Source organism: Stegastes partitus, unplaced genomic scaffold (assembly GCF_000690725.1).
Source record: "Stegastes partitus isolate 25-593 unplaced genomic scaffold, Stegastes_partitus-1.0.2 Scaffold1404, whole genome shotgun sequence".
Lineage (NCBI taxonomy): Eukaryota > Metazoa > Chordata > Actinopteri > Pomacentridae > Stegastes > Stegastes partitus.
In genome coordinates this window covers 1-59,370 of record NW_007579135.1, presented here as the reverse complement: position 1 = coordinate 59,370, position 59,370 = coordinate 1, and the positions used below count along the sequence as shown (strand labels likewise).

The 59,370-nt window shown below is 39.7% G+C and overlaps 1 protein-coding gene across 1 annotated transcript; it reads left to right on the top strand.

Annotated features, from left to right (window-relative positions):
- The first annotated feature begins 37,580 nt into the window (after positions 1-37,580).
- On the top strand, positions 37,581-49,792 carry LOC103370324 (neuronal pentraxin-1). Its single transcript, XM_008299348.1, has 7 exons — positions 37,581-38,074; positions 38,162-38,363; positions 43,147-43,405; positions 43,595-43,975; positions 45,543-45,793; positions 47,962-48,141; positions 49,583-49,792. The coding sequence occupies exons 1-7, from the start codon at positions 37,581-37,583 to the stop codon at positions 49,790-49,792; spliced, it is 1,977 nt and encodes a 658-aa protein (XP_008297570.1).
- Positions 49,793-59,370: the final 9,578 nt, after the last annotated feature.

Here is a 59,370-nt window from a genome sequence, read left to right as displayed (position 1 = left end):
AAAAAAAACTGCTCATCTGTCTTAAAGTTTGTACATGTAGTTGTCAATACGTACAAGGAGTTGTCAGTGCCTATAAAGGTATTAGAAGTTGAAAAATCTACGAATTCGAATACAAATGCTGAAAATACAGACAAATCACCAGTTATGAGTCTAGTGGCTTCACTATTGACTGTCTTTTTACACATGACTTCTGCTACACCTCTGCCGTGAGAGAATCTGAAACTTAAGAGTATCTGAAGATCAGGGTTTTTGTGTCCTGAGCTCAGGCTCATAGGATCGTCCACTGTGGCTGCTACCGGTCTGCTGCTCTGTACCTCAGTAGTTATCAGGCAGTGCTGTGCATCAGAGCACATGTGACATTGTGACAGAAAACGATGGAATCCCGACCGCACACAGTGAGTTCATGTTAGTGTTTTTTGCAGTTTTTATAATTAATGAGGAAATTGTTGAGCCTTCTAAAAATATAATATTACAGGTATAAGTGAACAAGTTACATCTGCTGAGTTCATGGGTCGCTGAGCAAAAACTTTCATGAAGTAGCACGAGCGTTAAAGACTTTGCTTGTTCACATATACCTGTTGGAATTCTTTCGTTGTGTGGCGTACGCTCAAAGACTCTGATGCACAGCGCTGCCTGATCACTACTGAGGTACAGAGCAGCAGACCGGTAGCAGCCACAATGGACGATCCTATGAGCCTGAGCTCAGGACACAAAAATCCTGATTTTCAGATACTCTTAAGTTTCAGATTCTCTCACGGCAGAAGTGTAGCAGAAGTCATGTGTAAAAAGACAGCCAATGGTGAAGCCGCTCGACTCATAGCTGGTGATTTGTCTGTATTTTGGGCATTTGTATTCGAATACATGGATTTTTTTAACTTCTAATACCTTTGTACGCATTGACAACCTTTTGCACACACTGACAACTCTTACTACATGTACAAATTTGAAGACAGATGAGCAGATTTTTTACACATTTAAATACCTAATTACAGACAGACAAATTCCGGGTCGCATTGACAACTTCTTTAACACACTGACAAATCTCACTTCGGACGAACGGACTGAGATACAGACAGACAACTCTCCATACGCATGGACAAATAGTTTTGCTACAATAATGCCCCTATATTCGGAAAAGCTAACGAAAGCAAAGACTGCATGAAAATCTCTTTATTCCATGTCTCATTTAAAACTGTAATGGTAGGTGTCCACAGGGGCTTTCTTACGCTGCAGAGGTCGCGCTGCTTCCCAACACCAGACACTTGATGGGCGTACGACTCAGTAGAGCACAAGAGATGACTGACAGTTGCTCTTCAACAGCAATCAATGCAGGATTCAGCCCTCTGATTAGACAACACTTCACTTGGACGTTCCCTGCTACTGGATTTCAAACGGGTTTTCTAAAGAAACTTCATCTTCAATTACAAGTTCAGGGAAATGTGTTTCTGAAAACACTTGAGGTGGAACATAAGCCATGCAGTTGTTGAATCTGTCCTGATTTTAGACAGTTAGTTCACGGGTTTGTAAGAAGTTGGACACCTGTTTGTTGTTCCTTTTTTGCATAAAGTAGCTGAGACCTTAAGTTCATTTAGCTGAGGAGTGGGCAACCAACGCCCCGTCTGTCTCCACTGCAGGAACCTGTGGCCTACGTTTAAGGCAACCCAAACCCAAGTTCCAAAACTCCAAAAGGACATTGGTGTCAATGGGAAGACCTTGGCAATGTAACTCACGAGGGTATTTATACACATCAGTGGCATCTTCTGCTTTCTCCAGTCTGTCAGAGCAGAAAGTAACCTTGGCACATCCCTCAGCTGGCAGGCTGAGGGATGATGCAGCATAATTTAGCTGCTTATTTATGCCAGCTGTGACAAATGCAGTAATGCTGTCCTAACGAAGCAGAAGGAATGAGGGTGAAGTCAGAGAAGGATCCAAGTTTCCAACGAAGCCATGCAAAGTTTCAATCTAACTCACTCTCACCAAGAGCTCTAATACACATTTGTCACCACCGAAAGCAAACTGCATCCAGTTACCTGACCTAGCTAATATTCATATGTCGTCTTCCAGCCATCCTTTTCCTATGGATACACTATGGGTACATGATTGCAGGGCCAACACAAAGAAACTGAACACCAAGCACATTCACACCTAAGGACAATTTAGAACCACCAGTTAACCTCAGCAGCAAAGATCTGAGTGGTAGCCACTGCAACACCGTGCCAGTCCACGTTTGCCTGCTGCCCTGCACCTCTTCGTGAGGGTGCACAGCATCAGCAGTAATACAAATGTTGCACCATCATCGTGAAGAAAGAGCTGAGCCAGAAGACGAAGCTCTCGATTTACCAGTTGGTCTTCATTCTAACCCTCATTAATGATCATGAGCTCTGGGCAATGACCGAAAGCATGACAATTCTCCATCAGGTGGCTGAACTTAGCCTTAGAGAGAGGACAAGGAGCTTGAACATCCGGAGGGAGCTCGGATTAGAGCCGCTGCTCCTTTGTGTTGTAAGGAACCAACTGTGGTGGTTCTGGCATCTTATTAGGATGCCTCCAGAGCACCTTTCTGTGGGAGGAGACCCCAGGGGTAGACCCAGAACTCGCTGGAGTCATGACATATCTCATTTAGCCTGGAAACACCTCGAGATCCTCCAGGAGGAAGAGATTGCCAGAGAAAGGGACGTCTGGAATGCCCTGATTAGCCACCATGACCCAAACCCGGACAAGCAGGAGAAAATGGATGGATCCCAAAACACTTTGACTGTGCGCCACTAACTGCTCCCTACACCACAACGCCGTCGAGCTGTCAGATTTGTGTAACCGGCGGAGAACTAAGCGTAGTGTTTTAATTTCTGTACAAATGAAATATCCCATTAGTGCTGTGTGACCAAAGGGCTTTGTTTGCCATGGGTGTGATAATCCTGATGTGAGCGTTGGGATAATTGTGTTCAAAATGTAAGAGCTTAACGAAAGCATTACTGCTCATGACAGTCAAATCCAGGGACGAGATAATTTCTATTTTACTCTGAGGACCTGTAAGTAGGACTCATGCACACAGTGGACACGACATTATGCAAAGAAATCAATAAGAAAGGCCTCTATGTAAACCAAGCTGTCCCTTAAACATATGCTGTGTCTATACGCTAACTCACTGGCTTAGCACATTGGAAAAAAGTATTTATTCAATCCATTTTCCATTCATCTAATAAGAAGGTCAGCAAGTGCCTGGTCATCCCGCTGCCTGAGAAAGCCGGAGAAAGAATACTGCAGTCAGATGTGCCTGGCATTGTGATAAATGGCAAAAGCAAGAAGGTCAGACAGCAAGAGACTGACAAAGATGGAGGACTGAATGTTAGGAGCAAGAAAGAAGACCAAGTAAAAGACAGGAAGAAGTGGGAGGACAGGAAAGAACCAGGGGACGGTGGATGGGGAGACGAGACAGACTCAGACACTGCTGAGCCAGAGCTGCCAAATTAAAATGCACAGCATGTTGAGGTGGACGATGGGGGCTCATGCAGAGCAGCTCAGTTATGAACTGATTACATGCATTTTTCTTTAGCCATCATTAGTAGTCAGCTCTTATACTAAAATACTGCATCGACACCAGTTAACAGTTTTTTAAACAGCGGAATATGAAGTCTTGCATATAAGAAAGGTTCATTGCTTTGGTGCCTTATTACTGAAGAGGTTAAACACATTGAAAACATGTCATGTCAACCTTCTTTTTGTCCCAGGTGATGTTTGTCCGAAGCTAATAATGATGCCTGCATGGATGTCTTCATTTGCTGCCTGTAAATGTAAAATTCATCGTCCACATGATGATTTATTCATACAGTAATCTTTGTTTAGAGCACAAACAGTTCTATAGAAATGCGTGGACGAAAAAGCAGCAGACTTTCTGCTACTTCACTGCACTTTGTGTTGAAAAGTCGCCTTAAAATTCAGTGTTGCTTGACCTTCCTCACTTTTTTATTTCATCCCTTATTTAAACAGAAGGAGGTGACTTCACAGCTGACTTCACAGCCTTCTGAAGGCCACATGGGTGCTTTGCTCAAAGGACAATTTGAATAAGTATTACTTATTCATTTTCTACTCCCAGTTCACCCAGTCAATCGTAGGCATATGTACCAGTGACCTTCTCGTGGTTGCTCCCGCTTTACCGGCGTTGTATGAGTTTTTAATGAAATGAAGGTAATCTTTGAGGAAAAGTGCAATTTGAAGTGCAGCAGTCATGAGGCCTGACCATAAGGTGGCACTACGTGGCAGAGAGGCATTCAGGGTGTGAAGCTAAGCTGCTCTGATCCTTCTGGCACGCAAGCAGCTAGGACCCTGAACCCTGAACTTGTGTGTTGCAGTGAGGTCTGATGAGATTACGCCAACACAAAGGGGCAAGAGGATTGGATGTATGGCCTGCTGGGGATGATGAGCTCATCCAAGTTCATGTTTGCAGACTGAGGAATTCTACCACCGCATGTTGCATGTTGTTGTAAAGAAAAAGTAGAAACGTCGTCTTTCCAGCTTCTTTTTCTTTCCTTAGCCAAGTAGAGGTAGGTTATTTGTTCGTATCTTTCAATCATAGCTGCAATTTAAATAAGGCAGGAATTAATTATAGCAACACTGGAGAAACAATGGGAAAAACAGCAATCATGCTTATGGACAGTTAGAGTGCAGTCATAATTTTTTTTAGTTGGTATTAAGGGAAATTAAATGGAAATGCATCCAGTGGAGTTTAAGAGCTGTGGAGCAGCAATGAAAGGGTTTTGTTTGTCCTCTGCATGCAAATAAAATGAAAATAAAATGATGAGAAATGCATTGAAAAGTCAAACCAACAGTTACACATTATTTTATTGATCAGCCGGCAGCAGCAGCATTCAAAAAGACAGCAATATGCCAACAAAAGCACCAAGTAAACACAGGTGTAAACAATTCAGAGCTCTAACTTTCAACAAAAATCACCTTTGCAAATGTTCTATGAGGACTCAGCCTGCTTCTTTGACCAGAAAGATTCATACATGCTCTTTGGTACTAAAACTAAATGTCAACATGATTTCTGGTGGCTTACAATACATTCAACAAGGCTTATTTTAGCAATAAAAAGGCACTAACTTTAAAGTGTTTAGAGATTAACTTAGCTTCAAATCACCATCATATCTCAGATGTTTTTCACTGATTTCATTAGGTCCTGAGCTGTGCAAACTACCATTCGGAAATGTCACTTTAGAAAAAGTTAAACGCTTCCCCCGTTTTACAAAAAGATAAATAAATGTTACACTCTCTTTACATGATTTTTGACTATTTCTAAAAGATGTAATCAGCTTCGCAAGACTTGAAAACACCTTTCATGAATGATTTCTGATATATCTTACATTTAAGTTACGTCTTTCTTTAGCTATTTTTGCATCTTTTGTCGTCTTCCTCTCCAGAAATGAATGATAGATGGCAGATATCTGCCAACATGAAAGAATCTTTGAAGGTGATGACCTCACTTCATTTGTCTCCTGTAGATCGACACAGTTTTGTTTCTTCTTCTTTTTCTGTGAGATTCTTAAACAGCTGGCAAACAACGGCTTTTGTTTGTGGCTTCTTCTGCTCAGTTCATCACAGCCATGTGTAACGTAGTCTATATCACCACCATTCTGATGATCCTAAGCAGCCTAGTTTATTCACTCTGTCTGATCTGTTTTAAGTTTTAAGAAATTAGAAGTCATCTGGTCTTGTTGTTGTGATTTTTAAGAGATAAATGAGACATACAACTGGGAGTCTTCAACATAGCTGTGGTAGAACATGGCAGAAACCATGGTGGAGGGTCAACAGATATAAACTGAACAAAATGAGGCCAAAGACTGAGCCCTGTGGGACTCCATTTGACATGAAGGCCGTTGAACAACCAACATAGTTGACAGTAAGTTTGAAAACTCTGTTTAATAAGTATGATGAAGAGCAGTTCCAATAAGATAAACCCAGTTCCTGAGTCTGTTGAGGAGAACTGTATGATCCACTGTCTTGAAAGTGTTACTCTGTTCCAACTAAACAGAAATATTGAAACTATTATAGTCCACACTGATTACGATGTTATTTGTGACTCTGTGCAGGGCTGTATGTAAGTGTTGTAATTTTGCCACATATGTTATTTCCTTCCAGTGATTGATGATGTTCTTATCATTTTTAGAAGCCTGTATCTTGATCCTGGTTTGTATTGAAATGAGGAGCAGATTCATTTCTCTGCTTGTGGGTGATAATAATCTGTGTGATTGATTTGTTTTTAAGTAAAAAGGTCAAAATTGTGTAATTCCAGCTTCTTAAATTTCAATATTTTCTTGTTTTTTTCTCCTCTGTGACAGTTAACTAAATATCTTTGGGTTGTAGACAACACAAGACAGTAGAAGTCATCTCAGGCTTTAAGAAACACTGATTTAGCTTTTTTATTACCATTTTCTGACCAAATAAACCATTGTATAGACGAAACTAGTTGATTAGGAAAATAACTAAAAGATTAACTGACAAATCCTTAGTTGCAACCCTTTATCATTATTTGCATATGGATAACGTACTTGGTGTAAGTGGGATTGACATATATTACGCACTAATCATTGACTGTTGTGTTGGAGCAGTGCTGTGTCCGGTGGCTGAATTCCTGAAGCTGGATACTTTTCTTGTCCCTCTCTGTGTTAAGACAGATGCTGGAGTACCATCAAAAACAGAATTCAAGAAAAAGGACAAACGTTTGGGAAGCAAAAAAAGAGATGTTTTGAGGAAACAAACAGATGATGGTAGCCTGCTGATGTGTCTAATCAAGCTTCTCACTCTCAAACTATGACTCATCACGTATCGGTGACTTTAGATGCCAACAAACAACATTTTCCGCACAGAGTCTAGTCTCTTTGTTCTTTGTGCTCTCCGTGTTATTCATCTGTTCACTGTCTCTTCTCCATCTTCACTTGTATTATTGTATCAGTGACAATTAGACATAATCATCCATCTGCGTCAGCCATGACCTACAGGTCCAAATCCTCATTTGTAAATTCTGTTGCAGTTTCTTTGTGATGATGCGTTACAGTGATCATAGTGGAACTAAACTCAGAAAAAGGGATCACCTTGTTTTGCTGTTTAATTTGTCACACTGCTCAACTTTTATCTGAACTAAAGTCTTGACAAATGCACAGAGACTTTTCAAGGTGTCATCAACTTGTTCTTTCTTTAAAAAAAGAATGAAACTCAACAGAACCACAATCAGACTTCACACAGGCACTGACTCTTTGGTGGTCAATAACTGGCATAAAAATACCAACCTTTGTTTTGACAGAGCTGAGAATTATTGCACTTAATTCAGGGGACCCATCACCACCACCTAATGAAATGCATGGTCGCAAGATAAGAACACAGATTTATTGATTTAGATAAACCTTTCAAATTGCAAACACTGTTTTGATTAGTTGTTTTCAGACAATAATGTTTACTCTAGTTTAATTTTAACTTAACAAACTCACATTTCTGTGGTTGTTAATTTAAAACAGAATTCCACTTGTAATAAGTTAATTAAGTTCTTGATGGCTTAATTTTTCTCCACTTTGAGGTCATGATTTCAAGTCCTTGAAAACTTTTTTAGAAAGTGTTATACTACCAAGCATTAAGCAACTATAATTTAAAATACCTTTGGCTCGAGAGGAAAGACCAAGTCCTTTTACATTAATTTGGTGGTTAAACATAGTTTCATTAGAAGTTGCCTTAATTAAAAAAGGCTAATGCGAACTGTTTTGTTAAATGTAATTGTTGAGCTTACCATTTGTTTTCAGAGTGTAAGACACATGATTTTGCTGGCTTCATCCATCTGTTAAAGTGACGGCATTCTGTCATTATTAAAAGTAAGTCACTTTTACTGTGAGCCTGCGTGAACGAAGGACATTTGTCACAGATGCAAGATTGGACAATACATCAAGTGACAAAACTGTCATGTCTTGCTCTCCCCACTAGTTTCCTGAGTATATATATATATAGTTCCACATCCTGCTTTGTTTTCTGTGCTTCTTTGTTTTATCTGCTTGTGGTTGTCCTGTTTGAAGCCCAGTTCTGTCTCCAGGATTACCTTCCTGTACTGGACTTTCAGCCATGATGTGTGACCCCTTGCTTTACTTAACTCTAAGGCTTTTTTGTGTTTTTTTTTGTTTTTTTTGTAAGCTTTCTTGTTATTGCCACCTGAGAGTCAGTGGTTTTTACACTTGGGTTCCTGAACGCTCCACAACACTAACAATGCACTAATTAGTAATCAATGAAGTTACTGCTGCTGTTCTGTGCATAACTACACACAACCCTCGCTTTAGAAACGCTTACATGAATACTGATGCTGCTAACTCAGATTTTATTTATTTATTTATTTTTTGGGGGGGGACATTTTTTGTAATAGATGTGAAATTGTACAACAAAGTGAATGAGACGGGTGTTTTTGGCAGCAAACTGTCTTTTGCTCTCTGATGTTTTTGGACTGGTGCTGAAAGTTTTCAAATTGCTTCACCTAACTAATATTATATCGCTTGTGCATGTCTACTTGTTAATCCATGCCATTCAGACTTGTGTTGTGTTGAAAGTGATGTGAAAATGTTTCTTCTACTAATGTTAAGTTCGATTGGCTAAAAAGGAATGTCAGAAAGCAGTACAATAAATAGCAAAGATGTGGTCATTAGACTCNTAGGCTGTTAACGTGTGTAAAAGGATGCAAACATTAGTTTTTCAGAAATCAAACTTCAATAAAGTTTCCACAAGTTTGCCATCAGTAACATCACATTTATTCAAAAAAACCCTTCCTGTTCGTCACACATCCTCTGCCTCACTTATCTAACAGCTCAACTTCTACAGGTTACATAAGGCTATTTGTACAGTTACGGCACTGTAGCTCCCGAGCTGTCAGTCAAACGCTTTATCAGACGGTAAAGTTTTCTAATCCACAGTTTGAACCGAAATATTCAAATTTATTCATAGTTTTATTCCTGTGCGGTTGTGTTTAATATGTGCTTATCTCATTCTGAAAACTATTATGCGTCTGTCAGTCCTACACTGGCTGAAATGCTTTTACCACATGAAGAGCTTTGTTTCATTCTGGCATGAATACATTTGGGAATAAAATAATTTCCTGACATCTATCATTCAACAGCACTCGAAAGAAAGAGAAAATACAGCCGGCATGTGAAAATAGATTTTCTTTCTTTTTTTTTTTTTTTTCAGTCATGCACTCAACTACCTGCTGTCTGTTGGAAAACTAGTCTAATCATTTAAAGTCCACCACTGGGAATATATTACTCTCATGAGTCACTGGCATATAATTATAGAAAAGTGAAACTTTGAGTAAAAGCTGGTGAATGTGGGTGATAGTATTTGTTGGAAGATGGAGAGTAAAACACTAAAGACATGGAAACCAATGTAATGTGCACATGTGATTTAAAAATTATATGAAATGACAAACAAACCTGGAACTTGACCGTTACTTCTACATCATTCTTATGTAACTCAAACACTGTGCATAGTATTTGATATGTTTATTTGCATGTTGGTTCTGTTACAAACCAAATTTCACCGGCTGCTCTATTTGGTCATTAAAAGTAAACTAAACATAGTTTTTTAACCTCTTTAAGAGGATGACGAGGCACCTCAAGCCAGGCTCACACTATCAGCTGATTTCATCCCAAAAAGTAGAGAAGAAGAAGGTTTGCAGGATTCCAAATTGTGACCAAAGTGGTTGAATATGCAACTAATTAAGTGTGCACAGGTAGCAACTGCACCAGCTACTATGGCTGGAAATGAGCTCTTCTTATTCACTGGTTTGGTCAGTCTCTCCCTGCACGATGAGTGTCCTTTTAGCCAGTGGCAGTTCTGTGCTGATTAATAGACTTATCACTCAATAATGATGACATGCACTAGCGCCGAAATCGAAACTAATGTGGCTCTATGCTGTATATGATGAATTAGAGCGACGCACCCAAACTGTAGCTCAGCTTTGCTCTCCGTGATGTCTCCTGGACATATTCAGACTTGCGTACTTGGTAGTACGGACTCAAGGTTAATGTGCAATTGGAACATTGATAACGTCACCACCTCACCGTCGCCAGGACACCACACAATGCAGGACTGTTTTACAAGACCAATGGTAAAGTAATTAACAGTATCCACCCCGGCTTAGTATGGATGGTTAATGTTCTTTGTTAAATGAGATGTATGTGTAACAGGGTCAGTGGTGCATCAGTGGTTGTGGATTAAATATTCATCCATCCACTATCTATACACCACTTATTCCTCAGTAGGGTCACGGGGGGCCGGAGCCTATCCCAGCTGACTTAGGGTGAAGGCAGGGGACACCCTGGACAGGTCACCAGTCTATCACAGGGCGACTCTTCGAGACAGACAAACAAGCACACTAACATTCGCACATGTGGCAGGAAGCCGGAAAACCCAGAGAGAACCCACGCTGCATGGGGAGAATATGCAAACTCCACCCAGATGGGTGTCCTCACCAGGACGCAAACCGGTGACCTTCTGGCTGAGAGGCAACGGTGCTAACCACCGAGGCACCTTGCAGCCCTTGAATATTCAATTCAATTCAATTCAATTCAATTTTATTTGTATAGCGCATATTTACAACAAGTCATCTCATAGCGCTTAACAACGNGAATGTGAGTGTGCTTGGTTGTCTGTCTCTAAGTGTAGCCCTGTGATAGACTGGTGACCTGTCCAGGGTGTCCCCTGCCTTCACCCTAAGTCAGCTGGGTTCGGCTACAGCCACCCGCGACCCCAGTGAGGATTAAGCGGTGTATAGATAATGGATGGATGTATAAGAAAGATGGACGTAGCAACCGGCCCTGAAAAATGAAGCCAACCCAGAAGTGTCAAAAACCTGCAGTACCACTACGTTCACTAGCATGTAGTTTTCATGGTCAAACCCAGAGATCAAGTGGCCAATCTGTAAAGAATTAAATATTGAATTTTATATAAATAGTCAAAGTATTGGGGGCGTGGCTATTTCATTGACAATCTCCTCTGGGATGAAGGTGACTCTCTTTTTACCTGGCTAGGTCTTCATGGTAATTTATGCCGTGGAGCGAACCTGGTCGGGAGCAGGTTATGTTCAAAGTTTCAGATTTAAATCAGCTGGAAACATACTGAGTTGTGCGTTACTCATATCACTAAATGAAGCCGTGTAGTTACAATATTGCACAGTTGGCGGAGACGGAGACGGAGACGGAGCGCTCTGCACAGGCAGTACTTGGCTGCTGATGTCATTTGAGGTTGACGGTCACAGTTCTGTTGCCACCATCGGCGGCGGGGTTGTGTCAGGCTCGGGCAGGTTTTGGGCAAATATATATCATATACCACCAAAACGACCGATTATTTGGATATTTGGATGTTCAGGTCCAGCCCTACTGTAAATATCATGTTGCCATGGGAACCCAACATCCTAAGCTGGCAATGCAGAAATCACATAAATATGTTTATATGTTTGGCTCTGATCTGCTGTCAAGTCCATTTAAACTACTGGTACTGCTGCTGATAGAACACAGATGAGAAAATGGATTATTCTACTGGTATTTATTACAGAGAACATTCAATCAATAACATTAATTTCACTCTGATTGAGATAAACAATAAAGTGATATCCTGCATTATGGGACAGAGTCAGACCTAAATGTGCTTCAATACAAGATCATGTTTAAATGTATGAAGTATGAAGCTGTCAGTTGGAAATAAAGCGGTCTGTAAAATATTATATATGAACACATTTAACAGTTTTCTACCAGCATTCCCGTCTTGCACCATTTGCAGTAGCAACACCTTCGTGATACCCGTAATCTCTGGCTGGGGCTTTTGGTTTTGTCGATTCGGCTTACACAAAGAAAGCCTGGCTATGTCAAACTTGTTTCGTAGAACATCCCTCTGGTTTAAGTTAAATGTAGCAGCATGAAGCTAACAATGTTTGTGGTGTGTTTCATGTAATCAGGCTGAAGTGTGTTGCACTACTGTGATGTGGTACATTGAGATTGTAAAACTGTCTGTGGAGACACTGGTTAGGGAACTTAAATGTGATCAAAACAGTCTATTAGTAAAACACTATCAGTAGTCCTGATTATTTGCTGTCTGATGTTGTTGGACAGTCGGTTGTTAAATGACTGTTGCACATGTTGTAGTCCTTCTTACTGCAGTGTAGACTGGAAGAATAAACACCCAGAATAATACCAAAGTAGTGACAGACATTACAGTTAAATATAACATTTAAAATGCAGCACAGAGAGACTGAAAAAAAAAATCTTCTTCCCAGAGTCTGAAGCAACTCCAGGTCTTTGTTTCTTTAGGTGCTCCTTAGTTATCTGGTAAAACACTGTAGTAAAGAAATAGGACTGATTTACATTAAATAACAGTAACTGTGACGAACCTCTGTGTTCAGTGTGATGCTCATGTTGTGGTGATCAGACCTCAGTAACTTCACTGTTTCTGAAAGAGATGGAATTATTTCAACAGATGTTTGTCTCAGAGAAACGAACAGAAACTGTTAAAAACCAGAGAACAGAGACGTGATCTGAGAGATTAACACTCATCAGTGTTCTGTGGTGTAACGTTAGCTTGGTTTAGTTTCTGCTGATCATTGCTGTCTGCCATGAGACGGCAGCAGTTAACAGGCTGTTGTGACGTTATTGATCCATTATGATTGATCAGCTGTGACCTACAGGAAATTAGTCACAGACAACAGGTAACTCATTTATGACACTGACAAACCTGTTGTAGCATCAGTGTGAACTCGTCAGGAAACGTAACCTGAGACATACAGAACAACTTTTAAACATGATGTTAGATCGTGTTTTACCATCAGGGCCTCAGTTTGATGTTAACTTACAGTAACTTCAGCTACAGTAACGCTGATCATTGTTTTAATATGCAAGTAAATGGTAAATGGTCTGCACTTATGCATCGCTTTTCTACCTTTGCGGCACTCAAAGCGCTTTACAATGTTTCTCATTCACCCATTCACACACACATTCATACACCAATGGCGACAGAGCTGCCATGCAAGGCACTAGCCTGCCATTGGGAGCAACTTCGGGTTCAGTGTCTTGCCCAAGGACACTTCGACTGTGGACGGGCAGGGGATCGAACCGCCAACCTTGCAATTAGAGGACAACCCGCTCTACCACCTGAGCCACAGCCGCCCGTCCAGATGTGGACAGAAAACAACCAGTTACTGAGATGACTTTAACACTCACCAGTAGAGTTTAGCTCCACTTCTGGAGGGTAACGTTGTTAGCAGCAGCGTCGGTAAACACAGCAGAAGCCGGCATAGAGTCTTCGGCTCTCAGTCCGTCTGACCAATCGCTGCTCTCCGGCTCGGCTCGGATCGGATCGGCTCGGCTCGGCTCGGCTCGGCTCTCAGTCCGTCTGACCAATCGCTGCTCTCCGGCTCCTATGGTGTCTCTCAGGAAGAAGCCAGCTTCCTGAAACAGCAGAACCAGCACCTGAACCTTTGCATCAAGGAGCTCATCGCTGACAATGAGCAGCACTTGCTCAAGGTGGTGAGCACCAAAGCAAGGATTGGGCGGGTGGAGGAGCTCCTGCAGGAAAAAGAGAAGGAGCTACAGGACGAACGCCAGTAGAACGAGGCGAGAATCTCCGTCCTTGAAATGCAGCTGAAAGAATCCGAAGAGTCGGTGGAGATCCAGGAAAGCATCAAGTCCGAAGAACAGCAGGACTTCGAGGTCTCCATCGAAAACATGGAAACATCATCCATGTCATGGGGAGACATGAGGGACGATGTCGATGAGCTGAAAGAAAAGCTCAAAGACAAAGAGAGAGAAATCCTCAGACTTCAAAAGGAGAATCGGACTCTCTGTTCAGCTCTTAAAGCTCCCCAGAATGTCCCGAGAGACGAAATCAGATCTCTGGAGTTGCAGGAGCAGAAGAAAGCCCTCGACGAGGAAAGAAAGGAGGTGGAGAAAGACAAGAAAAACAGCTGGAACAGAAGGACGAAGAGCTGGAAAAGTTGAAGATCTTTCTTGAGGAGCAGCAAAAGGAAGTTCTTCAATACCAGAAAGTGCTCTAGCAAAAGGACAAAAGGCAGCAAGAGTTGAAGAGCTTTCTGGAAGAGCAGCAAAGGGAAGTCCTTCAATACCAGAAAGTGCTCGAGCAGAAGGACAAAAGCCTGCAAAAAGAGAAGTCCTTCTTAAAAAGAAGAAGCAAAGACATAAAGAAACTGAAGATGGAGGAGAACAAGAAGCTCAAGCAAGAAAAGAATCAAATGGAGGAGGAGAATAAAGGACTCCAGGAGAAGAATAAAGAACTGGAACAAGAAAAGAATCTAATGGAGGTGAGCAATGAGAACCTCCAGAACAAGAACAAAGAGCTGAAGCAGCAGAGAGCAGAGCTGGACGACTGAAACAAAGAGCTGCAGGAAGACAAAACCAAACTGTAGCATGATATACAAGAACCGGAGGAGAAAAAGAAGAAGAAAAAGAAAAAGGCGGGCTGTTGGAGATGGTTGTTCAGGAAGTAGTGACCAGGAGGAGGCTCTTGAGATTCCTCTGATTCACCCCTGTCTCACCTTCCAACTCCCCCTTTTCTCCGTCCTTCGACTCCCCCTCAGTAATCACCTCTCTGCCTTTGCCTCCACCATCCATCGATCGTCGGTCTCCACCTCTCCATCCTCCCTCCATCATCCAAAGAAACCTTTCCTCCTTCCCTTGACCGCCCCCGATGTCCTCTCTACCTCACTCCCTTCCTCTTTCTACCTCCTTCTCTCACCCCATCTTCTCTCCCCCCTCTACTTTCTCTCTATCTACCCTCTCTATTAAACCCCAATCATTAAAAAAAAAAGGAAAACATTAATTCCAAAAATATAAAAAATATTCAATAAAACAAAATATAAAAACAAGTCAAATCAAATCAATCAAATCAAAAAAAGAAAAAAAAATTCAGTAACTCTGCCAGAGTGTCTCTTTGAGTCGCAAACCTGGATAAAGGAGGAGGGCTGAAGCAATTCCACTATTCCAAAATAAAAACAGGAATCAACAGAAAGTTCATTTGTAGTTTTAAGCATATTTAGGATGTTTACTCACTTTTTGCCTGTCCCACGACATTCGTCCTCTCCCCTGAAAAATGAAAATGGACGATTTTCGGCCAAATTCTGCCATTTTTTTTCAAAATGGCCAACTTCTTGTTGAGTTTCAGATGTGTGTTCTTGAGATTTTTTTGTGCGTCTTGGCATGTTACATGTGTGTGCGCCAAATTTCGTGGCTCTACATGAAAGTGTGCTCAGGGGCCCTTTTCTTGTTATTTTCTAAGTGGCACCGTTGAGCCATTTTTTTTTGGGTGTCTGTTTCCCCCTAATTCTAAAATTTTTCGCTGGCTCTGATGTGTGTGCCAAGTTTTGTGCGTGTGCAAGTACGTTTAGGACCTCAAAAACGCATCTCTTTGTTACGAATAATAATAAAAAAGGAGCAGTTCCAAAAGGGTCTTCGTACCCTTTTGGTTGCTCGGACCCTAATTAAGGCTATTGGTTTCATGCAAGGCATCGAATAGTAGGTTTGACAAGTGTCTTAGGCCCCGTTTACACGTAGCAAAAACTGTGTTATTTCAATGCATCTGGGCCTTTGGTTTACATGTAAACGAAGCTACAACTCACCGAAAACTATCATATCAGAAAACTCTGGCCAAAGAGGAGATTTGGAAAAACTCCGTCTTTACGTTTGCATGTAGACGGGAGGAGACGGAGTTTGAAATCACAGTACACGACAAAAGTAGCTCCACTTCTCTGTCGGTCCAAACAAATGACCATGACCAAATGACCAATGCATCATTATTGGTGGAAGTAATTTGTGCCATTTGTTGTTTTTCCAGGATTCTGATTGGCTAGCATGGCTTTATGCTTCTCGTTACACTGCCCCGTTTGGCATGCTCATAGCAGCTCTTAACAATGTGTTTATGCAGGTTTGTGTTTTTGAAAACTTAGATTCATTTTTGTAAATATCCAGCTATATGTAAATGTGGCCTTAAAGGGAGAATTGAAAATGTTATTTTTAGAGGGTGACTAAATCATCATACAAGCAAAGATCAAATTGAATCTAATCAAGCTTATTTATATACAATGTTTTTGAACAGCAAGAGTTCACCAAAGTGCTATATGTTTCATAAGGCAGGCAAAAAAAACTTGAAAATCCATCTGTAAAACTAAATACAGTAAATATTATCATTACAACTGAGAACAAGCGAAGATATGATTTGTGTTCGTGAGGATTTTGCTTAGTATCTTAAAACCTAAGAAATTCTGTAATGTGTAGGTGTTACACCCCTGAAAAGGGGAATAATGAGGACAAGACACGAGGTGTTACTTTCTTCACGTCCAGCCTTGTAATGCATTTCTTATATCAGAACAATACATCATTTTATAAACACATCGCAAAAGCTAGAAAGAGAGCTACGGTGAAGCTAAACAGAAGCAGCGCTTACTCAAAGCTACAACAATAACAGTTATTACAGAAAGATTTTACCTCTAACTTCATTCTTAAACAACAGAGGACATAAATACAGACTGCAATATACAGGGGAGGTTTTACCTGAAAAGGGGAATAATGAGGACAAGACACGAGGTGTTACTTTCTTCACGTCCAGCCTTGTAATGGACGAGCAGGAGCGACACGGTTCCCAACATGAACTCAGACATACCCAATCGATTCCCGATTAGCAGGTAAAAACTCTTAAAACATAAATTCTGAGGAAAATACTCTATTAAAACAAGGCAAAACAATAAATGAGCAAAAGAACATTTAAACAATGACACCTTCATCTCGGTACTGCGCCTTTTCAGCGTAAAGACCAAAATAATCGATAATGGATCAATCAATCAATCTGCTCGTTTTTCCTTTTTGAAGCGCTAATACAAACCAAAGCAAATCACTTCCCTTTCTCGTCTCAACACAGAACTGACTTTTAAACAATTAACATTTTTTATAACCATTACATAGGCTGTTAACGTGTGTAAAAGGATGCAAACATTAGTTTTTCAGAAATCAAACTTCAATAAAGTTTCCACAAGTTTGCCATCAGTAACATCACATTTATTCAAAAAACCCTTCCTGTTCGTCACACATCCTCTGCCTCACTTATCTAACAGCTCAACTTCTACAGGTTACATAAGGCTATTTGTACAGTTACGGCACTGTAGCTCCCGAGCTGTCAGTCAAACGCTTTATCAGACGGTAAAGTTTTCTAATCCACAGTTTGAACCGAAATATTCAAATTTATTCATAGTTTTATTCCTGTGCGGTTGTGTTTAATATGTGCTTATCTCATTCTGAAAACTATTATGCGTCTGTCAGTCCTACACTGGCTGAAATGCTTTTACCACATGAAGAGCTTTGTTTCATTCTGGCATGAATACATTTGGGAATAAAATAATTTCCTGACATCTATCATTCAACAGCACTCGAAAGAAAGAGAAAATACAGCCGGCATGTGAAAATAGATTTTCTTTCTTTTTTTTTTTTTTTTCAGTCATGCACTCAACTACCTGCTGTCTGTTGGAAAACTAGTCTAATCATTTAAAGTCCACCACTGGGAATATATTACTCTCATGAGTCACTGGCATATAATTATAGAAAAGTGAAACTTTGAGTAAAAGCTGGTGAATGTGGGTGATAGTATTTGTTGGAAGATGGAGAGTAAAACACTAAAGACATGGAAACCAATGTAATGTGCACATGTGATTTAAAAATGATATGAAATGACAAACAAACCTGGAACTTGACCGTTACTTCTACATCATTCTTATGTAACTCAAACACTGTGCATAGTATTTGATATGTTTATTTGCATGTTGGTTCTGTTACAAACCAAATTTCACCGGCTGCTGTATTTGGTCATTAAAAGTAAACTAAACATAGTTTTTTAACCTCTTTAAGAGGATGACGAGGCACCTCAAGCCAGGCTCACACTATCAGCTCATTTCATCCCAAAAACTAGAGAAGAAATCTGGTTTGCAGGATTCCAAATTGTGACCAAAGTGGTTGAATATGCAACTAATTAAGTGTGCACAGGTAGCAACTGCACGAACTACTGTGGCTGGAAATGAGCTCTTCTTATTCACTGGTTTGGTCAGTCTCTCCCTGCACGATGAGTGTCCTTTTAGCCAGTGGCAGTTCTGTGCTGATTAATAGACTTATCACTCAATAATGATGACATGCACTAGCGCCGAAATCGAAACTAATGTGGCTCTATGCTGTATACGATGAATTAGAGCGACGCACCCAAACTGTAGCTCAGCTTTGCTCTCCGTGATGTCTCCTGGACATATTCGGACTTGCGTACTTGGTAGTACGGACTCAAGGTTAATGTGCAATTGGAACATTGATGACGTCACCACCTCACCGTCGCCAGGACACCACATAATGCAGGACTGTTTTACAAGACCAATGGTAAAGTAATTAACAGTATCCACCCATGCTTAGTATGGATGGTTAATGTTCTTTGTTAAATGAGATGTATGTGTCACAGGGTCAGTGGTGCATCAGTGGTTGTGGGTTAAATATTCATCCATCCATTATCTACACACCACTTATTCCTCAATAGGGTCACGGGGGGGCCGGAGCCTATCCCAGCTGACTTAGGGTGAAGGCAAGGGACACCCTGGACAGGTCACCAGTCTATCACAGGGCGACTCTTAGAGATAGACAAACAAGCACACTGACATTCACACATGTGGGAGAAAGCCGGAAAACCCGGAGAGAACCCACGCTGCACGGGGAGAACATGCAAACTCCACCCAGATGGGTGTCCTCACCAGGACGCAAACCGGTGACCTTCTGGCTGAGAGGCAACGGTGCTAACCACCGAGGCACCTTGCAGCCCTTGAATATTCAATTCAATTCAATTCAATTCAATTTTATTTGTATAGCGCATATTTACAACAAGTCATCTCATAGCGCTTAACAACGGCAGAAACACCCAACAATCCAAAACATTTGGATTGCCTATAAGCTTCAGCAGTCTGCAAGCACTCCGCAACAGTGGGAAGGAACCGAAAACCCCCACAGGGGAAAAAAAAAACCTCCGACAGAACCAGGCTCAGGGAGGGACGGCCATCTGCCTCGACCAGTTGGGTGGATGTGGGATGAATTATACAATGTAGTGTACAGTTAAACAAGTTATTAGAAGTTATTGTCCTTTTGTTCCTCCATTTCAAATGGACCAATGAAGTATTCCATTTCGTAGTTGGTGGAGGTAACGGGAGGCATCATGGTGGGGGCAGCAGGATGCAGAAGGTGAGGCCAGTGGCTGTAGTATCCACAGAGAGAACAGGCGCAGGAGATATGCATTGATGTGTATTGTTGTATTAGTAATATATAATACAGTCTCTCAGACCCCAGAGTGATGCCTTTTTAAAGAAAAGCACTGTGTTTTTATTTGGCCGCCTGTACAAGATGATTTAAGACATGAACTCCCTCAGTTTAAGAGAATTTTAGGTAGAAAAATACACAGTGGTGAGATACAAAAGCCACGTAGTACAGTCGAGCTGATCCATTTCATCGAAGCATTCTATTGAACCACATTTAACTCTTTCGACTGCAAGATTGCCATCACTCTTCCAGTGTATTAATATCGCTGTTTGAATAGAAGATATCTAAAGTTGAAGTGTTGGACAGCAAAAACAGCACAAACAAAAAGCGCAGTTAGGACTGTAATTCCCTCCTTCTAGCATCAAGCACAAGTTTCTCAGACATCACATAGCCGCAGCCTTTGTGTCTCCGTATCCGCTCCCTTTTCGACTTAAAATTGATTTTTAAGATTTTCACTGATTTTTGTAAAGCTCTTCTTGGTCTGACTCCATCCAGCTGTTATGGATGTTTCTGCAATCAAGGAAGTAAAATTTTGCAGAATCAGTGACTTCTTTTAAATCTTATAGACTTGCTTTTATGTGAGGATGTCTTTTTTAGTTCTTTTCGTTTCTTTATTGCTTTTATTTTACATTTATTCATATCAACATATTGTGTTTTGGATGTATTTTTATCATCTTTTCTCTTTGCTCTGTTGCACTGTTCTGTCTGACTCCCTGTTGTCAGTTTGCCTTCCGGGTATCCTACTTTTGCTCTGTCTGTCAAAGCACTTTTGAAACCCTTGTTTTTAAAAGTGATATATAAATAAACTTTATGCTGTTTCCACGGCAGAGAAGGTTCAAAAAAATAATGCAATATTTTACCAATGAATATACATAGTTTTCAGCTCTACTTTGCAGAACTGTGCAGTTTATGGTCTCAGTATGTTTTTCTTTTTTTTAAAAAAAAAAAGGCCCACCTTGAGGAGGGTTTGGAGTTTCTATAGAACTTTCCGCTTATTTGTTTGTTGTCTCACACAGAAGGTTACAGACAGTTTGGAAACAACAAATAAACTGATTGCTGCAGCAGTCGGGACACCGGAGCAGCAGCAGACCACGGGCCCCTCGTCTCTGATTAAAATCCTTTGAGAAGTTTATAAAAAGAAACAACACAAAGAGGCTTTCAACACCGTCAACGACTTAAACGGTTTGCGGCGCTGAAAGCCTGTTAAGGTGGCCATTCAGGGTGGGTTTGTTGTGGTTCGGGTTAATAACCTTTGGCTGTAAGAAACTTAGAAGATTACCAACACTTTCAAAACAAATGACAGCTTTCCAACATCTGAGCCACGTGATCCATTGACTTTTTACAGCTGTTTAGGAAAAATAAACCACCGTCACAAGTTTGTAGCTTTTTTAATAGCTTTATGTGTTGAACTGTGTGACTGCTAAAAGCTTTATTTCCCCAAAGGATACATGTAGTGTTGGAATGATAGTAAGTGTTGACGTACATAAATAAGCTAATCGGATATAATTGCATTACGTTCCTCACATGTCAAGGCTTTTTAACTTGGTAACAAATAAATGAAACTACAACGATGAGCGTTAAATTACTTTTTAAGTCAGGCTTTTACTTTAAACCCTTGAAGAGCATGTTTGGAACACTGAGGGATTATTCTTCCAAAATAAAAACCTACAAAATAAGATACAAATCAATAATATTCATCATTAAAGCAACATTTCGAAACAAAAATATCTGATTATAGTGCCTGTTAATGAGGATATCTCTAAAAAAAATAAAATTTTTTGTTCTGAATATTTGCCAGTTGCGCTTCTTTTAAGTGCTTTTAGAGACAACATGATGCAAAATTGCTGAAAATTGCAGCCTCGGATCTGTTTTGCTGCTCCACCTCATCAACAGAAATCAGGGCCAAAGTTTGATTTCTAAGTGATGGACATCGCACCCTGACCCTTTTAGCTCCACTCCGCCCTATTTTTAGGCCGTGTTTCTATATACGGAACAAACCATAGTGAGCTTGACCATGATGACCCGATCCGAAGACCGCAATAATAGCAGTTAAGCGGATGGCTGCTGTCTCTGTGCTGCCATAAGCAGAATAACAGGGGTCAGAGCAGGGAAAAAGACCTGGATTTAGCCGGCAGAAGGTTTATGAGGTCAACCTGAAACAGGCTTATGAAACATGCTTAGACTGAGGAAAAGTCCAGACCTGCATGTAAGCCGTAAAATTTACTGGTGGCCACTGTGTGACCTGGACGTGACTCATGGAGGAACATCCTGGTGTCGAGCGGAGCTGCTGACATTTATTCGTGCAGGAGTGAACAACGTGTCAATTTCATTAACATTTTCACAGCTGTTCTGGTAGCGAGACTTGTATTCACATATGCATGTGTTATGCAAATACTCGTCAGGGGGGAAAGGCAACAAAATTCAATATGTAAACAATTTTTTAAAAGTTCAAAATGGTAATATTCTGGCACCTGAAGCACCAAAAAAATACTATAACAAAAACAGAAAATAACCATTTCATAAAAGCTGTCATTTTCCATAAATAAAATACATTTTCTAGCCTTAATTTTACATGAGAACATGTATTCTTAGGTTGTTTTTTCAGGTTGATATGTGTAAAAACAGTTACAATTACATGTAATTGTATTTAATTTTGGAAATTTATTCAACTAAATTCAACAGTTTCATCTGTTAAATAAAAAGAAAATGTTTGTGAAATTACAGTAAATTCCTCAATGTATTTCAACTCCGTTAAAGGTTTTGATGATCACTTTCACACTAAACATATAAATTCAGTCTTTTTTTTTAAATTATTTTTGTGATTTTTTTGTTTTTCAGAAATTCTGTGAAAATCTAAAAGACACTTTTTTTTTTTACTAACACTAGAAATTCTCAAAGAAATTCTCGATATTGCTCAGAAAAACAAAAACAAAAAAATCACAGCATAACAAATGCAGTACAGAAATAAATGAGATATGAGTAGTATACATTACAAAATTCAAACAAAAAGAAGTATGCTAAAATGACACCGAAACAAAAAGTAAGATATTATGCTGGCAGTCTGACGGAAGCAGTGATGTAACATTGCACATGATACTGAAACTGTTATTACGTAGAAAACTGGGAAGTTAAAATTGCAAAAATTCCGTAAAATTGCAGATTTCTTTTTTTTTTCTTTCAGATATAGTGCAGGCAGTAAGTTTCACTTTATGCCCACATACGAAGAAACTGGGTCAAATTATTTCTAAAATAGACTCGGAATACAGTTTTGCCTGAAGGCTTGTTCACAAACAAAATAGGGCAGATTGAAATCAGAACAAAGTTTTATTTGCAAACAAACATACAAGCAAAAGTTTACTCTCATTCTAGAAGAGCAAGGTGGAGAGTCAATTATTAAACTAATTAATACATTTTCTTTTTTTTTTTAAACAACTATACCTAAGTATTTAAAAAAAAATAAAAAAAAACGCTTTGGAAAATCAGCTGGTTACATAATTTCAGAGGCTCCATATTATGCACTTACTTATCTCAAGATTATATATATATATTTTTTATTTTTTTTTCCTCTCAAACCTGTTTTCTAAATTGGGATTTTTTTGTGCTTACTAGATTGCAATATTTTAAAATAAAATGGCCGTATTGAAAGTTTGTTTGTATGTTTGGTTTTAAATTACCCTTCTATATTTTTTCATGTGTGCTGAATAAAATAATATCGTCTGACTTTTCACACATAACTGGGTCAGTTTGGTTATCGTGATGATTCATCGCGTGGCTTCAAGCTTTTACTGTTGAGTTTAAAAGCGTTGCAGTATTTAAGAGAGTCTCTCAGAATCCGACAGAAAGGGAAACGCTTTCTTGCAGAGATGCCAGTGTTCAAAATCACAAGGAGAAATCCACCAAAGAGAGAGTGGAAACAAAGGGATTTTTTGTTTTTTTTTGACACCCACATGGTTCAGAAAATAGACCAGAAAGTAGCGCAGACACAAGACCTGCTTCACTTTATGCTCACTTGTTGGGTTTTTTTTTTTTTCGATACTCACTTAACTTTCACACTTTTGTTCTTACTACCACTATCGCTCTCCACCTACATGTGCACACAGCAGCAACAGACAACAGTGAGCTCAGCGGCCAGACAATGATCTGACATTAACACATTAACACCGTTCTTCTGTCAGAGCCTCTTGCTGCTCTCTGCCTCAATATAGAATGGAATAGAAATACTTTATTGATCTCCAAGAGTTCTGTTGTTGCAGTAGCAAACAGAAAAAAGTGACCACCACCACAATAGAGAAATACGATTTAATAAAGCACAAAATGCACAATAAAGTGTCAAACATACTGTGAATGCAACAGCCGTGCAGCATGTCAAAGTAATGCGACAAGTGCAGAAAAACATAGAACTGCAAAAATGACAAAGATTATTTTTAAACCACAGTTGAGGAGTTAAACAGACATGGCAGGTATAAAGCTGATGTTCTGAAACACATCTCATGTAACTTTCTTCTCCCCTTTTTCTATCTGCATGTTGCAGTTCTCAAAATCCCCTTCACAACAAACAACAACAACAACAACAACAAAACAACAACACTGACAATGTCAAGTTTTTGTAACATTTGGTGCTATAATGCAGACCTGCTTGGTTCTTTTGGACAGTTATCCATTTTTCTGCATGGAAACCCAGGATTCTTTGATTCTGAGAAAGTTCCACAAACTTCTAGGAATGTTTTTAGCTGGAAGTTTTATTTCAGTTCCCAGAATGTTAAATTGTTAAGGCAGTGTTCTTAAAACATTTTCTGAATATTAAATTGAGAACTTTTGTTATCATGGAATATTGTGGGAACGTTTTAAAGAACTTTCTCAACAGCAACAATATTACAGGCAAAATGTTCCACCTTTGTTAAAATCTTATATTACAGGAACATTTCATAAATGAAACATTCTGTCATCTACGGCCTTGAACAGCTTGAAAACATTTTTTTATTGATTGATTTTTAAATATTGGGGCACCTTATTTTATTGTATATGACATAATCTGACAGCACCTCATAGGAACATTATTTGAAATGATAAATATCCATAAAATGTTCTAAAATGTTTTATTTAAAACAGCTTGAAAACATTTTTTTATTGATTGATTTTTAAATATTGGGGCTCCTTATTTTATTGTATATGACATAATCTGACAGCACCTCATAGGAACATTATTTGAAATGATAAATATCCATGAAATGTTCTAAAATGTTTTATTTAAAACATTATTTGAATGTCTAGGTAAGCCCACATTGTGGAAAAATCCCCTCCTTGCTGGGGATGTTCCACCAAAGCAATCCTCCTGTCATTCATTTGCAGAGACAACATTGCTGCATCCTGGGCTTAGCTCCACCCAACATCATTGTGATTGGCTAAAAGATAATACTAATGGGATGCAGTCAGACCATTCTTCAGCACCGACACAACATTGTGGAGATAGATCTGCCAACGCAAGATTGCTTCTCTATAACCTGAATCTGAACCAAGGTCTGTACTACGAAGCAACATTTGGGGGTAACTTTGGGTTTAACTCCAGGTTTTCAGGACTACAACAGTGGTACACTTCAATGCCTAAACTGCTTCGAGATAAGAGATTAGCTCATATAAAACTGACCAATCAGTTCTCTTTGAAAATATCATGAGCATTCCTTTGACTGCAGACAGTGAGAGGAGAAAGTAAAGGTTTATAGAGCTTCAAGCAATTTCAAAGTCATTTCATTGTTCGATCTGCCATTTGTAGAGCAATAAAATCGTAAAACAAAACTGATTAAAACACTAAATCCTTACAGCCTTATTGTTGACATTATACAATTCATCATAAGCATATATATACACAAACGGGACCAGTGCTTTTATATTTGTCTACTTGCTCCCAGCTAACAGAAAAAGAAGAAAATTGTCTTACACACCTTTAAAAATGAGTTTAAATGTAAGATTACTGAATTCATCCTCCACTTTTTTTTAGTACTTGATTATTTATCCGTAACATAATTGGTCTTTTTGTGAATAGCATAAAAGGACAGCATCTGTAATCTCATTATACTATCTTGTGATGCATGGTGACAAACTAAATCCTAATTCTTGAAAAAAAAAAACCTACATCTAAGCAACAAGGGGGCAGTTATGCTGATGTCTACAGTTTTTTGCAGCTCTTCCTCCTGCTTTGGCTGCTGTGTCACTATGATCTGTTATTATGTGTTTAAGATCTTTTTATTCCTCTATTATAATAGTTTGCTCATAAAATACATCACTCTGATGCCAGTAGACTTGTCCATGTTTGTGATTCATGTCATCTGGTGCCAAACTTGTCATATGCAGATTCAGAAACTTGAGTTTATAACCAGCTTCATGAGAATGTTTATCTCAACTGAAGTCTTAAGTGAAGCCAGATAACAAAAGAAACCCTGGGTATGATAAACTCGCTTCGTTGTAGAGGCTCCCAGTCTTTTCCTGATGCTCTTTTCAACCAAAGATTACATTTTACAACCAGTTTTCCAGCATCTCTCAGCCCAGCTGTTCAGCATCCAGTGTGTCAGAGCAGCTCTGATGACTGACTGGTGCTGTTTTTTATGTGCCATCCTTTTAAGCCACCTCTCCTTCCCGCTGGCAGTCATCCTAAACAGGTCCACCTGTTCCTCCAGCGTCTTGGCCACTTTCTAAACTGTCTTTTCTGATTACTTGCAGCCTTCCTAAGCTGTCACAATACCTCCAGCACCAAGTCCTCCTGCATCCTGCAGCCACGCTCCTGCACCGGTACGTATACAGTTTTTTTTCTAAGTATTATTTTGACCTTTGTCTTTATTACTTCATCACAAAGCTGACAGCAGAGACAGAGGACAGGAAAGGAAGGCAGGTAGACGGGGAATGACATGCAACAAAGGCCCAGGGAGTATTAAAACTACGATAGTGTCAACTCATGGATTATCCATTTACCGCCTGCTCTACAAAACAAAGCTGCTATTGTTGCTGCGTTCCTGTTGTTGCTGTTGTTGTGACACCTTTTTAGTAGGTCTGTCAATCGGCCAATTAGGTATGTGGGACTTTTCCAGTCTGAATCTTTTGCCAGGCACTAAATATTGTTAATAGGTGGGCGTGGTTGAGATCAGTGGGGGCCGGATCAAGGCTTTTACCACGACTTAATCCTCAATTTAAAAGATCTCAGAAGCCAACGGGACTGGAGTGAATTCAAATACAGTTTGACCCAGATACAGGATTAAATGATGAGTGTTCACTTTTTTTTTTTTTCTTCCTTTTTTAATCAAAGATGCAGAAATGTGTATTTTTAAAAAGTGCAGTTTTAAGATATAATCAAAGAAAAAACATCTTTTTTTTAAATACAAAGACCTTGTTTTGCTGTTTTGCCACCACTTTTCTGCTGGCAAGTTTTTGGTTTTTTTTTTAGAATTTTTCGAATGAGGAATTACTTGCTAAAGCCCAGTGTTGCAAAACAAAACTCACCAAACTAGTCCCAAACATGCTGATCAATGTGACTGAACATAGAGGTGTGTGCATAAGACAGAGGGAGAGAGAGAGAGGGAGTAAGAGAGAGCTAGAGAGAGAGAGAGAGAGTGTGTTAAAATTATCCACCTAAAGCCAATCCTCCTCAAGCTGATCAGTGTGCTGAATGGACTAACCAGCTTGAGGACCTCAAACTTACAAACAGGTAAGAAAACTTTTGTTTCCTTCTCGCTAAATTATCTGCTGTTTTCCAAAAACAAATATTCTGAATTCTGAAAACAGCCCTCATGTGAGTTGCTCAATCAACTCAATCCAGAGCTGAGCTTGTCAGTCGATTTGTTCACAGGTGAGCTGAATAACGCTCCAACAGATGAGATGATGTCAAACCATCTTAGCAAAACTGGTTTCCCTGTTGTTTTAATGTTGTTGATAAAACCAATGTGCTTCATTTTCATTACGAAAAGCAAATATACAGATTTTCTCAGGCCGCCAGACTTGACCCGCTACAGTAAGCTGTAGCTTATGTGCTGCTTTACGTAGAAACTGTACATGTAACAGAAGGCTACGGTGGGAGTTATCCCATTTCTGCCAAAAATATCAATCTGAATCAGTTCTGAAGTCAATGAATGTACAGGCTAAAGATGAGCAGATTTATCTAAAGGACAACCACGTAGTCGCATAAAAGACATAGTTCTTCCTATTGGTGTTTGTAGTTCTGTGTTTCTCTGTTTTAAAGCTAAGTAGCCTCACATTATATCTAATAACTGTATGTCCAGTCAATGAGCAAGCAGCAAGATTGCTTAGGAACACATCATGAACTGAGATAAATCACATATAGTGACACTAAGTTTATCAAGTCCTTTAAATTGAGCTAAAACAAACTGACATTTGTTTTGTGTTCGATTGACTTAAACTTCAGTTTTTCTCATAATGTGTAGTATTTACTCACATTTTATTACTCACAAATAAGATTAATTGCTTTAGAAGGACTTGAAATGCATGTGGGGACTATAAGAGATGTTCAGGATGAATGTGACTAAACTCAGATTCATTTTAAGGGTTTTTAGTGCTTGTTTTTGTTCTATTTGGAGTTTCTTACACATATTTGTGTAAATTGTGTACATTTTCTACATGTTTTTCCTCTAATCTAATCTGTATTTACCGTCTTACTTCTTGATAAACCATCTCTGTATGAGCCTTCAGCCATGTTTGATTTTCTATGCAGTTTGAGTTCATGGGCGACTAAATTCAGGTTTCAACTGCTGAGATTCAGCACATAAACACGTTGATGTATTTGCGGCATTTTAAAACTGTAGGACCTCATCAGATTAACTGCTGGAGCTGTAACTTTGCTGGCTTTTGTATCTCAGGAAGGTTAGTTCCTTTTATAAATAGTTATTTCACTGAATATTTCAGCGATGCAGACATACATCTAACATCCAGAGTGTGTCCTTTGTTATCCACCACCTTGTTTCGCTTTAACTTTCCCACCCTCCCCCTTGGGTGTTTGGTGTCGTCTGTGCAGCGCTGATGGGCTTGAGGGCCACGTGCAGCACTGAGACCTTGGTTTGACTCCTCTTCATTAGCTGCAGCGAGGCCAGAGACAGCTTAGAGAAGCCAAACAAAATGTGAGGGTGATCCATCACCTTTCAGATCAGACATCCACCTGTTGGCAAGCGTGACTCCTGCTTTCACTGAGTCACTGACGGAGGAGAATTAAGATAAACGATCAGATTATTTTAAATGTCAGTCGCACCTCAAGTGATGAGAAGGTAGTCTAACTTTACAGACGGGATCCTGGAAGTCACATGTACCTTTTTATATACTAAAAATTCCTCATTTGCCGTGTCTAAAATGTAGAAACGTTAGGCTGCAAATCATTTTACTCACTCATCAGCACTTATCACACTGTCCTGTTTTGCAGGACATTGTGATAAGTGCTTCTCAGACAAAACAAAATCCAAACTGAATAGTTCTCAACTTCACATGGAGTGCCTTTTAAACTGAAGTGCTTCACACAGTGATACAATGGAAAGAGCAACAAAAATTTCCTGGTTCAAATGAAAGCAAAAGAGTCCTGCTTTTAAGTTGTGGGTTTGCTCCTGCAGTAGCTCGAACCTTTTGGTAAGAAACCTGAGCTCCCTGCAGCGTGCCACCTCACTAAGCCAGCACATTGTCACATTAGTTGCTTAGTGTTTTCACTCTTGACACTTGAGCCCAAAAGCTTTTCGTGGCGTTGCGAGTATTTTCCGGTGAGCCTGGCGACAATGACCCTGAGAGAGAGGCCTCTGATGAAGCTGTAAGCTCAGGCGGTGTGTTGACTTCTGTTTGACCAAAACCAGGAGAGTTGTAATGACAGCAAACTTTTCCAGCTGTGTTTTTGTTTTATTTTGTTTACATGAATCCATTCAGTCTTAGAAAAGCGAAGATCTCATTAATCTAGACACTTTGTATAGCTGAAAATTTCATCTTGCAAGTATTGTTTTGCATGTTGCAGCTGCTTTCTTGTCTTTGCAATTTGCATTATGTGCAAAACAGAAAGTGGTAGAGATTAGAAGGTGTGTTAACATTTCAAAATAAAGCGTTCTAGATCTTCTGAAGTAGTTGAGACGATTCACTCAGGCTGTTTTGTTTGATAGGATGTCGTCACGTTAAAGACAACTATATTCTAACATCTGTTGTGTACCATTGCTCGATCAGAAATGTCAAACAAAATTAGTACATGAGCCTAAAAATTCAGAATCTGCACAGCAAACATGAATTATTCACAATCCTCGGGTTTCTCTGCTGTGAATGCGTGATGCAGATACAGATCCGAATTTCACGCAGTCGTGGATATACAATCCAGCTTTTGTCTCCTGCTTCCGAGCTGCAGTTTATATTGTAGTTGAAAAGACCACATTTTTGTGAAAATGACAAAAAAAAAAAAAAAGACAAAATTACCGGCATCAAAATGTACTCAATTAAAAAGTACCAGGGTGCGACAAAGCCTCTCGTCGCACGTGGCACTTAGCAGCTCCGCGGTAGAGGGTTGTTGACCCGAGCAGCTCCGAACTGTAATTGCACGTCGCATTGTGAATGTGAGGCAGGATTAGGTTCAAAAAGGGCGTCCGCAGCTCTTCGTTAGCCTTTTTTCAGTTGATTTTAATTGAACTGGATTCGCAGTGAAAGGAAGGCAGAAAGCTGTGTGAGTGGGCACGTTGTGTTGGTACGGTGCTGGTCGTCATACTCCGTAGTGTTTGCTTGTCTCTCAGCCGGTTCTGATTTCTTTGGAGACACAGCGGAGACATGTTAGAGAATATTTCCAGGGTCCCTTAAAGTGTAATTTAGTTTAGAGTGTATCCGCTGAGTTACCAGAAGACGAAACAAGTAGTAGCAGAAATACGTATGTGGTGTTAAATTAAGTGTTTTATTGGCGAATATTGATCAAGCAGGAGGTTAAATTTGTTGCGACATTATCCTGGAATGAAGCGAACGAAAAGGAGCTTGGTCACGAAAATGATTTGCTGCAGAAATGCGAAAAAGAAACTTTGACATCAAGATAGAAAAATCAACACAACAAAAGTGGCAGATGTGGGCTTTGAAAAATGAGACCGTATTTCATCACCGTGCGGTTTTGATTGATCGACCGCAGAGGGCGAGAAGTGACTGAGGTGCAGAAAAAAAACACATTGCATTAAAATTTCGAAGGTAGCACCAAGCAGCATGGATTTTAGCAACTTACAACAGAAATGATACAAGAACCAAAAGTCCTCACAACTGAGAATCCTAATCGAGAAAAACCTAATGGCAAAAGTCTTGACTACTAATGAGGCAAAGTCTTTACAACTAAAAGTCTTTACAACAGAAAATGCCCGACACTAAATGTCAAGAACAGTCTCCAAACTGAAGATCATCCACCAAAAGTCAACACAACAAAAACACCTTATAGCTAGACATTCTCACAACTTAAAATCTTTGAGGTAAAGTCAGAACTACTAAAATGTTGCAGCCACAAACATGTTTTTGCTGCTTAAAATCTTCAAAAGCAAAAGTTCTCAGAATTAAACCATCATTCCAACTATAATTTCTAATGAGAAACAGTTAACAGTTATCTAAAGACGGATTTGAAATAAACCAAAAAGGAAACATTTGGTGTGACGAAAACAAGCTGTCTCAGTCCAGATCAAACTGAACCACAGTCCTGTTCATTTCTTGTGTAAAAAACGTTTGTTGCATGGTTTGAAATGACAGCCAAGATGCAGGAAATTACTGAAACTCAAAGCAGGGAAAGAAAAATACGATGCATATCGACCTGAGGGACAGAAAAAGATCAGGTTTTTAGTTCAAATTTGGTCCGACAATGTTATAAAAACACACTTTCGTCTAAAGATAAAGAAACTGCAGCACCAGTGTACAAAGGTATGCAGTGCTATGAGAAAAAGGCAATGCACATTTCCTTTTTATGACTCCTTTCACAGCAATGTGGGCACAAATCAATAGATGTCAAGTATAAGGAGATGCAGCCCACGTCTGTGATGACGACAGGATGCGGGTATGACTTGTAAAACTGCAATGAGAAATCAAAACTAACTGAATGCAATGTGTACAAAGTAAGAAAAATATGAAGCTTGGCTCCGACGTTTAGATGTGAAAAGGCCATAAAAGTGAAAACTGAAGGTTTGCACCATAAGGTTCCTCACAATGGAAGGTCCACAGAACTACAAACTCTCACAAGGATTCCAGATTGAAAATCCTCAGTAGCTTTCTAACTCCACATCCGGTCCATTCGCACAACCCAAAGTGTCCTTGAAGCTCAAAACTTCTGCAACTAACAATCTTCAAAACTAAAAGTTCTCCAAACTGCTCCAAGTCGTCCCAAGTAAAAGTTCTTCTAAATTTAAGTCCTCGCAGAGAGAGGTTTTCATGAAGCACTTTCAATTGAAACACCCTCGCAAACAAGAGGTCTCCAGGAAACGTTCCTGCAGCTGAAATTTCCCACGTGGAGAACATCTTGCAACAAAGTTGAAGTTTATTCGCACAAATAGACAGGGAGAAAAAAGTGTGCTAACATAGAGACCACGAGAATCCAACAAATCCAAACTTCACAAAACCTTCATCTCAATACACTCCTTTGTCAGTCTAAAGTTAAATCGATATTATACAACATATGGTGGATTGAAAATAGCAAAAAGCCCTTAAATCTGCAAGTTGTCACAACTGAGCAAAACATCAAATCCATTTACAGTAAAGAAAAGAGCTCAGACTTTGTTGGAACGAACGTCTGCTCTGTTTCTGATGACAGATGGGAACTTTTCATCAGGATGTACAGACAGACTTTAAGGAGAAACACTCAGAGAGTTTTCTATTACTTTTATGACTCACACTTGCCCATTAAAATGCTCTGGGGCTTTCTTGTGCATACAGAAGCTGCGGTTTCAATAATGAAACACACATAAGAACATATTGAATATCTCAGACACTTGCTTTCACACTTAGAATCTACACACTGTTCACAGGGTTGTTTAACTGTCTATAATTACTTTAAGTAAAAAGCTGATTTAAGTTAGAGCAGCCAGTCAATTTACAATCATTAAACAACAAACAATCATTAAAATCTTTTTTTCAATTTCATTTTAAATAATGCTTTTACTGGTTCAGTAAAGATTAACTGTGCAGCTTTTGGGTTGAAAAATAATTTGGAATGGTGCTAAGAGTTTCGTAGGCATGTTTGGATTTTTACTCGATGAAGATTGAGGTTCTTAATCATTATTTTAGAGTTCATTGTTTTATGATTTATTGTTTCTCCAAGTGCTAATATTTGTTTGTTGCAATAAGTAACAAAACCCTGTTATTGTTGTTACTGAATGGATCCAAAACTTTGAACATTAATACAACAAGTTCTGCAAAAATATCAGCCAGAAGAAGCCAGATTTAAAGCTGTCTGACTGCATACTTGGTGCCACGATGCTCTCCTAAACCTTTTCCCTGCAAAAACACCCCACATCACTTGGGCAATATTAATGTGCAGCAGAGCGTTGGAATGCTCCCACATCCTGTCACCTGGATGTGTTTAAAGAATTTAAGAGTTTTAGCTCGGACACTTTACGTCAAAACATCTCGAGCCGCTGACAGTGCCAGCTGACTGCTCTGTGTTGTCGCCGGTCACGTTTAGACTCAAGCGACTCACCTGAGCGCTGAGGTTACTGTTCAGAGTGTTGACTCGTGGGATGGGAAGGCAGGGAGGTCAGGCCAGGGCCTGTTAACGACGGGGAGAAGGCACATCTATAAGCTGAAGGGAGGATGAGACCACTTGTTAAGTTCGCTGAACTTGGAGAACTGACCTAAGCAAAGGGGCTGGAATTGGCTTGAAAAGATGAACATGCACAAGTCCAAACAACAGTACACTGATGCTGCATGCACAAAAAGTCACCATACAGTAGCTTTTAGAAATTATTAGAGCCTTTATAGTGTGTGTACAAAATCACAAACCAGCACTTTTCCTCTAAAAACTGATTCCACCTGAAAAATTTAATCCTGAAAGCAGGAAAATGTTTATTGTCATGATAGAAGAATCATAAATCATGATGCAATCCCAAGGAAAAGCAGCAAACTTTCTGTCAGAAATGAAACGACGTCTGTTTGGACTGTCTGCACGCTGCATGCCACGCACATGTCCATCTTCTGCAGCGACACGTGTGACAACAATGACTTGACTTTGTGGGTGTGGGGGCGAGTTTGCTCTGGCGGAACCAGGACCCTGCAGCCAATCCCTTGTTAAATAGCATTAAATCCAACCAATCCTATTAGTCTGTCATCCTTGAGAGGAGCAGCAGCAGCAGCAGCAGCAGCAGGAGGAGGAGAAGGAGGAGGGAGAGGAGGATGAGGAGGGAGAGGCGATCCGTAGTCCGCTGAGGGAAACCTGAGCAGATAAGATAATCAGATCAGCCGGATGTGCAGCGCCTTCATGAACGGGAGTCACTTTGTACCACTGAGAGATTGAAAATTAAAAGTCTCCTGCTTTAAAAAATGAAAGAAAAAAAAGATGACTTTAAAGAAATCTGTAAAAAGCTCCGACATTGTCTTTTTGTTCCAGCTCCTTATATGGATGCCTTGTATAAAGTTGTCTACAGTGAATACATTAATTTAATGAAAATATAAAACCTACTTTCCATACAGCATCACAAGCATTATTTATGGACTTTATAAAAATGTTAAGTAAGTTTTAATTATAATTTGTTCATCATAGGAATGTTAGGTTAGCTTAAATGACAAACATGCGTCATACAAAACACAGAGTTTAAAATAAGGCACGTATCAATAAATGATTCACAAAAGAAAATACCTCAGGGTGATATGCCATTTTATATTTTTTCTGTAAAATCAAATTGTAATAAATAATATCAAAATGGCACCTTGGGATTGATTGATTCTGACTACTGAACGTTCACTGTTCCTTTGCATACATGCTTTTATGGAAACAAATTCAAAAGTGATTTGACAACTGATTCTTCACCTATTTATTTACATTCTTGCAGACATCAGTGTGCAAAGTTAATAATATGGATGAAACTGAGTTGATTTTCTTCACTTTACTCAGTCGAGTCATGTTTTGCAGTCATAAAATCAAAGCTTCTTCCATGTAAGTCGACCAGACAGTTTTCGGAATTGTGATCATTTAAGTCTAGTTGCTGCATTAGACGTACATGAGTGTGAACTGAAATCATAAAGGACGTCAGTGTAAAGCTCAGGTCCCAATTGTGGTACCTGCAAAAGCCTTCTTTTGATTTATGAAAATAGGGAGATTGTTGCTCCCGTGTTGCTGTACATGAAATGATGCTCTTTGGACTCATGCATGATGCCACGTGTCTCACTCAGGTATCATGTCTCCTAAATCTCCACTAAGGTTGTCCTTAAGTATCAGACAGCGGAGCTCACTGTCAGATTAAGGCGTTCGTGGAGCTACTGCGTGCGTATCTCTGAACGCTTCGTTAAAAGGCACTGAGTGTACTGACTTAAAAAAAATAAAATCACATTTATTGCCACAGAGTGGTTCCGAAATCCTACTTTGAGGCTGCAATCAGCAAGATCATGGAAAGATTTTCAATGAAACTTTCATCTTTGGCCATTAAATTTTTTTAAACTGATCTTTACAACACTACAGACAGTGAAATGATTGCGTTTTTTCCCCCTGGTAATCCCACTTGTAAAATGCATTGATGAAGAATATTTGTAGGAAATTTGGAGCACTGCTTTGTGCTGTTGCCTCACAGTGAGAAGGTTCTGAGTTGGAGTATGGAGTTTGCATTTTCCTCTTGTGCCTGGCCATTTCTGGCTGCATATCATTGGCTATTCTAAACTGGCTGTGAGTGTGGATGGTTGTGTGTCTCTTTTGTTAGCAGTGGTGAGGGGTGTACCTCACCTCTGGCTCAAAGGCAGCTGGGCTGGATTTTGACCCCCAGTAACCATCTAAATGATTAAATGGGCATCATCATCATAAATAAGTTGTGAGGTACTGACTTTTGTTGATATGCATCATCCTCCTCTCCATTATGAAAAAAGTGTAGCACATCCTCACTAATAAATCACAACTCAGTCATTTTTACACTTGCACAAGTAAAACTTTAATTAGTTAATTAATTATTATAACAATTAATTAATTAATTGTTGAGCTTCAGAGGCAAGGGTGGTTGAATTCTGTTGCCTTTTGTTATCGCTTTCCAGTCTTAAGCTGGCAGTTAGTGTAAGATTTACATTGATCATACAGATTTAATGATCTCCTCAACTCAAGTGTATTTCCAGAAACTATTGCTTTAACACTGAAGGCAAGTCTGATGCCGTTTCAGTTGTCCAGTGTCGTCATTTTTCTTAGAAGGACAGTGTCACAGAGAGGACAGGCAGTTCCTGACACTGAGATGTTTATGCCTAATGGGTGCTGTGGGTGTTTGAACTGGTGATAGGCTATAAAGGTAAGGAGCTTAGAGGGAACAACCACCGTGTGCTCTGAGAATTCTCGGCTTTGCATGGTTCCTCAGGAAGCACGTAGGAGATGCAGCTTGCGCTGTTGCACAGATGCAAAAATCTATTTATTATGCTGTTTTGCTGGGGTTTTTTTTGTCCACTCAATAGGAAACATTTAATAGATCAGCTCACCCTAATATAATACGTACATATAGTTGCACTGTTGCTCACCTTTTTTTCTCAAATCCATTTTCCTGAATCTGATTGAAAACAATGCACCTGCACAAACCTAAACACAAACTAGATTTTTTTTAATCATTACCATGTCTGCTGCTTCTGCTGACTGGTTTACATCTATTCATACTGTATGTAGTCAGGAGATCTTGATAAATAAGCAGAATAATATGATAATGATGGAAATTTTTGTACTCTAAGCCTTTGCGATGTGCAAACAGATTAAGTTAAACCCAAATGGAATCATGCACACAATATTCTACCATTGTAATTTTTTAAAAAATGTCCCAGATATTCATCGAATATACATATGATTGAACAACGCAGATATGTGCAATAAGGAACGTTTCGTTGTACGTGTAGGTTGTTCATTTTTGCACCAACCTCAAAACGTCACTGTGCTGACTTTGACCAGCCAATCAATATGTCGGGCCTTGAACAGGCGAGCTCTGACTCATGACCTCCACAGGTGTGCCCGAAAGAAAACCAGCTTTCATTAAGTGAATCGCAGGTCTGTGGCTCTGGGGTCAGATTAATTGGCTGTAATCTGATTACACTGTGGCCTGATGTAGCCTTCGAGGACCCCCCACCAGCCTCCCCCGCGGGGCTGTCTACCCGTCTGCTCTAGCAAACACTGAACACTGGTTTGTAGGCTCAGACAAGAAATGCTGACGGATTGGATCAGTGATTTGGTAATCAGAGTTGAATTGTTTATGACACAGATGACTTCACACTCTGTATTTATCTATGCAATTACTATATGAACACAATCACTTAAACAGAAAGCTGTCATTTTTTATTTTGAGCCAGTCTCCATTCTATTAAATCTGCTTTAATTTTCACAATTTTTTCTTTTGACAGTCTAGATGATGATTTATTTGGCATTTATCTGTGGGTTTTTCTTTTGGTGTTCTTATTGGTTGCAAGTTAAATACTTTGTGATGCATATCAGAAATAACACTAAATAACCTCAATGTTCTTCATCAATTTAAAAAGCAGTTAGTCAAATCCCCAATTTGTAATTTGTTTCCATTATGCCTTCATTCTCCTTGACTTTTTATCTTGAAGTTTAACATTTTTTATCTGTTTCTTCTGTCTCCAGTACATAAGGGCAGTCTGGGATTTGATGGATGGTTAGAAGCCGAAGTTAAAAGGATTATTCTCAGCTGTCGAGCACAGAAGGTCCTTGGAGCCAAGAGGGATCACCTGCGCGGCAGTGGCCCAACACCTCATCCTTGAGACGGTGGAGGTAGCTATCGAGATCCATCAGCCAAACTTTCACAGCCGGTTAACTCGCCATGGAGCCAAGACAGCTTGCGTGACTTGAAGATACACTGTTAAATAGTGTGGCAGCACCCTTTGTGTGTTGTTGGAATACTTCCTTGGAGTTGGTCATCTGAAAGGAATTTATGAGGAGATTTCACAAGCAGCTGTTTTGTTGACATGCTTTGCCCCAACACCCTCCAATCCAGCGCAAATGACCTCCATTCATGGTGTTTGTCACAAGAAAGCTAAAGCCTGGGAGGACTGTCAGTTGTCAAGGAATAGCTTGGACTCCAACCAAATATGGCCAGAGACGACAGTCTTCTGAGCCTCATGCCTTTGTCTGCAAGGCACCAGCAATGGGTCGGAGCCACTCTGGGATTGGTCCTCCCCTTTTTCCCCCTCCGTTCTCTAATTTTCTATTACTTCCTGTCATGTGCAGCAGCAGCAGGTAGTTTACCCGGCATAGAATATGACTATGGCATCAGCCCCAAATTCGTTTGCACTCCTATCCCCCCAGAAGCAGATCCCAGCTGCTACTCCCCACCCAGCGTGCCACACGGACCGAGCAGCGCTGGCCACAGCAACGGCCCCAACGGCAGCAGTCGGCGAGTCATGATGTCCGACGAGGCCAAAGCCACCATCTTGCACCTGCGTGAGAGCCTCGTAAGGCAGAAGGAAACCATCCTGGACCAGCGGGAGACTATCCGAGAGCTGACCGCCAAGCTCACCTTGTGCGAGGGCTTTGGGGGTCACCACAGCACTGGTCATCACGACAACCATCACGACAATCACCACAACGGCCATCATGAAAATCACCATGAAAACCATCACGACAACCACGACAGCCACCACGACAGCCACCACGACGACCATCAAAGGCCTCACGGTACCCATCATGCGCCTTCAACGCCGCACCATGGGCCTTCAGGATATCACAGCAGCGATCATCATTACTCCCACGGCAGCCACAGGTCAGACCCCCACCACAGGAAGGGCTCGTCATACAGCAAACACAGCTCCTTCTCACCAGAACAGACTGGAAAAACCCTGCAGACATTGAAGGAGAGGCTGGAGAACTTGCAGGTATGTGCGAAAGATCACTGTAAGGTAGTTTAACATTTTAAATTCAACAGTACGAAACCAAGACCAAACTTGTTTCATGATGGTAAGATAACTGCGCAGAATTTGTATAGGTTTCTAACTTTATATCGTGCCTTATAGATCCTGTCCACTGCCCATGTGATAAACTTGAATTATGAAATAACTCAGCCTGGAGCAACCTGGCTAAAGAAATATTTTTGTGGTACCAAAAGCAGTAAAGAGATCATTTTTGATGTTTGGCATCGAGCAATTAATTGCAGCTAGTCCCATTTACTTTCAGCGGTGTTAACCATGAAATGGGCAAAGAGTAAATTGATCACCTGTGTGTTGATGAGACAACTTTAAGCTACATTTTGTGAGCAAAGGAGGAAGGCAGGTATCATCTATATAAAGTCTGTGCAGGCAGGAGGTCATGGTGGATGTATGGGTTGACAAAACACGAAAGACCACTTTTCATTTCCAACCAGTGCTGTTTCTTTTATGATCATTGCATAACCATGTTTATATTTTAGCCATTATATCCCTTTAACTTTAAACTTGCAGTGTGGAAATTTTCCCCCTTCTGGCTGTGAGGGTAATCACACAAACACTGTCAATGTGTGCCCATGACACATGCCTTGCCATCAATTGCACTCCTTTTTTAGACATCTTTTTTAAATCTTTTTAGTCATCTTTCATTTAACAGCATTTTTTTTATCTGCAGCATTACAAGTTTTTTATGTTTTTTCTCCATATGATCATCCATGCTCTTATTTGCTGCAGCCTATTCCATCTCCTCACCAAAGCAGTTATTGCTGGTTGCTGGATCGTTTCTGCACCAGCATAGGAATGTTGCCACAAACACCAGAATTTAAACTCCAGTATACTAGCTTTATTCAGCATTGACTGGACTCATTTGGAAAGAGATTGAATGTAACAGATGCTTATTTATATGTAAGTCCTGCACACCAGCTTTAAAGTACTTATTATATTCTACTTAGTATGCCCTATTTATTTTAACTGAACCCTGATGTTTCCCAAATCTAACCCAGTTATTTTTGTTCCTAAACCCAACCAAACCTTTACCAGAGGACATTATGCATGGTTTTTCAACAGCAGTTTTTATCACTATATCAGTGCCTACATGTCCTGCCACCAGTAAGTTCCTGTGGGTTATATTGGAGAGCAGGAACAAACAATTAAGGTGGTGGATTAGGTTGGCAGACTTGTTGGTGTTGGCAGTGATCGAGAGGCTTTCAGAACACATGTGGGGACTTGCAAGTGAAACTTGGATCCATTTATGACAAAGAATTTGGACAGCTGTGCTGATAGATGGGCTCTTGTTATTCTCCAATTCAGCTATTGTTCAAAATGACACGACAACAAAACAAGCAACACTGAGAACAGTTTCTCTTTTATTGTTTTGTGGCAAGTGTAATCTTTTGTACAAATGACTACTTTAATTTCTAGGAAACAGTATTAAGAGTATCGCCTTCTGGAAGAATACAGTTTGGCTTTTTTGACACCTTGTGCACACCTCAGTGCATCCATCTATCCATCCATCGTCTATACACTGCTTAATCCTCATTAGGTTGAAGGCGGGGGACACCCTGGACAGGTCGCCAGTCTATCACAGGGCTGCACTTAGAGACAGACAACCAAACACACTCACATTCACACCTACAGAATCACTCCCTGGGATTTTATATCCCCTTTAACGTCGATTTCTAAGGCTGTATTATGTCTTACTGGCATTAGATCATGTAAAATTTCCTTTAAAGCATACATTTTATTTTGATTGGTCCCGTACACTTATGGCAGTGTTACTAATCAAGGTTACTATACTGTTCTCTTTTGCAGAAGTTCTCAGAAAACATATATAAACAATATTATAAGTAGTTTGATTTGCAGTAAAGATAAAGTTGGATTTAGCAGCCAAGAAATTACATCACCCAGGCTTTTGACTGAATAATGAATGATTTTGAAATGTGCATTTATAGGATACCTGCCATAAGCCTCTGCCCTTTCTTTGACTTCATTCATCTTTGAGATAATGTTTAATTTATTACCAATCATATGTGATCTCCCTCGAGGGGCTCTCAGTTATAGTCAGAAAATCATGCAGTGGGAGTAAATCAACCTTTTCTTAAACTTCTACAAAAAAAAACAGAAAAAAAATCACGCCGATGTAATTAAAGCTCTGATGTTTCAGGTGAAGAGGGTAAACAGGAGGAGCTGCACGTTCCGCACAATTCAAACGCTCTGTAATGTGTCGGGGGAAGCGAAAGCCTATCAAAGGTTTGACTTAATTGGGGTCATATTTTGCGTCATTGAGGGTCACAAGCTCAGCCGCTGAATCAGCTGCCTGTGATGTGTGCTGCCAAAAAAGAAGGAGATGTTCCATAAAGAGAGGGTAACCTACAGGCTGCTGTACAGTTTATAGACACTGCCTTATATGAGTAATAAGACATAGCTCTGGATTTTTTTTTCAAAAGGATGTTATTTGTAGTGGTATTTCTTGAGTGTTTTTTGGAATTAAAAGCACAATAAAGCAGAATTCAAAAGTTGGAGCTAACCCGTCTCACACATACACATCACAAACCACCCACCAGCCACAGTCAGACACACACCACCCACTAAGCTAATATCAAATCTGTTTGACTGCTGTCTCCAGGCCATGGAAGTTAATGTCCTCTCTTAGTACTTCCGGCTCTCAATCTCTCTCCTGGATATCAGTGGCTAAAGCTGAGCAGGAAGATACTCTAAGTTGATTAGCCCTCACCCTTGACCATAAACAACCCCGGTGTGCAACCAGTCACATGGTGGAGGGAGACAGCTCCTGTGCACAAACAGTATTCGAATTCAGACAGAATGACAAAAGAGGATAAAAGACCTGATAAAAGTATTTTTGCTATTCACTTAGCAGATTGCTAAAGGAAGTTAAACTTTCTAATTAATCCTGAAATGCGTCTAGTGTGTGTATGTACATCAGCTCAGGTTAAGCGTGCTTTTGTTTGCTCTTTGGCCTTGAAAATGTCACATTTTAGCTTCTATAAGCTTTTTATGGGATTTGAATGAAGCTGCAGTCTGTGTTAGACTAAACGTTAATACCATGACAACAGCCTCAAACCTTTATTGTTGTAATCCTGTAAGCATCATTTTGGTGTTATGTGTGGTTCAAAAGGTTTACAAAAGTTCAGGTTGAAGCTGGGCTGAGGTCCTCACTAAATGTTCCAATCTAATGTTGTAACTACAGTTATATAGCATAGAATTTAGATTTCCCAACCTCACCATATAATAGTAGTCATAGTTGCTTTAGGGTCCTAAACATGATTGAAAAATGCCACTACCTGCTTCAAGAACTCATAATTCCTCTGGTGAGAAATCTTTAGTCAACTTTGTAATGTTTCAAAAGGTCACAAGCCAGAAACACTGGGAACCACAGATCCAGTTTTCAAAAAATCCTTCACTTTGAACCCCACAAATCAATAGATCACTGTTTACCGGGCAGCTTTGTTGCTGTTGTTGTTCTTCCAAAGTATTGGTCATCTCTATTTTGTAGCCATTGCACATCACTCGTGATTTCCTAAACTCTTTTCCGGCATCTAAAACAAGCCACACATGCAGTTCTGCTGTCACACTTGTGTTAAAACATTTTCTTGATCCTGGTGTCACATTGCAAGACTAAAACCCTGCTGCCCACTGGCCCATGAAAGCATCATTTTCAGTGCAGGTGGTCTCAGGCTGTGTTCAGGGAAGGTGTTGCCAGAAATCCCCTTCGATCTCCCTCGAAGGTGTGAGACAAAACAGAAGAGGAGCCAGGATTTACCCTCCATCACTCCATCCTCTAACAGGATGTCTGCGCCACCAGCCTCTGGCCACGCACCGAAGGGCGCGAGCCAGCCTCACCTCCAATTAGCTTCATCCTCCCTGACGAGGCTATTAATCGTGGCGTGTGCTGGCAGGGAACAAAGCCGGATTTGCTGGGGAGGAAGACGAGGGTGAGCGAGGGAGAGGAAGAGAGAGGACATGATGGAAAAGTATTCCCGCTGCAACTTTAAATGTCAAACCATAATTCTTTTTATTTGCGGCAAAGAACTTCTGGCCCTTTAGTATAATCACAGAAATTTGCTTCCAGCTCATTTTGTAGAATGTGACTGAAGCAATAAAGTTCATTGCTGATGCTGGAAGCAGTTTGTTGTAAATGAATTCATAGCACAAAGGGTGCGACTGCAGTTTGACAAGTGAGCAAACTCACTGAAGAAGACCGGAGACCTCAACTGGGATTATTTTGTCATATTGTCATGTTGGCTGCTCTTGTGTGTCAATGCAATGCTTCAATTTGAATGATATCCATTTCCTGAGCTTTTTAAATGGCGTCACTACACTTAATTATTGAGTTCCTTTTGAAAGGCATTGATTTTTTTTTTTTTGGAATTGTCTAAGCATCCCTACTCAAATATCTTTGCATTTTATGACTGACTCCTGATGACGACAATGATGCTGACGATGGTAATAGTATTCTGTGGTTGGTTTGGTCCACTATATAAAACAAATACTTCACAAATGTGTTTTCAGGGTAATAAGACCAAGGTAGTAGTACTTGATAAAAAAAAAAAAAATTTTAAAAAAGGTGTTCAATACTTATAAAGGCAAAAGATGTTTTAAATACATTAAACCTTTAAATGACTAAACAAAACTCTGCCTTGTAAAATTATCCAGTCAGTGAGATGTTCTTACTCTGTTAGAAATTGTTTTAGTTACTTGGTGTTTTATGTGTCCGCAGGCCAGGAATTCTTCCAGCTCCTACTCCAGCTCCTTAAGAGAACTCCTCCAGCGGAAGATCAACGCTCTGGAGGAGCAGCTGCACAGCTACTACAGAGATCACCATGACTATGGTCACCACAACGACCACCACGGCGATCACCATGACGACCACCATGACGATCACCATGGCAGCAGCCACCATGACGACCATCATGACGACCACCACGACACCCACCATGGAAACGGCCACCATGATGACAACCACCACGATGACCACCATGGTACCGGTCACCGTGACAACCATCACAGTGGCCATCACGGCAGCCACCACGGTACCCACAGATACAACCACCACAGCGGTCACCACAGTCGTCATGATGATCACCACTATGACCACCATTACGACGGGCATCACAGCAGGCATCGGGTTCACCATGGTAACCACCGCAGTGACCACCGTGACGGACACCACAGCGACCATCACGATGACCACAATGATCACCACAATGATCATCACAACGATCACCACAATGATCATCACAACGATCACCACAATTATCACCATGAAAGCGATCACCATGACGATCACCACGACGATCACCACGATGATTACCACCATTATCAACACGGACCTGGACACCATGATGACCACCATGATGATCACCATGATGATCACCATGAAAACCACCATGAAGACCACCACGGTGTCGATCGTCATGACCACCATTATGATGATCATCACGCACGGCGGCTGCCTTTCAGCAGCAAAGAGACGAGGCTGCAGGGTGCCGGGCACAGCAAGCTGGAAACAGTGCTCAGCCAACTGCACCACGGCAACGGTGACCATGGTAAACACACACAGACGGGCACATAGTGTCGAAACACATACATGTCAGAAGACATTACATTGATTCAGACTGATTTTCTGGAGACTACCATAACCAGTTTTCACCAAATTATAACCTTCTCCATGACCATACTAAAACTTAACAGATTTAAGTGACTACAACATAAATATTACAAATTCAAACCATTATCACAAAATATCTGTCTAGTTGTCCTACTCTTAGCTGAGGCTGTCCTATTGAAAAAGACACCCATAGTTTGGTTGGTGTAAGTAGCTTCATCTTGGTGGTCATGCGAGACAGAAGTTTCAGCACCTTCTAGTTGCTATAATATTTATAATGTGTGCAAAGGAGGGAGTCAGATGATATTGCAAAGCCACAAAATTGGTATATGGAGGAGGTAGGGGTGGATGGATGGGTGAAGTAACACCTCTCAAGGTGCTGTATCCTTAACAAAGTGCATATTTTAACCAAAACCCAGATTGTTCCTCAAATTTGACAAACTTGTTTTTGCACCAAACCCTAACCAAACTTTCTGCCATAGCATTTTCACGTCATAAAAAGTAGTTATAAAATTCTCTTCATTTCCCTATGGCACTGGTACAGTCTTATCGGTTAAGAGGATTGTATGGTTGTTTAGTTTGAGGGACTTGTGTAATGTAGCTTTACCTTCATATTTACCATGTTACCTATACAGACTGTTTGATTCAAAATTTAAAATTAGCATTATTTTTGCATATATTTCCTATCACTAAGACTAAGCATTTTCTTCTCAGGCAAACAGTGTGTCGTGTTTTTATCCAAATCTTAGTTTCTAATATAACATATTTTTTACAAAACAAGCGAAATGCTTTTCACCAACCTCTTTTGTTTGGTTGAGGAAATACCATTACACGTGAAATTGGTGAAAGAATAAAAAGCAAGAATATATTTTTTATTTATTTCTTTTTTTTAATCGATTACAGAAATATCTTTATGGTAATTTTATCAACGAGCTTCTCCATCATGTGGTTTGTATCCATTTTGAGGACACCAGTGGCTTCTGACCTAAATGTAATCACAAATGCAAAATTACCATATGAAAAGACAAACTCGGTTCAGTTCACAAGTACAAAATGAAGCAAGCAAAAGGACTCTAGAGAATAGCAGCGAAACTCGAATCTTAAGTTACATCAAAACATAACAGTGCTTATGAAAGTAACGCTCTGACTTGAACAGAGGGCATTGTGTTTGTGTGTTAATCATTAATCATTCAACCACAAATCGCATTTCTGTTTAACATTCCAAGAGATTGCAGTGACTGCATTAAGTGATTGCATTATTTTGATTAAACACTGTTTTATTTCAACCCACTGTTACTTGTGGGCTGCATTTAAATGTCTTAGCTTTTTTGCTAGATTTTTTTTTTGTGACAAATTATACATGTGGTGTAATGGCTGACTAGGTTGGTAGTAAACTGATCACAAACACAACTAAATCACAACCACTAAAATGTTCCAACAAAAGCATTTAGGGAATCAATAACAGACTGGAACCACACTTGTTCTTTAATCACCCGCCATTCCACCAGGAAACCACAAGAAGCTAAAGAATCCCAACGCTTTCCTGCTGGACTTCCCCATGAAGACCAACTACATGTACGCCAGGATGAAGCGCTCTGTGGTCAACGAGATCTTCGCCATGACCATCTGTGTGTGGTTGAAGGCAGGTGCAGGTCCGGGCCTCGGCACTCCCTTCTCCTACGCTGTGCCCGGGCAAGCTAACGAGCTGGTGCTAATGGAGTGGGGCAGCAATCCCATGGAGCTGCTCATCAATGACAAGGTAAAAGCATAATAGTCATGCACAGAAGCTTGCTTCATCACATATGACCCAAATTAATTGCTGCAAACCTGACTTTAGCCTAGCATCACTAACCCTAACCCTAACCCTGAACAGAAGCAGCACCATATTCATGACACACCCTTATCTGGAACTCTGCACCCAGCCCAGTTACTGGCCTTCGCTACAAGTTTGCCACCAACCAAGAGAACAAAACCAAGAGGCCATACACCGTAATCTCCCAAATGGGAATAAACAACAACAAAACATTATCCTTATTGTAAACAATGTGACTAAATGATGAAATCAGTCAGCTGTATTGTTATGGTATTCATTAGAGCTTAAGACAGTTTTGCAGCCACAAATCTAAGCTTCTAAGAAATGCACTATGCAGAATGTTTCTTTTTTTATTTCTGCTTGCTGGTCAAACTCTGTGATAATAGTTGAAAACTACAGACCACCTCGTGATGGGATCTCACCAGCTCTGAGTCCACTTAGGTCTAGGACCACAGCCATCTTTGAATTCTTTTTCGTTTTGATGTCAACCACACACTCGTAAAATTTTGTAATTACATTTTGCACAGCTGTGACGCTGTGGTGTATGTCCACAGAGAGGTACGTAAACACTTGCCAAGGTATTGAAAACCTTTGTGGTAGTTCCTGCTTCAGCGGGTGTGTCCAGGACCATAAGCAATGATTACACAGACAACTGGTAAATATTACGAGTTCAACCTCCGGGTTTCACAAATGAAGTCTGCCGTTCCTCTAATGTCCTCTTGAGGCTCCCTCCAAAAGTAAGTCAGTCCCCATAAACCTCCATGTTAAAGTGTCAAACTTTACATCAGAAACAAACTTGTTTACAGCCTGCCACAAAAAGTCATATTCAGTCTCTTTAGCTAATTTCCACATTCATGACATCTGTACAGGATGTACATTTTTGTGCGAGTCACTGGTTTAAATTGTATTGAGCCCTAAAGTTACAGGCCTGGCTGCTTTTAGTGACTGGTGGGTACTGTCACAGGACAGTCCATCTGACAGGGCATCAGCTGAGCTTGTCTTGCAAAATTTATACAGAGAATCCCAACAAATACAGACTTTCCTTTGGATTCCCTTTGAGCTTGTACTTGAAAACAGTGTAGAGATAGAAAAAAAATCCTCTTTACCAGAAAGGAAAAAAACACCTCTGGCAGAACCAGGCTCAGGGAGGGCAGTCATCTACATAGACTGGTTAGGATTAGGGTAAAGAGACACATTATTGTGACATCCTGATAATAAGGAATTACAATAGTTTAGTCTAGAAGTTAGAAATGTCTTGACAGACATAAAAACGCCCACCAAAGTATTTAAAATCGCTGTTGTGTTGTTTCTGGCTGGTAACAACCAACCAAATACAATCTAGTGCCAAGTTGTACATGTCAGTCTCTAAACCAGCAGGTTACCTGGTAACTCTTCTAGGAAGTTCTACTTCAAATTTAAAATATACATCTCTTGCTACTCTATTCGCATCCTTTTTTTTTGTATTACTCACTAACACGACATTTACCCATACACAGATTGTTGACACACGTTATTTCATTCTTCTATTAGCCTCCTAATCTTTAATTCTCTGAAAGGCGGATACCTGTTTCCCCTAAACGGAAGACAGATGTTCGCCTTGCCCCAGTACTGTGTACAGCGAGCTCAACAAATCAACAAAGCAATTAATCTGATTATTATAATGGATTGGCCTAATTTTCTGTTGGAGTGACATTACCAAGAGGAGCGAACTGTCATGTTTGTTGTCTCGGAGTTACACAGTTGGCTGTCATCGAACTGATCAATGACACAGTTAAATGATCTTCAGAATGCAGATTAATCTTAGTCTCTAATTAATTTTCTTGAGTTAATGGGGATGAGCTGAGTGGAGAGTCTCATAATCCACTTTCCCTGCATTAGTGAGCACCTGCTTGTAAGGCTTCAGGCTGCGTGGATACCTATATATGGTGAAAGGCTTTCAGAATATGCACTTTTGTTGTCATTCCTCCAACATGATGATGTTTCCAAGACATAGGTTCTGGTCATCCCATCAACTTGTCTGGAGTTCCTTCTCTTACTCTTAAACAAGAATAAATCTCCAGAATAACAAATCTGTCCTTGTCTACCTGTCTGTGTGTCTTCCCCTGGGTGTTCAGGCAGTGACGCTGCCCATAACCATGACTGATGGGAAGTGGCATCACGTGTGCGTGACGTGGTCGACACGCGACGGTGTCTGGGAGGCCTACCAGGATGGAGTGAAGAAAGGCTCTGGGCAGAACCTGTCAGCTTGGCACCCCATCAAACCAGGAGGGATCTTTATCCTGGGTCAGGAGCAGGTATGACCTACAGAATGCTGAAGGACATTGTAGCTGCATAAAGACAATGGGTATAAATGGACTGTCCTTTCCTTGTTAGACTCTAATATGTACATTTGCCTGATGCTGATCAGATTTCTTCAAATGCAAATATGTACTTGGACCTAATAAAGGATCAAAACAACGAGTCCTGACAATAAATAGGTGATAGTCTGACATTAAAATAGTACAGACGTCACACTTACAGTCACATATTTGGACATTTGTGACTCTTACCAGGAATGTTGTTTCTTTACATAAGTGCTTGTTTAACTTTCCAGTAAGTAGTACTAGTGGCGTAGTTGCTGCTGTCGCAAAGGCTGAGTCACTTTTGGTTATCTTTTGAGCATCGGGGCTACCAACAACACAAGACACCGAATGATCAACACCACCTAGGAAACAAAAGACAATGTGTCTTCCTGTAACTGCCTGGCTGCTATCTAAAGCAAGAAACAACCATCAGAATTCCAATTTCACAGAAACCCCGATGCCGAGTGCTCAGTCAAATGCCTTGTTGTATTCTTGAGTAGGCAGGTTTCATCACTTACTGATCCTACAGAAATAATTACGGAATTGCGGTTTTCAACCCTCTCAAATCCAAGAGCTCAAGGTTCACTTTTGTTTTACCTTGGTTTCTATTGCTCTGTGTTTTTACCTTCTCTGATGGGGCTCCTTTTCAGCCTTCTACCAGTAACCAGTTCAGCTACCTGCAAAAAGCTGACAATAGCTAATGGGGAGAACAAACTTGTTTCTGTTGTAGCTGAGCAATTGTAGATGCAACTTCATGTGTGATGTAAATCTAGCCTCCATACCTTCGAGAATTTGTACCTGGACAGAATTGCAGATTGAAATTGAGACTTCTAGGGAACCAGTTTAAACCCTAATGGTGCCATTATTCTATAGCCAATAGACTGCAAACAACATTGAGTTCATAATATGAAAAATGCAACAGCAAAAGTTAAATCAAAAAAATGTGTCTTGCCACATTTATTTTAGTTGCTGTAAGTGTTACTGATTCATCTTTACCTGAATTTGAAGTCATCCCTGATCTACTGAAGTGGCATTTTCAATTTCCACAATCACTTTCTTAGTCATTTATAAGATAAGATAAGATAAGATAAGATATGCCTTTATTTATCTCACAGTGGAGAAATTCACATCGTTGATAGCAGCATTCAACAGAGGTACACATATACGAGACAGGAAAAAATAAAAATAAAAAATGTACATATAAATATAAGAAATAGTGCAAACAAGGAGAGCAGTGCAAAACAGAATATGAAAAATGGGCTTCTGAATGGCGGGAATATAGAAAAGATATATGTATATATATATATGTATATATATATGTATGTATATATTATGCATCTTGTAATACCATCATAGATTTTTAACCTTTCAATCTCACCTTCTCTCTCCACAGGACACAATGGGAGGCCGCTTCGACGTCACTCAGTCCTTCATGGGGGAGCTGTCGGATCTCCAGTTCTGGTCCAGAGTCCTGACATCCAGCGAGATCCACAGTCAGGCGACCTGCGGAGGCCACCTCATCGGTGACGTCATGTCGTGGTCAGAGGAAATGGTAGAGCTCCACGGAGGCCTCACTGAGCTCGATTTTGACCCCTGCCACTAAAGATGGACACCGAACCCTCACACCCCGTAGGATCTTCATTTCCATTAAACTGATTACATACCTGTGTCAAAAAATGGTTGGAGAGTGGAAAAATATCATTTGGTCATGAATCAAGAACTGAGCAATCATTTATTTCATCTCTTTGCTGGTTTTTCATCATGCTGGCTGCAGAACTTTAATAATACAAGGTCAGCCACAGGCAACAGGCAGAGCAAGGAGTTATTTTGCTTTTTCTTTATATAAATATATATATATATATATTTGCCATTCCTGTCCGATCTCTCTGCCTTCTCCACCTACACCCTCACTTCTTCGCTCTACCGCTCTGAGCAGGACGGCTTTGAAGGCTCCAAAGAGCGCGGGGCTTTGGATTTACTGGCTGTATGGTCATGACTCTGCGGGATCCAACACACATAATAGGATTTCCTTCCATCAGAACAGGTCCAAAGGTTGCTGTTTGCCATTAACTTGCCTGCACCAGCTTGTTTTGTTTGGTATGTGAGCAACAGAAACATTACAGGAGGTGAACGAGTGGCTAAAAGAGCACCTAGGAGCTTACAAATCGAGCCACATGGACACCTGAGCAGAGATGATTTGCGGATGTTGCAGAAGTACAGACAAACAGAAATCTGCTTGTTTTTTTTTGTTGGAATACAGGACGATGTTGTTGTGACTTTTTTACAGTGCAGATCAAATTTGGCACAGTGTTAGCACAATGTATTAATGTGGATTTTTCACACTGAGATTTTGGCAGGTGGTTTTATATTAGTATTTCATATTGAAAACTCTACAACAGGCTTTTTTTTGTAGAAAGAAGATAAAATGTGCTTTTGAGGCATACAGAAAAAAACCAAATGTATTCTTCATGACAGTGAGTGATGCATTTTGTCAATGCGGGACTGAATATGCTTCACACTTTGTATGTTTTCTGTCTGTAAGCTGTCAAAGGTGTTGTTACATAAGAGCAACGCAGCTCAATGTCAGACATGACACGTTACAGCCACAAGCCACCTGGCTGCACTGATGCAGGTTAACCAACCCTCAACGTGCCATTGCGGTAATGCTCATGTCTCCTTGGCAACCGGTTGGCTTATAGTGGGATTTAACATCTGATCTGATCCTGCCTATTTCCGAGCAGCTCAACCACCGCGGCAGAGGCAGACGCACAAGCACGCTCAGAGAAGCTGAAGAAGTAAAGATTGTTTGTAGTTGCACTTTCATGTTTTTCTAACGGAGGTGTTTTTTGTACATGTAAATGATACCAGACAGTCCGTTTTTAACTATTAAAAGGAATCGTTATTGCATTTCTGACGTTGTAAATAAGTAAATAGCACTTCCTCCTTGATTTAACCTTGTGTTTGTTTGTAAAGCACATCTTTGGAAGTACACTGACTGATATTTATTCGCTTCTTATAACCCCCATCCCTTCTGAGTAAAACTCAGTACCCTGCATTGAACTTACTGATAGTAAAATAAGAGGTATCTCTTGTTGCCATGGCGATAAAGTCTCTCAGCATCAGGACCACGACATTGTCACGCTACAGCTGTAAATATCTGCAACATTTTTATTTGACTGGAATGCCAAGACGAGCAGCACTTTGAAACCGTGCTCCTGTTCTTTCTCTCATGATAGTGGGCCAAATGCATGTGACACTTCTTTCTTTTTTTTTCTGTCTTTGTTACTTAGACTTCACTTTATGCACCTCCTAAGTGTGTAGATTGTAAGGTGAATTTATGCATCATTAACGTAAAGACTTGCTTATCTTCGCCTTTGGTGTACATTTTAACGTTTAATAAGGGGGGTTCTTTGTTTATTCTTGTGTCTTTGGCTGTATAATATATATATTATTGCAGTGTGTTCCATCAACAGTCCCTCCCTCATGTGTAAGCCAAAACTATATACTTGTAAAATTGTAAAAACTTGAAAGAGGAAGAAAATGCACGATAAATGCTGTCACATATTTGTAAATATGTCAGGATTTTGAATAAAACTATTTAAAACATTTTATGAATTCAAACTGGGCCACAAGCTTATTTATTCGATCATTTTCTTCTGTTCAGTGCATGTACTTGTTGTTGTTGTTGTATTGTTCCGTGACTGATGTGACACGAATTCAACAGTCAAGTTCCCTTCAAAATAAGATGCGTTATTAACCAGCGGGAGCGCTCGAATATCTGAGTACAGATCACACAAACACACAGCAGGCTGAGAGGATTCATCACCTCACAATCTGTTGTTTGCAAATACACTATTTGAATCCTGTGTGGGGGAGGCGGAGCCCATTGGTAATTAGATAATTAGTGAATGCAAACAAGACAACATATCGTTAGTGAACAACAATACAGATTAAGAATTAAGATGCAGATAAATAAGATACATAGATGTAGAATCTAACTTAGTGGAAAAATTACAGATAAAATTCTCAAAAACATACGATCATGTCAAATGCAGACACACCTCTGTGTTTCCTGTTAAAAACTGAAGATTAGTACCCATGTAATCAGTCAAATACAGTCGGTGAACATATTTTTCCCCCGTGGTTCCTTAACAGGTTGATCCAGCCTTTATTTACATTATTTTAAATTCAATTCAATTCAATTCAATTTTATTTGTATAGCGCATATTTACAACAACAGTCATCTCATAGCGCTTCACAAAGGCAGAGACAGAAACACCCAACAATCCAAAACATTTGGATTCCCTATAAGCCCCCAAAAAGTGAGTTTTTATGGCACAGATGTGAATATGTCTGTTTAAAGCCATTTACAGTGTTTGAAAAATAAAGAATGAACGGTTGAGTTATCAAACCCAGTTTCTGCTTTGCATGCAGCAGCAGAGATTGTTTTAATATTCGTATTAGGATAAAGCTTATAATTCAACAAGACAACAAACAAAGACCAGAAGAACACCGAGCTGCTCTTTTGTGCCTGTTATTGGTGGGAAAAAACTATGTTACATCACTACAGCAAAAACTTTTACTGTTTATGTTGACACCTTTATTGTTTATAACTATAAGATGCATTTTTACTTTCAAGGGTTTCCACTTTAAATCAAGATCTGTTGCTTTAGGTGGATTTTTGAATTTCCGGAGTTTAAAAAAAAAAATTTTTTTAGCCTGTTTTGCATGAGTTGTCTTAAAAGACTATGGAACTCATTGTTATGTTCACTAATGATTTAATTAATGAGCTGCTTTGAGGAAGTACTGATGAGTTTAAATGTTATTCTCCAAACAACAACAATAATGCCTACAACATAATAATACATGTTTTCCACTAATCCTCAGTGGCGTCTGGCCATGCAGATAATGTGAGTTTTATTTGATGTTTTAAAGAAGCGCCTCATCCCCTAATATTTGAGTCAGTTGTGTTTGTTGTGTTCAAAACAAGACATTTAAAAACTTAACAGTTCTTTGCTGAAACAACATCCTGGTTGCTTAAAGTAATCTACAAACCTCACTGCAGGGCCGCAGCGGGGGAAGTCTTAGAAGCAGACTTTCTGAAAAAGAAAAACAACAATATTCACATGACTGGATTCTGTTAGAGGCACCTCAGCTAGCAGGGAACATTCCCACAATGTTCTACAACATGTTCTAATAATTGTTTAAAGTTTTAATCTGATGTTCAAGAAATGTGTTAAGATTATTTATCATTTCTAACAGTTTTCCCATCAGATTGAGAGTGAACTGAGTCATTCAGAAATTGTGTGGAGGACGTTCTCAGGAACATAGATTGTGTTCCATGATAACAAAGGAGGAATGCTTTTAAAGTAACATAACAGAAATGTTTTTCAGATATGAGACGCCTTACATGATTTCATATAATAATAATAATAATCATAATCAAATGTGGTTTTAACAAAAATGTACACATGATGGAATATGTACATTTCAGAGATAGACAACAAAGAAAAAAGCTCCTGAAGGATGAAACTGGCATCCACATTTTTTCATTTGTTTTTTGTTTTAACATAAAAAATCCCACACCAAAACCGCTGGTCTGGCTCTCTGTCTCCCTTAGTGAGCATAGTTTTTACTAAATGTGACCCAGCCAGGAGGAACTAGGGCACATCTTGGGGGACTACTTTACGTGGTGGATTAATACACGTGTAGTGAACTTTTGTGGCAGCATGTGGGACTGAAGCATGTGGCTCAGTGAGGTAGATAGATTTTTAACAATGCAGCTTTGTGGCACAGACAAATATGATTCACAGTGCAAGGCTTGGCTTCACTATACTGATTTCTTCCACTTCCAGGTGTCAGTTAAGGCAGAACTTGTTATCCAGCTGTTTCTTTTTGCCTGGCTTGTTCACACATACATCAGGTCAGTGGGTTTCTTTTCATGTGTTGTGTGTGTTGAGATTGAGGTAACATGAGGACCAGAGACAGAAAAACAGCTCCAATATGCACAGAAAAACAAAAAATTGAGATCCACAACACAGGAAATGGATGCATGAAGTGCAGCATGTGGGAAAGTCTGAAGACAAAGGAAACTTCAAAATAAAGCAAGGCAGGAAAATAAACAAACAAACAAAAAAACTGCAGCTACTGATGAAAGAAGAAAGAAAGAAAACATACTAAAACATTTATTCATGTCAGTGCTTTGCAGGCTTGATGTCGACACTGAAACTAAATATTAAGTTTGGTTTAAGTTGAGCACTTTTATTTCCAGGGGTAAAAGTAACTAAGAAGATTTGCTTAAGTACTGTAGTTGAGTTTAACTTAGAGATACTTATATTTCCATTTTATGCTCCTTTTCTTACTTCTTCACGACATCACAGAGGGAAATATTGTCCTTTCTACTCTTTACCTCTTTACCTGACAGCTTTTTAAAGATGCAGATTAAAGATATTGGATAATATAACAAGCTTTTAAAATGCAACACGTAGTCACAGATTAAACTTAGTGCTTTACAACCTTTGTGGCTTCCTCCAAAAAGCAGTGTGTAGTCAGTGTTACGTTTCAGATGTCTGAGTTGTTAACAGCTCCAACAAATACTGACTTTTCCACTCTGAGCTTCTCACATAATTCATTTTCTGTATATTTTCTAGTGATCCAATATCTCACCAAAAACTGAAAGCAGATTTGTGTGTCTAAACTTTTCTCATTTCATCTCCCATTAATCATGTTCGGATGCCTCTGATTTATCTTCTGTCCCTGTATATAAAACTGGGTATAAAGTGGGTGTAAAGTCGTTCAAACCTGCAGCAGCTTCGACAGTAACCTGCTGCAGACACACTGATGCTTCACTATTGATAATCTAATGATAGTACATATAATAATATATCAGTCACCAAACCAGGACTTCTACTCCAAAACCTTCACTACATTTTGCTGCTCTGTACTTTTAAAAGTAAAAGTAGGCTTTTACTTGTAATTGAGCATTTTTTTTACTGTTTACTTCCTTTGACATCCACGTGTTAACTCACTTTAGCACATTTTAGAAAAGCGTACTCAACATTAAATCGTGTCTCTGTGTAAAATGGCAGAACCAGATGCATATTGTAAAAGCTAAAAGCCAGTCGCTGCTTTCATTTCATTGTCATGTTCTGATCTTAAATTCAAAGACCTGAACATCAAATTTCCGCCTACTTGTCCTTGTTGGTATGGTTTTATTGATGGTTTTGGTCTTTTCATGAGATTTGTTGACTTAAATGGCATTTTTAAAAGCTTAAGCTCCGCGGCAGTAAAGAAACTGATCACATGTTGGATTTTACCTTTAAAAAATACAGAATTCTGGTGCCAGCAGAAATCCAGACTTTGACGCCGTATTTCAGAATGAATGTTTCCATGTGGTGGTGCACAGAGAGGACTGTGTTCTTTGTGAATGGTCTCATCTTTTTTTTCTTTTCCTCTGTCAGTCTGCTTTGTTTCCTCACTGACACATCCTTTATTATCCTGTATCCATGGAAACAAGTGATGGGACATTGTGTCTGTAATTTTCAGTTGTTCTGATGCGTGTGTTTGCTGCCACAGTGGTTTAGATCACTTTAACGTCTCAATCCCACTGGGCTCTGCAGGAGACATGAGTGAGAACTCTGACAAACGGACTGGAGACACCCAACCAGTCGTATCTGCTCCAGCTCTCCCAGTCTCCTGCTCTGAACCAGTACTGGCCCATTAGCAGCTCCTCAGCTGCTGGTGAGTGTGTGAGAGCTGTATCACAGTCATTTTAACCTGAAACAGAACAATCCAATTTGGGAAATGTTACATTTTGCTCTCCTGAGTAAGGTGATCCATTTTACCTTGGTGCCAGTTCTCAAAGCAACATCCAGATTAAAAAACTTTCCAAGATGGCCAAATCTGGATTTCCAGTTCTCTAAATATCACAGTGTAGGCTGCCAGCTTTTTAAACAGGCAGCATTGTTAAGTGTTTTGTGTTTTAAAAGATAGAAAACAGCACGATAAAAAAACATAAATGTCCTGCTTCCATTTTCAATTTCTATTAAACAGTCAGCCGCAACAAATACATACAAACCAACATTATTTACAAACACACTGTGAATATTTAAAAAGACCAAATGTTCAACAGTTAAATAAATAAAGAACGTTCAAAGTCCTTCTTTATTTGTGGAGATTTTTTTAAGCTCTGCTTTTAGAATTCACAATGACAAAATCATCTGTGGTGATCTGTGATTGTCGCTGATTGATGCTTAAAGGTTTAGCCCTCAAGTGACCAAGTTTTTTTTTAGCAACTCTATTTTTCATAAAGAAGATTCAAGTCAGGGCTGTGGTGAATGGCAGAAGCTCCCAAACTATTCAATTTTATCTAAAAGGGGTCATGAGGCTTAAGAGAGCAGAAGGAAACATTTCTGCTATGAAAATGTTTGTTTGTTTTTAAGATTTCCCAGTAATCTGTGGTGTTCCTATTAAAGAGCCATTTCAATTTCTTTTGTTACTTTAGTCCTGAAAGCTGCCCTAATGTTAAGGTGTGCGTTTGGAAGCTTTTTAATGCATTAAATTATATATATTTATTTATTTATTTTTTATCAGATCAAATTGAACAAAAACTATAACATCCTGCTTTAGGCTTTCATTACATGACAATGTACATTTAGCTGCCAGTCTATTAGGCACACATAGTTCAAACTAAGTCAAATACAAGAGTCCTGCAAAAAATCCCACCTCTATAATAGAGGCAGATATAAATGGACAGATGAACTCAACAGTTATGATAATGCGAAACATTTCTATAGCACCACAAATAACTCCTTGAAAAGGTCATACAGTTAAATCTATTAAACAGTTTTATTTAAACTGAACATTATAACCTTAATGGTGGGATTTATTGCCAGCATGTTAGACCACATTAGTTTGAACTGGGTGTGCATAATAAACCGACTCTTCAGCGAATATTTTAATCAATAAAATACAGTGGAATAATTCTGAAGTCATTTGCACTGATATTCTTAAATTAAACATTTATGTCGGATTTACAGCAGTTTTATTCAATAACAAGCAAAAATTCTTTTGTTCAAAATGCTTGAAGGTTTGAGTGTTTTGTCTTTGTGTTTTGTGTTTGACAAAAATATTTGTAAGTTAATAATTCATGCATGCAAAGGAAAAAAAAAAAAAACCCAATCATATCGGGTTGTTTTCACATCCAGAAAATGTTCTAATCCCTGCAGAGAATTGACCCCAGCATGGCATTTCTGCTGTGAAAAGGTCATTTAGAGCTTGAAGCAGATTAAAACAAACTCTTGAGGATGAGTTTCTTCAACCACATCCTTTTTTCTCTCTCTCTCTGTTTTCTTCACTCAGAGAGATGCAGGCCATGCCCGGCCGGCTGGACGCCTCAGGGAGAGAAATATTTCCTCTTCAGTCAAAGCGGAGCCGCCTGGATCAGCAGCCAGTACCAGAACTCAGCACTGGGGGGCGCTGTGGCAACAAGCAAGACAGAAGAGGAGCAGGTACAACCAACATGTATACGCTCCTCTGTCCACCTGTTCATGTATGTCATTTTCTTCATTGTTTTCATTAATTAAACACATTCAGTTTAATTTTTACTCATGATGACATAACATCACTGGAAACTGTCTAAACCACTAACCCTCTTTTTTTCCCCAATTTTTCCATCACTGTGGGCTCATGTTTCGCTGCAATATAAAGTTATGCACCTCTATGAAAACAACACAACTATGGCTAGAAGTAGAGAGACCTTAGAACTGTCATCTGTGCAGCATTATTGTACAGTAGATATTTTAAAACTTACTTTTTCCAAACTTGTCGCATCCTTGCTTTGCGTAAACACAACCTGCAGTTCAGTCGAATTTTTTGCCACATAACTGTTGGTCACAGCTGAGTCACTACTGGCTTTACGCTTGTTTCATTTTATTTTCATTTTTCCCCAGAATCTGGCACAAAGAGTGTATTTTTGATGAATATTCTAATGAGACATAAAAAATGAAGTGATTTAAATTAAATGTCACAATGTTAGAATTCATTTTAGTTAAGTTTTCCAACGGAAGATAATTAGTTCATTAATCAATTCTCTCTGATTTTTACAGTTTCTGGCTGACAAATGGTGTCAGTTTGGTGATTTTTTTTCTTTTTCTTTAAGATACTGTGCCTTTTAAACCCACTGGAGGGCATTTGAGGTTCTCTTCTTATTTTTCTTTGTATTTATGTGTCTTAAACGGAACTTCATTGACGATATATTCTGCATCTGTCCAGTTGTAAACATTTGAGATTTTCTTCCTGACACATGAGCTGTGAGGGCGCACACAATTTGGACTCGCACGGACTCACACCATCAGAGACAGAAGTTAAGAATAGATTTAAGACCTGTATGAAATATAGAGATGTCAGCCAGTGATGAGGTCAACTCAGGTTTTGTTTTTCACAGTTTTACTGTAACACCTAACACACCTTAACTTGAGAAAAAATGGAGAGATTGCAACCTTTACTGACAATAAATTGCATTTTCGGACTTGTTTCTCAGATGTAAAGGCCCAGAGAGTCCTGCTGGCTCGAACTGAGGGTCAGTGGCGGTGACAGGAGCTGGCAGTGGAGCAAAGGCCCTCCTGCTGCAGAACATGGTGAGGAAGGATGACAGGAACGAGGAGGGCTGAAGAGGACGAGGAGGGTTAAAGAGGGGGCAAACAGGGCTCAGGAGGTGACAGCCAGCAGATCTCTTTTCCTGAAGGCTGAAGTAGTTTAATCACATGTTGCAGGATCACCTGTCAGGACACACAGCAAAGGGAAGTTATGTGGGAATATTAAAACTGTCTATGTACTCTTGTATTTGTAACAAGAAAATACTCTTGATGCACAAAAAAGAAAAGAAACACAACAAACTCTCCTTGTAGTTGAAATACAAAAATGTATAAAGAAATGTAAACCTTACATAGTTTTCTTTCAAATAATTAAATAATTCTTTCAAAAGATTACAGATTTAAAAACCACCATTTGTAAAAACATGCTAGTGCTTTTTTTTCTGTTATTTTACCAATTGCATTTAATTGAACAAAACAGAGAGAAGATTGTTTGTAAAATTATACTGTCAAAAAAAAAAAAAGATCTAAACAGTCTCTCCTCTATGATGCACGGTACCAACTCCAAATAACAAAATGTTAAATAAGC

What these genes read in the sequence shown, in the direction of transcription:
- LOC103370324 (XM_008299348.1), top strand. Translation starts at nt 37,581, where the DNA reads ATGGCCAGAGACGACAGTCTTCTGAGCCTCATGCCTTTGTCTGCAAGG. An exon ending in AACCATCACGACAATCACCA is followed by an intron (nt 38,075 to 38,161) that starts CAACGGCCATCA and finishes CCATCAAAGGCC; the next exon opens with TCACGGTACCCATCATGCGC. An exon ending in AGCTGCTCATCAATGACAAG is followed by an intron (nt 45,794 to 47,961) that starts GTAAAAGCATAA and finishes CTGGGTGTTCAG; the next exon opens with GCAGTGACGCTGCCCATAAC.